At 44.1% G+C, this 60,948-nt stretch overlaps 1 non-coding gene across 1 annotated transcript; it reads right to left on the bottom strand.

The window, feature by feature from the left end:
• Positions 1-24,656: 24,656 nt before the first annotated feature.
• TRNAT-AGU (transfer RNA threonine (anticodon AGU)) lies at positions 24,657-24,728 on the bottom strand. Its single transcript has one exon. It is a non-coding gene; the product is annotated as a tRNA-Thr (tRNA).
• Between the last annotated feature and the right edge of the window lie 36,220 nt (positions 24,729-60,948).

Below are 60,948 nucleotides of genomic sequence, written 5' to 3'. Positions count from 1 at the left end.
CACTCATTTAGATGTACATTATTCATATGTTATGTGAGCGGGCGTTCTTCAACAGACAAGTGCTCCCACATTTGTGACGCGGCACGCCCCATGCCTGACTCCTTCAATGTGCGCCCTGAAAACCGCGGCGGGGGCGTTGCTTTGCCAACTACCATTCCTAGTTGCCCCGGCGTCTCCATAGTTACCTCAAATTAGCATCACGCTGCGGCACTAGAGTTACTCTTACTACGGTATGACGACAGCATAAAATGTGTCGATTGCGACGGGTGCGCCGCCGCATGCATGTCTGGGGAGCTGTGTGTATGCGTTATTTGACAATGCGTTCTTTTAGGCCGGTGGAAACCCATTTCTCAACCCAGTGCCACTGGGAGCCAGTGTCCCCAGTGCCAAGTGTGATTATGGGCACAGTGTGGCGCTGTACACTGGGACGCTGGGTGCTGGGCGGCACTCACTGTTGCGTGAGAGCTAAGCTGAACACAGAAAAAAAAGGCAAATTAAAAACTAGAAAATAAGAGGCAAACACTTCGTTTGAGGAAATAGAGCGATAAAAGCTTATGAAAAGAAACTCCTATTCAGATTCAAACCAACAACTTCTAAGACCACAGCTTTTCTATCTACACACTAAACGAAGCGGCTTTTTTTTTACACAAGAATGAGCAAATTCATTCACAATAGCACGTACCATCTTTGCCAAAAGTAAGCAGGCTGACGTGATTGCGGCGGAGCGATGGCACTGCAGTCGCGTACTCTCAGCGGCAACAAAAATAACCTACGTGATGTGAACTTGCACCATCGGTATAGCACTTTATAGTGACGCAGAATTGCGCAAAGGGGTAGCGTACGCTAAAAATTAGCGAGCTCCGTAGTACACATGGCCCAATCGCTATTTCAAATCAAGCCTTAATGCGTGCTCGTGTTACATAATCTATTTGCCGAGTTTATCGTGCGTGGCTCTCGCGTACGCTGAAATAGCTTTTTTCCAACAAAGCGCCGCACTTCGCAGCAGGACCCCTCGCTCCGGAGTGAATTCGTCGTTGTTACGGCGTTTTTCAGTAGTTCACTGGCCAGAAGTGGGCCACCAGGCATTCGCTTCGTCTCATCTCGCCTATAACAGAACGTATGAGTGAACAATTGCTAATTTTTAATTTCGAGCGACGACTCTACTGTTCATTGGCCTAAACAGAAGTTTCGGTTTGTTAACAAAAATGGCTGCTATTTTTTAAACCAGATGGTGCCATTAGGCTTAAGTTACCCTTGCGTCTCCTTTTGCATACGCTGGATTAGAAGTTCGTATGTAACCAAGATTCGGATGGCACGCAAGATGCTTGTGTTTAGCGTACGTAAGTGGGCATACGCTATTCTAAAACAGCCTATTATTTGCATCTTTGCCCATTTTAATATGCGGGCGGTATTTTTCGATGAGCCCTCTCCACTTCAACCTGTCATTAAACAATTCCCCTTTCAGTGTCTTCATCCTTAGATTGTACCATATTGACTTTGCACCACTTCTTGGGTCATCCTTTTAGCCATTCCCCACCAACTTAGGCCACTGCCGTTAAACGCCTTCCTGTCAGAAATTAACTCCAGCTGATTTTGTGTTTTGCTAGTTGTTGTCAGTGTATCGCTGCATTTACTTTATTTTTGGTACTGCATTGTTGTGATGATATTACGTTACTCTATGTTACTGTTTTAGTGCTCTCCCTTATTTCATGTCTGTTTTTGTTTTCATTATTTACTGCCTTGTATAAAGTTTGCTATAGGTTTGTTTAACCCACTCTTGCAATAGTCCCATAAAGGGGCTGCAGTATGTGTAAATAAACAAATAAAATAAATCAATAAATTTCAAACCTTGTCGCTTTTCCAATGTACGCATGGTTCCTCTTTATTAGAGGGCCAAAAAACGTACCCTTCATTTATGAATTTTTTTTCGATATTTGTGACGTTGACCGACCCCTCAGTGTGGTTTTTCCAGACACTGTCTTTTAATGTCACTCCAAACATCTATCTCAAAGTCCTCATTTCTTCAACTTTCACTTTTTGCGCAACGGCTTCTTTTAAAGGCGTTGCTTCACACCAATATAGCATTTCTTGCGTCACAACTGCTATAAAGTCTCGATCCAAATGAAGGGTTAACATTAAATTTACAGTACAAATCTCGCTCAATTTCTCCGCTGTTCTTCCCATAAAGCGCAGAATTCCAAGTGGCAGCTAGAAGCTTTCCGCTATACAGGTGCACTGAACCGTATTTTAGGCTCCCTTAGTGTGCCACTGATATTCTGAATCTTGCGCAGTGTATTAAGCCGCCAGAAATGTTAAAACTTCACAGTGCCAGCTATTGGTCTCTCCCTCTTAGCGGATGCATTTTTTGCTGCACACTGAGCTCTACCGCGAAAATTTCTGGCATAATGAGCGAGCCAGCATCAAATGTTGCCAATTAAGGGCGGCAAGGCATAATTCACATCCAACGAAGAATTTTTTTCCACTTAGGTGGTGCACAACAATAGACTTGCGATCAACCAAAAATCGAGCGTTGCATAGTTGGCTGCTCATCGTGAGCGTATATAGGCGTGTGCAGGTATTAGTTATTTTCTTTTAAATTCTTTTTTCGTGTCCTGTCACCACACGTTGCTGCCTTCATTCGGCGTAGGTTTAATATGGCTGACCGCTTCATTCGCTTGCTGCTAGGAATTGCTCACCAAAATTGCCAACCAGGTGGCCCCGAAATATGCACTGTACAATTTTTAGTCAATAACAACAAGAACCGTCTCGGCAGACAACGCTTTAAAAACATTGAATATATATAAGAGTGTACAGGCACGGAACCGCATAGCCCCCTTCACAGCCTGATACTTGCAAGCTACGTCACTCTTTAGTCGCTCCTAAATTTTTCCCCACTTACGTTACCAGACCACTAGGTCTTATATATATAGGCGGCAATGATCAAGACGCACATTCTATGTGCCGTGTTAGCTCCAAAATCGCGTGAAACTTTCGCTGACGCGGTACTCTCAGTTTCACGTTCTTTGTTTGGATTGTTGTTACCGACTCAAGCCCAGCATTCTCGGACAAAAATTTCGAATATTGTTTATTACTAGGTACTGTTATGGAACTATTGAAGCTAATGGTGTATTCTTTCAATGCGTAACAAAACCTTTCTAAGTTTTTCCATCGCTCGCATCGAGTAGGCAGCACTGCCATAGAAAACCAATGGCATAGAAAACTATTTCGACTATAGCAAAAACGTTAACAAAAGAATGCAAGCCTGCCGAGGGGCGATTTTCGGTTATATTGACTGTTACAGTGAAATCTTACAATATGTAAAAAAGTTGCGTTCATAAACTTTTTCTCGTTGAAAAATGATTCTGTCCAGAATTGCTGAGTATGTTTCGTCTATCTAACGTTTAATCAAGGGGCTCATTGATCGGTTCGTACTACGGCGCAACTTTTTGCAGATATTTACATAATGCGTCCGAAGAACGATGGCCGACGTCGGCTGGTTTTCGGATTACTCCAACTGCTTACAAAACACTCTTCTGCGAGTAGTTCTTTTCACACTCGTGGGCGAGACTGCAGCTATCTTTGAAGCCTGCTGCATAAACTGACCATCGTTGTGACAGCCATTGATGTTGTTTCCTCACGAGGAGAGTGACGCTAGGCAAAAAAAAAAAAACAGAAACATCTCCTATGCTCCTTCGTTTCGGTGGCTGTTGGCTTCCCTCATGTGCGAGGCATTAAGGGTGGATGCAAATTCGATCCAATCGCATGAAGCCGATAAAGGAAGTCAGAAATAAGCCGTAAAAAAAGATAGAAATTACAAGTTCCAGAAATAAGTTGAAACAAACGTTTTTGAAAGGCTGTAATTTCTTCTGCTGCTCCTCGGTGGCACACTGAAGGGAGTAAAAAAAAATAAAAATTGTGATGTTGGTGAGAAAACGCGCGACCCTTCTTGTGCAAGTCCTGCAATTTAATTTCGTAGGCGTGAGGGTACTTCGACGAGAGGCAAGTCAAAGGTCCAAGAACAAAAAAAAAAAACCTTTGATGTTGCAGCCATGGAACAAATGTTATTGTTGACGGTTCCCTTCAGCAAGGAACAGTATTTTTTTATTTATAATGCTCATATATAAAGAGTCTTTTTTTTAATGAGACAAATCTGGCTAAATGCAAACTGACAAAAGCGTAGCGCAAATCGTAGAGCCATCCAAGCTGCTATATGATATGCGTTACAGTTAGAGGAACTCTACAGAACGTTTAATGAAAAGTTAAGGAAATATTGTAGTGAATATCAAAGCGTAAACTTTGCATTTGAATGTTAACGATATGAAACTCTGGATCTCAACCAGTTTTGATCAGAAAACTATATTTCTACAGTTCTTCTAAAGCCTCTGTTTTAAAATTGATTATGCCCTAAATAAAACTAAAAAACGTTTATAACATTCATTGTGTGCAATCAGGGGCACTGCAGTGCTTCAACATAGGCACATAAAGGCGAATAGCAGGCTTCTTACACAAGCACCACTGCCGGGGCAGCGTTTTTTTTTATTGTTCGCTCTTTTCTGTTCTTCGCACTAGCTTCAATATATAGGATTAAGCATATATTCTACTTCACAGCAGTATTCTTGTTTTTTATGGTTTTTGGAATTTGTCGTCACAAACCGACTCATGCTAAGAAGGACATCGTAGTCGAGGGCTGCGAATAACTTCGACCCTCTGGGGTTCTTTACAGTGCTCTGACGTTGCACAGCCACACGGCCCTCGAGCATTTCGCCACCATTGAAATGCGACCGCCGTGGGCGAGCTCAAACCCCCGTCTTTCGGGCCAGCAGCCGAGCACCATAACCACTGAGCCACTGCGGCGGCCGCTTCCTAGTAACGAAATGGTAGACGCCTACAGGACGACAAACGGCAGGATTAGGACTAGTTTTGGCGTTTAATGTCTGCCTCTGTTATTTAGATTGCAATAATGTATTGAGAAAGCCGGTGCTAATTAGCCCAACTAAACTCTTTGACGATCACGTCAGGAGAGGCACATCCTCGCTTGATCGGCGGCGGGGCTAATGATTCCATCTTTATGCCGTCTTCTGGGTTGAGATATTTCGCCAATCTCTTCATGTCCTTCACCGTCTGTGAGAAAGTAGCGCTGGGAAAGAAATAAATGCAACCACGCTCGAAACAGTCTGACCTATCAGGACAAAGAACGCTCTGACGAGTGTATTTGTCTCATTTTGATCCGTATATCAGCAGTTTCTGGGTCATTTTTTTTATTTGACATGCGATTTGCGCGCGGGATGTTAGGCGTTACTAGGCATCTTCCAGTCTCAGAGCTTTGACAAAAGTGGTAGCTATGGAGGAGCTTTTCATTACAGCAAAATTTGACTTAGTTTCAGTTTCTGGATTTAGCACATTTGGAAAAAAGCTGATCATATTTGATTTGTTAACGTTAGCAAAACAGAGTAAGCTGGAGGGAGCTGAAGTAAAGAAAATTCGTAAAGCAGAAAGAATTACTGGGTACCAAGAACGGCCGAATTTTAATAGCCGCTGCTGCTTTGAGAAAGAGTTTGCCGTGCGACAAAATGTGTAAATAGCGAAATGAAAGCTGCAAGAGCGTGTGTTCTAAGCATCCCGCGCCGGCAGTAACCATACTATCGGCCGCTGACATGGCGAGCGCTCTGTTGGCGCATCGGAAGTTGCTGTCACCGAACGCAAGAGGCAGCAGTCGTGTTCTAAAAACTTCGCACAGTTCCTTCTGAGCGCGAAAAAACGGCTCGCAGTAACACTATATGTGCAGAATTGGCGCCATCTCGCCCACCAAGAGTTTAGGGCCTGTGCCCGTCGGTTTTAATTATCATAAAACTGAGCTTAACGAAATCAGACTACAATGAATTAAACATATATTCCAGTATTCTTGAGGAATCCATAATTCTGGAGTTTTGTTCCCGCGACGTGTATACCTGCCCTACGTTGCCGCTCTTCCAACCCAGCGCTCTGGGCTGAGATATTCTCGCGGCATCCCAAAATCCTGCTCAAAGTGCATCAGCCGTCCTTCCGTGTCTCTGACGGATAAGTAAGACGAATTTAGAGGACTCTTAGTGTTGTCTTCTCTTTTCTTCTTTGCTTAGTCATTGCTTGATGCTATCCATCAAGAGCGTGCACTTTTGTTTGCCTGAATAAACTGGTCTCTGTGTACCACCGGCCTCAAACGCTTACGGGGTGCGGGTGTGTGGGAAAAAAAAAATTACTTCGAAGCAGACACGCAAGCCTGAAATGCCTGAATGTGTGCGGCAACGAGCATGCTCCATCAGTTGGTAACGTTACCTGGCGTCTGGGTGGGGATCGCGGTAGCGCAATTTTTTTCTTCCCCCGAGAACACGCATCCCGTAAAGTTCGAGCTCGATAATATGTTTTTCTAGGCCTTGATTCTTCACTCTTTCTTTTTTTTTGCGCGGTTATTCAACCATGGACCTAACCTCATGTTACTCTAGACGTCCGTCACATGTATGAATGTGTAATCTAAGCTTAAAACTGTAAACAACTCCTACCGCTTACTATAAACATGGATTCTGAACATCCATTAGGCTGGAAATGCCGCCTGAAACACAATAAAAACCAGCAGCTGAACATCCACTATGCTGAAAAAGCTACGTGGAACACGATGAAAATCAGCAGCAGGACATGGTACATTAGTCTCTTATTATAACTGCAAGTTTTAAGGCAGCCAGGTGAGGTGAATTCACTCTGCAATGTCCACCAACAAGATCTCCTTTGAAAAGGAGGTCATACCAGTAGTAACAGTAAAATAAACGTAATCAGGCCTCGCTTTCTTCGTGTTAATGCTTCCCCTGGGTAGCTTCAGGGATGCTGCCTTTATGCCCCAAAATTCGGGTGCCATGAATGGTGTCAAAACTTAGTCAGCCTGCTAGTTAGTCGAGATATATGAACCCGGGTAGGAGTAAGTATGTTTTAGTCAAGGCAGCAATTGAGAGGAGCAGAGCAGCAGAAGGATAGTGGAGTTTTGTTAATTTTTTAACTAAAGTATTCACTTCCTGGAAATACTGACCACTAAGGATCGTTCAGTTTCTGCGCCGAAGCGTTTCCGGTTCTGCGAATTATGAGGAACTGTTTTATATACCATGCATGGATTTCAGGGAAATTTACACATTGGTTCATGTGACAGCACCGGCACGTATTATGATCGCTTCTGTGTACTGACGTGAGCCCCCATCCCCGAGTGAGCAAATCTATGATAGAAGTTTTTGCATGTTATGGCAGGAGCTTGACCCGGCTGTACTTTACTGAACGCACTTAAACAGTGCAAATAAAATATAAGGCAATTCGCCGTGCAGTCACTAGACGCAGCTCATGTAACTGGATAGCTTTCTTATACCACAGTGCTTTGGGGCCGGGTAAACATGCCTGGCAAGGAGCCATCTAAGTGCTTCGCGCAGAGCTGCAAACAACGCTTTTTGAAGAGCTAGGTTCCTGCTGAGGTGTCCTAAAATTGAATTTTCAGTAATGTGTCATGCCAGAAAATGCATGACATTCGACGCCAGCTCTTCGAGCATCGGAGAGCGAGGTTGATTGCTTATGCGATTTTTTTTCTGACTTAAATGAAAATGTGGGCAACATTTCACGCTGTCCTGGCAATGGCAATAATTTTTTAAAAGGAACATGAACATTGAAAGAAACTTGTTTTACGTCACATGAGAAAATAAGAACAGCATCAGCGCACATAAATATTTTGCATTTCCCGCAAGTCATCAACAGTGTGATGCGGAAGATGTGTAGGACAGGATTCAGAGTAATTATTTAAAACAAAAAGCAGGGACAAAACACTTTCGATTCTCCAAAGTAGCGATAAATGTGTCGATTCGTATGAACTAATGAGATCTACTGTGTGTGTTATCTTCGCACAGGACTGCAACTTTTCTTGTTATCTCATGAAACAAATTACACTTTAAAGGACATAATACAATAGCACTGACAAGATGACAAATATACATTAGAAGAAACAGATAGGAAGGAAGATGAACAGAAATATGTAAATAGCACGCAAATGTATCAATAGCTGAGGCTTAGCGCATGCAAACACTACAGTTCAGCGTTTGAAATGACAGTGAAGATGAAGACAAACTCATACAAAAGCCACATTTCAGGGCTTACTTTTACGGTTCAGAAGGTAAGGGGCAGCAGCAGTGGCCACGATGACGCCCTTCTAATTCGTTCTCTGCGGTGTTAGAGGTTGAATTTCCACCGCAAAGACGCCAGCAAGAAAAACGTGCCCAATAAAGAGCCAGCACACGTACCCTTGTGAGGCCTGGAATCGCTCGTCATCGGTTTGGCTTCAACGCATCTCGTCGCTTGGCGCCACTGTCGACATCTGTCCTTTATAAGAAGCGGCCCGGAAGCATTGCAGTCAACACTTTGGCAGCAGCAGTGGCCACGATGACACCTTTCTAATCCATTCTCTGTGCTGTTACAGGTTAGTGATTTTATTTCCGTGTGAATTAACTTTAGCTACTTCATAATTGCTCCTGCTGCTGCTGCCAAACGTGTTACGATGCCTAATGAGGTCGAGTGTCCGTAGTGTCAACTGCTGGTGGCAGATACGGGAGACGGTGTGTCCTGGAGTGCATGCCACATCGTGTACCACGTAATAGAGTTCAGTAAAGCAGAAAGTTGGGCTAGTTGGTATTGATCCAGCTAAAAACGGCGCACATAAAAACACGCAGAACACAGGGAGAACGGACAGAAGCGCTCTTGTCCTGTCCGTTCTCCCTGTGTTCTGCGTGTTTTTCTGTGCGCCGTTTTTAGATGGATCGTGCACCACGTAAGTAAATGCGCCGGTGTCTCAGAAGCCACGCTGAAATCAAAAAAGGAAGATTGCCGAAAATCGTGCAGATGCCCCAAATGCAGGGGATCAAAAACTCGCACACAAACTGAAAAATTAGAAACGGAACCAAATCTGCAAAACATGTGGCTAATGCTGCAGGCGATTAACAAAAAACTGGAAGTGCTGATTCCACTGAAATAGACCGTTGACAGTGTCAAAGAATCTGTACATTTCATGTCGAATCACATGACAGATTTACTTGAGCGTGCGCAGAAATACGAGCGTGCAATAAAGAAAATCAGGACGAAGGTTGAAAAGCTGGAACAAGATAAAAGTACCGAATCGCTCACACTTTAGTTCGATGAATTGGAATGGCGAAATAGGAGTCCTAACCTAGAATATTGTGGAGTCCCGAAAACCAAGGAAGAAGATCTTTTGGCTAAAGTCAATTCTGTTGGTACCAAGATTCACCTAACGCAGCTCTCACATGATGACGTGGCGACAATCCACCGGCTGCCATCGAAGCCCGCTAAGATTACCGTAGTTATATGCCGGTTCACAAAGCAAAAAAGACAGAAATCTGTAGCGGACAAACCCGAAGAAGATTGCGAATGAAGATGAGAAAGTTTATGTGCATGAGAATTCAACCAAAAGAAAGCGAAGACTGCCGAAAGAAGCGAAAAATTTGGCCAAGGAACCAAGGTACAAATATGTCTCGTGCAGTAATGGCAAATTTCTGGTAGGAAATCTGACGGCTTGCCAGCGACGGTCGTATCAAAGCTATTTGAGCTTGATCAGTTCTTTAGGGGTTCTCCCCTTGCTGCTGTTTTGTCCTTTCTTTAAACTCTTCACGCCCCTAATGAATCCACCTCTTTCGCTCCCGTGTGTGCTTCCAGATCAGTATAAAAGTCTGGCACAGATTTTGTAAAATCATTGAAGTGCCTTCATCTTCATGCCCGCTCAGCTAAAAATAAGGAGCTGCAAATAACAGCTTTGTTTCAAAAGCTTGAATGTAACATTTGATATCATAATGGTATCTGAAACTTGGCGTAGAAATGACTGCGATAATTTACGAATGACAAATTGTCAAACGTTCTTTTTAATTCGCCACCTTGGTCGTGGTGGGGGTGTCTGCTTGCTGTTTCGCGATGAATACCAGCCTGATCTGCTCTCGCAGTTTACAGAGTCCAATTGTGATCGTGAAGTTTTATCTGTTAGCTTAGGAAGTGTGCTTCATGCTGTGTGTTATCGCCCTCTACATGGCTGCAGTGCTAATTTTCTTGATTTTGTTGGTAGGTTGTTTTCTTACGTTAATACGAACTGATTGATACTTGTATTTAGTGGTGACATAGATATGCTCGGTACAGACCCTCCCATGAAAAGTTTGGATTTTCTCATGCAAGCAAATGTGTTTCTAAATGCGATTCAACTGCCTGCGCGCATTGCAACCTTTCCTTTATCCTTACTAGATTTATTTATAACAAACATGGGCAACGAAACTGTCATCTGGAGTGATTATTTCCGACATTAGCGATCATCTACCCATATATTCTTCTGTGTTAAGAGACTCTCCCATGTTTGCAAAAATTTATCTAATTTATTTCAAGCTATGACTGAACGTAATCTGCATCAATTTCGTAACGCTTGACAGAAAGTAGACTAGACCACTGTGCTTAGCGAAATGGATCCAGACAAAGCTTATAACCTCTTGAACGCTATTATGCACAATTTCAGTAAAAGTTTTCTTGTTTAAGTGGCAAAGCGAAGCCATGGAATACGCAAACCATAGATTACAGGCGATGTAATTCCCAAAATAGCTGAAAAAAAATGAATATGCCATAGCTTCGTCAAAAGTAAAGAGGTTCACGATTTACACATATTCAAAGCGTTTCGTTGTCGTCTGAATAAAGAATTGCAAAAAAAGAGTAAAGGCTATTACGCCAATCAATTTGTTTAAACCGGAGTCGCGTAGACGTTATGTGGAAGAGAATAAACAGCCTTTTAGCCCATAAAACTAATTATAACGAACTAACGTTATCGAGGTTAATGATGTCGAGATGTCGGGGCCGCAGTTAGCAGACGAACTGAACACGCATTTCGTTGATCTTTGTAGCTCCAATAGAATACAATATGGCATAAATAATATTAGTCCGATTGGCGAGACTATATTATTCGATCCGGGTGAGGAAAGCGGGGTAGTTGCGGTGTTCCGCGAGCTCAATAATTCTAGTGCACAAGAGATTTATGGATAGCAAATGAAATCTATGATCTTATTGCATAATTCCTTACATATTTAATTTATACATCAGCAAAGCGGTCTTCCCTTAAAACATGCAAACCATAACTCTATCTGGGATTTTTAAACGTGACAGAAATTTTTTACGAAATTATAGGGCCATTGTGTATTGCCAATATTTGTCTAACCACTTGGAAAATAATAGTTAGTGCTTTACAATGTTTGGCAGGAAACATATAATAACTACCTTCCAATACGGATTCAGCAAGCACCTTTCAACAGAAATTGCCTCATTAGAATAAAAAGAATATATGCTATAGCAACTTGATCGCACTAAAGCAGTAATCGGTATATTTATTGTCTTCACAAAAGCATTTTAACTTCTAAATCAAGAATTTCTATATTAGATCGTTATGGTTTTGGTGGTCAAGCAACCTCTTTAGTAGAATCATATCTCACCCATCGTAAACAAGCAGTCGGCATCAATGGCTTTCTGTCAGCGATGAAACCATTTCACAGTGCTGTTCCACAGGCTAGTATAATAGGGCCCGATATTTTCATCAACGACATAATTCTGACAATTTCGTTGACGAAATTCATGATATATGCCGACAATACCAGCATATTTTTTCTTCTCCTAACATAAATGACATTGCAGAAACAGTAAATCGCAGCTAGAACATCTGTGTGAATGGACACCAAAAATTGGTTTGAAAGTGAACGTCGCAAAGACAAAAGTCGTTATCTACAGAGCTAAAACTAAGCCAGCAAACCTAACCAAGGAAATATATTACAACTCGATCCGTTTAGAAATCGTACTAAAGTCTAAATCATTAGGTGTTTTATTCAATCAAAAGCATGCTGGGACGACCATGTTAATTAGATTGTACAGTGTAATTAACATGGTCGTTCCAGGACATAAAATGTCTCGGATACTTGGTCTCATTTGTAGATGTTGGCAAGTACTGCTTGTCAATGCGCTGCTTATAGTGTATCACTCACTTTTTCACTCCCACCTTAGTAAATTTAGTTTAGTCTGGGCTGCAACATCACAACAAAACCTGCAAGAGACATCTCCTACAGAAGAACTTTAAAGATTATTGAAAACCTACTTATGACATATCACATATTACACCAAGCAACTTTTTATTAAATACAGAATTCTGCCAGCAACCAAAATATATGACTTTCGCTTATATCGTGCGATTAAACGTGAATTTACAGACATGTTTTCTCCAGGAATTTTCTAGCGTACACGAACACAAGCAAGTGTACAACACAAGACGTACTGGCAAATGGGACATTAAAACATATAGAACTAATTATGATTATTAAACACAGAAAACAAATCACCACGACCGGTTAATAACCTGTATGAAAATAGTATTGTTCTTTAACTCATCACGTATCGTGAACTAAAGCAGTGTGCTCTTTCTCTCGACTAACTTTAGCTCTCGCTTTATTTTTTTGTTTTATCTTCACTGAGAACTGTAAAACAGTAAGTGATATTTTGTTTGCCATTTGTTTGGTTTTACCTGCTATTGTATGATTTTACCCAAACGCCATATAATTGTCAATGTACACGTCTTCTTGCATTATCTCACGTTGTAAGCACTCTATGCCGTCAGTTGTTAAGGTCGGCTGCCCGTGGTGTAGTCAGTCTGCCAGAAAACAGCTTTTACTATGTGCACCCTGCTATCATGTACTGCATGGTGGCAAATAAACATTATTATATTATTATTAAAACAGACAAAAATACCGCAGTGTTTTAATGCGATAGCATTTTGGGTTATCGTCATGCAGTTTCCGGTTTCTCCGTTATGAAATTATCTGATTTCTCAGTTGGCGTCACGTGACTTTGCGACGGCATTATAACCTGCCAACCGTGGCAGGTGCCAACCTGCCCACCGGATTCTAAGCAAATTGCCCTGCGCCGCAATGAACTAAAAACGACATCTCCCTCCTCCTCCTATGCTGGCGCTCTTTCGCTCCCCTCCTCGCGAGCGCCGGTGGTTGCGGCACATTGGCCGGGCACAACTAGCAGACCCTCCCAACGCTCGTCCTTTAGCGGGCAGTAGACAGCGCTCTCGAATGAATTGTGCGTTGCTTTGTCTGCCTTGGCGTCGGTCGAAATGAAATCATGGTATAGAAGATTAAAAATTAGCTACTTCAATGCTGCCCCGACCCACGTTGTACTGTTTTATCGAAACTTTTTGAAATGCCAACGCTTTGATTGCTGGGTACACGGTGGGATTGGCGTGCACGAGTGAGCTCGCGGCACTAAACTGGATATCATCGGAGGTTTGTTTTTTTCTATGGCGCGTTTCGCTCAATCTCATTTGAAACTTGACGCCGCCATGAGGAAGGGGAACGACGTACTCTCTGGGTGTGAATATTTAGTTTTTAATTTTATTAGAGGGAGACCTGCGGTCTAGGCTTTATATGAAGCGAAGATGGCGTAATGGTTTCATAATAAATTGTTCTCTCAAGTTGGTCACTTGTCTCAATATTTATTTTATTTGTGCAGGAAAGCTTGGCAATTGTTTCGAAGTGACTATGCAGGACTGAAGAAGATGATTCCTGGAATTTGGACTTACGGCTACAAGGGAGGAACACCTTTCCTTGCGGCTAACGGAAAACGCTAAAAGCGTCAGCCTGCTCAGGTTTCTGAAAGGGAACAGCCTCCACGGCCTACTTTAGTTCATCGACAGCCTCTTTTTGTGCCACATGGCAAATCTTCGAATTCAAAATAAAAAGAAAAGGCTATTTCTCAGGTAAGCCACAGGCTAACGTTGAAAGGATCCGACTGGCGGCAGTCACCTGTGTTTCGGTGTGGACTGGCGAATACGGCGCCCTGGTTCAGTGATGATCGGAAGAATTTTGATGTACGATGAATTCTTTTGATTGATTGACGGCCGCCATAAATTTCCTTATAACCAATGCTTCGCGCGAAGCTGTAGCACTGCTTGACTCATGTTGAGTTCGGCGAACACGGGCCGGGGCGGAATTCCGAGAAGACTTGAGTCATGCAACAAAGTTGCGTCGTGGACTGGGCACGGCCGGCCAAAACAGCAGCGACGGCGGCGGCGTCAGGTGGCCGAGTCTGCCCTCGGGTCGCCGGACGGAGTGACGCGGTGAAAGGTCACGCTGTGGATTTTACAAGAAAGGCGACTGCGACATTGACAGAGGTCCCGCGTTTCGGACATCAGGCGGGGGCGTACAAAGCTCCTCATTCACCTGCTGGGAAACGCAGCACAGTTCCTTTCCCACGGAGCGACCGATCTCAACGCAGTGCTCAAGTCGACACGACAGCCTTTGATGACGTGTCTTTCCCCAATGTCCACCGGCTGAGAAACGGGGTGGCATTCCTTTTCCACGAAGGCGCTGGACCGGCCAATTCGACACGACAGTGTTCGGAGACCGCTGGCTTTTCCCCTTCCCACCGACCGAGCTGCAAGAGAGCGAGAGAGTTCATCACCGCCCCCTGACTGAGGTGGTACCGCCAGTGCCCACAACTTTCCACCTGATTGGACATCGATCTCCGAACTTTATTCCCCAGACATGGATCTGAGGAATATGAAGGGTATTTAACGCGATGTTGTTTGGTGACCGAAGCACTCCCACCTCGACTGTAAATATGTAAAATAAACCTTCTGTATAGTTTCCGCCATATTGGAGTTCGACACCGTCCTTCGGAGCCGGGATCTGCGGGGCTGAACGAGTCAGTCATCTCTAGGCCCCCTCCGTCTTCAACACTAACTAGAATGTTGCTTGTTTGGGTAACTGTCATCTTACGTCAGCACAAGTGCTAATGGCTGATTGGAGGACATTGGCTTCCGTCGTGTAATTTTCACGCATAACGCGTAGCAGCCTGCACTACAACAATAAAGAAAGACTTGGTGTGGCACAACCTTATCAGAAAAGATGCAATGCACGACAGAAAGAACAGCGTGAATAATTTAAAATGTACGCACTGTTGACATGCCAGCACGCTGTATGTACAGCTACAACAACTTTAACAGTGTCGAACATAGAAAATGGTCTGGGTCGTGGTGGGTACCCCCCCCCCCCCCCGCCCCTTCAAACCCACGTTATAAAAGTTCCGACCACCCACATTTGCACGTGTATCCGGCGGCGAGCGCCGACTGCCTTGAGCTTGTCTGGGCCGCTGTTTAACGCGGGTCCTCGCTTGCGCATTCAAATATTGTGCACACAGATATGGCGTATTGAAGCGATAGCTGTCGTTACTGTGCCTAGGCACAGTAACTGCCGACCTTCGCAACAAACCCACCGGAACTAATAAGTTCAGGAATGCGCGTAGCATCAAAGCTAGACCTGTGTCGTGAGCAGCATGAACAGCGAGGGCTGACACAGCGAGAAGCGCCGCTTAGGTGTCAATTTCGTGACTGAAGCAGTTGTGTTGCAAAAAAAAAAAATGGCAGTGGCTTAGCTCTGCTATGCCAGGATATATGTAGCGTGAGGTATTGGTATATCCTGGTTAAGCTCGTTGTTATTAGCTTGGTTTCCCCCCGGTTAAACATTGAAATTCCGGTACGTGTAACTATGACTAAATTAAAGACGAGACAATGTGCAGTATCAATTGTGAAGCGTTTATTTATTTCTTATGGTTTCTCTTGTTCCCCTCGTTAGTGAAGCCATAGGCCCTCGGTGTTCGTTGTGATCATTGGCGTTGGCGTTGACAACGTTTTTTGCTGCGATCATTTTAAGGAAAGGAAGTGCGCATAATGGCTCCCTGGGTCAGTGGACGCCTGAATAGTGCTTATAGGTACGTGGGGGGATGAGAGAGAAAAATGGGGGCTGCAGGCATTGACAACGTTGTGCTATAAACGCGGCGCTGAAGCCATAGGCCGTCGGCATTCATTGTGCTCATTGCCATTGGCATTTTTCCTCTATGGAACACGACGCAGTAGCTGTGTATCCCTCCACATTTATACAAGCGGCACAATCTCCTCGAGCATGCGCATTAGCCTGCAGTGGCGAGCACGCGCGGCGAGGCACAGCAGCTGTGCGTAGTGACGACACTGGCTCCTCATGCATGCGCCGTATGGTCGAGCAACAGAGCACGCGAAACAGCGAGACTGTGGACAAGGTAGCTCACGCTGCAAAAAACGTCCAGCAAGGAGCGCAAAATCCACGCTATAAACCTGGAAAGAGAGCAGCGTTAACGGCGGGCTGCAAACAACATGAAGCGTAATTTTCAACTCGACCCACGAAGGAATCCAAATACAACCAAGCAAATGTGCCAGCCAATGCCCGCAGCGTCAGTGGCTGACCTGCAGAGCTAGCAGCGTGAACGGCGAGGCTCAGACAACACGATGCAGCTTTTGTAGCCCGCGAGCGAACGAGTCTGACTACAACCATGCCGAACGTCATTCATTGCGAAGAAAGACTGCAGTCGCTCGCGTTTCACACCAAATCTCTAAAAAAAAAACACGACAGTGTAGTGAAAAACTGTCACTTAGCTCACAAAGGCGTGAATCCAGCGCATCATCGAAGTTGGCCCGGCCGATACTGTGCAGCCAAACCTTTCGGCGAGGCGCGTTGTATTTTCCGGATTGAATAACCAAAAGTGTTTCCTTTGTCTTCCCGGCTGTTTCATACATAAGCATAACACAAGCTCGGCATTGCCGCAAGACGTAAAAGTCGTCAACGCTGGGGAAACACTTTCCGCCAAAACTTCGTCGCAGAAAAATAAAATGAAGCATACCAGAGAATGGCGTCTGCGTCTGCTGTGGGGAGAAAAAAAATCATGCGCTAACAAGTGAGCGCGGCACATCGAACAATCGAAAGATCACCTCTCCCGGAGAACAGCAGGGGAGCGGGAATGCGGCAGAGGTCAGAGGACGGCGTTAGTTTTGGTACTTCGGGCCCTTTAGCCTTACGTGTGCTCAGGAAGAGCAATCTGGGTCTAAGAAACCCCATCGGTGGTTGGGTTTGGAACTGCCACCTGCCAGGGAAGTAGTGTGTATCGCTTAAAGGCTGCATTACTGCGTCATTAGAGGCACGATGATTCCCCACTATATATGAATGCGATTTAGAGATCGTGACGTCATCAACATTACATGACTACCAGTGGACCAATCATAGGGCACCGCTAAATTTGAAAATGTGAGGACTCTCATAATTTGGAATTGGTCCAGCCCCCCAAAATTCTAAAGGACCCCAAAATTTTGGAAGCAGGCATACCTCAGGAAATAGATTAAGGTGGATTAGTGGGAATTAGTTGATTGATTAGTAGACCAGATTAGTTTAATCCCGTATTATAATACAGTGGAAGATGAGCATTATATATAAGCTTGGTTGGCTTGGATTATGGGGTCTAACGTCCCAAAGCGACTCAGGCTATGAGAGACGCCGTATGAAGGGCTTTGGAAATTTCGACCACCTGGGGTTTATTAACATGTACTGACATCGCACAGTAAATGGGCCTCTAGAATTTCGCCTCCATCGAAATTAGACCGCTGCGGCCGGGATCGCACCCGCGTCTTTCGGGTCAGCAGCCGAGCACCATAACCACTGAGCCATCGCGGCGGTCGATTATAGAAGGTGTTAACTCATGCATACCATGTAAAGGCAATAGAACCGGTTCCAACCAGAGTTTTGGCGGGAAAATCGCAAGAAGACCGTTAGACACGATTGTAGACACCATTGCAGGTAAGCTAAATACTGCCACGCTTTCTTCTTTAAGATTGTCGTTAAGAAAGCCCGTATGGCGGGAAATAACAAGCGCCGACTAATCGTTAGACACAAACAAAAAGAGACGTTTCAGCTCCGCTACAGGAGCCTTGTTCACAATAAAAGGAAGAATGAAGTAGGGTTCATTTTAAATGCTTCATGGTGTGACGTAAGCTAATGTGGCATTCATAATGTGGCATTGAATTCCCCTGGCAGTAACCAAATCACTGCCGTGATGTGAGGACTGCCAGGAAGAACTGTACAAACTGCCAGCCTTGGTGGGACTGCCAAAGATTAGCGTAAAAGCTTTCTCTGCACTGCAGTATTTTTTGCTAGCCTTTGAAAGGCACGCCGATTGATATTTTGCTTAATACTTGCGCTGCTATATTTCGGGTCTTATGTTGTGGAACGAACTGGAGTGAGCTTCACTGCGTTCTTTTTTCTGTCAACTACTTTGAGGTAGTCTTGATCTTCATTTTTATTGAGTTTGATCAAAATAGACGAATTTTATTTCTTAGCACTCTGCTGACAGCGTTCGGCGAAATTCGTGCCTTAGTCACATTATTTAGCACATCTAAGCTGAGCAAACATTCACGAACAGGGCGCGCGAAGTACCGTAATGACCGGTATAAAGTCCACACCTGGAATATAGTCCGCTTTCTATACATTGTTCGCACCCTGTACATCAAATCGCATCCTAAATTTCGTGCTATATCGGACGATATTTAAAAAACTGCTGCATAGTGCGTTCCTATAGATGGTCCTCAAAACCCCAAATTTTAACTTTCAAGCATATTTAACCAGTGGGCTGGACACCGGAATTTATGGTAGACAAGGAAAAAACGCAAACTTTCATGCATCTCTCTGTCACTTAGTGCCAAAGTTCATGGAGCACGCGAGAATGAACAAGTGGATTGGTGCGCCACCATGGCCTGAAATGAAGATTTGAAGCTATCTCTTTGCTTTGGGAACACCGCAGTGCGCCGGTCGTTTTTTCTAGCTGTACGCCCAAGATGCGAGCAAGTTCTTTTTTATTTTGTTTTGAGACCCGCGTGCTCAGTAAACGTTTCACAGCTGTAATAACTGGTTAAAACGCTTAGTGCAATCCAGACTGCCTGCACTTCCTCTGTTATTACACTTCTCCCATGCAACAGTGGTATCGAGGCAAATACAGTGCGAAGTGGTACTGCGGAACCTCTCCTAAGCCGAAGTTCGTTGAAAACTGCTCGCTATCAACAAAAAGCGCACGCTCGCACTTGAACGGTATGCCTGCTACCACGCCGACGACTTCTAATGCGAAGGAAGTGTTTAATCAAACGGAAGAGGCCATGGGCTGCCAGTCAGACGCCTTCCTCTAAACAAGCTGAGATAAAAACGGAAGGCGGTTTCCACTGTCGATGTAAGATGAGCACCAGCGTTGCCTAACGGGGTCGCTCCATAGGGGCCGGTCGTCCCGTGTGCGACTATATCCTCACGCTGACAGAGTCTTGCGTTGTTTTACCTCCACCACGCTCTCTCTGTCGGTGGCGGCGACGCAAAGAGCAAGCAGCAGCTGTGAACCCACGCCGCACCCCTTCCGACATCACCTATTTCCATCGGCTGAGGGGAACCCGTGCGAAATAGACCGGCGAACACACCGGAGAGAGGGATGCCGCTCTGGGTGCCTGTGCACGTCTTAAGTAGGCTCCAGCGCTCGGTACTCTCGATCGAGGAGCAGCCCGTTGTTGTGCCTGTGCGGTTAAAAAGGGTATAGAATTCTGTCTGGGAGGGGACACGCTGTTACCCCGTGCCACCTGTGTTATTTTGCTCTGGTGTCAAAAAGAAGTGATGAACTGGTACCTTAATAAAGCGATCACTTCACCGATCGCTCAATAAAGCGATGCATAGGCATCGGCCAGAATGTGGTAAAGTGAGCCGCTAACAGGTCTTGTTAGAGACATTTCCAACCTGCATTCGCCTTATTGCGTACATGGCTGCTGCGTGCGCTTCTCGTAAGTAGGGTACAAACGGCAGCGCCAGGGGACACACAGCAGTCCAGCAAGTAATTTGGCGAAGCCTAGGTTTGAAAGGTCTATGAAAATCGGAGGAATGCACGGTGCACCTTCTATAAATAAAATAAAAATGCGTCTCTGACGAGATGAACCTTTTACTTGTTAATTTTTTCCCAGATTTCGCGATTGCGATTTTATATATATATATATATATATATATATATATATATATATATATATATATATCAAAGGTGACTTCTTGGCAGCTGGTTGATCAATATCAGATAAAGTCACCAGAAACTGCAAAACACAACAGGATTTAATTCACGACGTTTCAGCTGGAGAACTAGCCTTTTTTGAGCGTGAAAAAAGCTGGTCTTTCAGATAAAACGTCATGAATTAAATCCTGTAATATTTTTCAATTTGTGGTGACTTTATCTGATATATATATATATATATATATATATATATATATATATATATATATATATATATATATATATATATATATATATATATAGGTTTCGAAATCATAAGGTTCTTGACTGCTTACACGAGAATGTAGCGAAGTATACGCTTCGTTAAAGGAATAAATATGTTTCCTTTAACGAAGCGTATACTTCGCTATATATATATATATATATATATATATATATATATATATAATCGTGAGAAGCTGCTCGGGAAGAGCAACCTGCATCTCAAGCCAACCCAGGAACCCGAAACAGGGGGGGGGGGGGGGGGCAAGGGGGCTGTCACTCCTCCAATATTTCTCCAGAAGGGGAAACGCCCCCTCCCCCCAGCCCCCTCCACCTACAACTGCTTTCGCCCGGATTACATTTTTGACAAACGCTTCAATTCTAGGATGTTACTAGTGTAACGGACAGTGGGAATGAGCTAGTTGGCTTTGTCGCCAGTTGTAAAGCATTTTCAAGTAACCCAGTCATATCCCGACAGAGTTGTTCATTGTCTGACCCTCGCTCATGATCAAGATTGGCAGAAGCGAAATAGATATGAACAAACTTTTTTACTGGTACTCACCTATGGGGCAGAAACGTGGAGGCTAACAAAGAGGGTTCAGCTTAAGTTAAGGACAACGCAGCGAGCAATGGAAAAAAAAAATTATAGGTGTAATGTTAAGAGATCGGAAGCGGGCGGCGCGGGTGGGAGAACAAACGCGGGTTAATGACATCCTAGTCGAATCTAGAGGAAGAAGTGGGCTTGGGCAGGGCATGTAATGCGAAGGCAAGTTAAGGGTAACGGAGTGAATTCTAATCGAAGGCAAGCGTAGCAGGCGGCGGCAGGAAGTTAGGTGGCCGGATGAGATTAAGAAGTTTGCGGGGATACAGTGGCCGCAACTGGCGAAGGACCGGGTTAATTGGAGAGACATGGGAGAGGCCTTTGCCCTGCAGTGGGCGTAGTCAGCCTGATGATGATTATGACGACGGTGATCACTCCTTGTGTGTAGAGTCAGGCCGGAATGAAACGCCAACATGCATATGCCGTACTTTTATTCTTCACAGCGAGATATTCGTTTACAACCACTTTATGAATATATACTTAGTTAGACCGGCATGTTCCCGGAAACATGAATCAGGCTAGTTGTGTACTTCAGCTGAAGGTACACAGATAAAATTTTTTGTTTGTTCAAAAGCGCTGCCCATTTCAATTGAAGTTTCGTATGCATTTGAACAGAACATAATTTAAGAATGTAAGGAAAAAATGTTAAATTTTATGTCTGTCATCATCATCATCAGCCCCACTAAGCCCACTGCAGGGCAAATGCTTCGCCCATGGCTCTCTAATTAATTCCCTCCTTTGCCAGCTGCGGCCACCGTATCCCAGCAAACTTCTTAGTCTCATCTGCCCACCTAATTTTCTGCCGTCCCCTGCTACGTTTTCCTTCACTTGGAATCCACTGCGTTACCCTTAAGGACCAGCGGTTAACTTGCCTTTGTATTACATGCGCTGCCCAAGTGTAAGTGTAACATGAAATAAAGAAGAAAACCATCTCTAAGATTGCCCCGTCACTCAGAAAAAAAAGTTTAGGACTTGTTGGCCGGCTGTACAATTTGGATGCCGCTCTGATTGCTTCAGTCTTCATATCGATTCTCTTTCAGTCCGTGAGGCAATGAGCGCATAAAAGCAAACACTTTCATATGTCTACACCTGGGATGGGTGCAACGAACGGGATACGTACTGTCTCACATTTGATTATACATGTTGCACAACAAAAAGGTAGCGATGACTTAAATATGAGACTCTCTGTACGTCATCTCAACCGCTCGTAGGAGGCACGGACAAAGGAAGGCTCGCTGTTTTCTACTTTATTTTTCTGCGTGTACGATGGATCGTTGATTTGGCGGTGGAGGGAGTTGCAGAGCAGCGGCTCGTCGACACGGGCTTCATATCTCTTTGAGACCCACGTGTGCTTGTGTTTCCATAGCAAGAAAAGCTGAAAGACGGATGTATCTTCTCTTACTTACAGTGGGTCTGCCTGCAGGAGTTGGCTCTGGCCAAAGCGCTACATCTCTGAATCTAAATCACATGCTGTCGCATACGTTCAAAGGTACAAATACAGGATATTGGTTATGAAACACGACAACAACACATATAATGAGGCTCACTATATATGTAGCGAGCGTCAAAGTGAGAAGTACCTGCCTCAGATAAATTTACCTTAATCCAATATGTATACACTCAGAAAAAATGTGCCCTATAATAAAAAAAAATACTAATGCAGACATAAACTAAAAAACTGCCACTTGTACAACATATCCGAAAATCATCATCATCATCATCAGCCTGACTACACCCACTGCAGGGCAAAGGCCTCTCCCATGTCTGTCCAATTAACCCTGTCCTTTGTCAGTTGCCGCCACTGTATCCCCGCAAACTTCTTAATCTCATCCGCCCACCTAACTTTCTGCCGTCCCCTGCTACGTTTGCTTTCTCCGAAAATAATTTTAGCTGAATTGCTATGTCATAAAAAGTAACAAGTTTCAGATATGGTCTTTACACCTGCTCACACTTTATTTCATACCCCTTTTCAATGCCTTCCTACGCTCCTTTTCGAGGCCCCATTACTATAATCAGAAGGCGTTCACGTTTTCATTTTTTGTTTTTATTGCAATAATAATTGCCGCCCTCTTCAGTAACACTCATCGGCTGTTAGTGCAGTTGAAAATATTGTATGAGTTTTTACCACATGTTTTGCAGACTGAGCAGCCTATGTTTCTGGATTAATCTATTTTGCACCAGTCAGCTTGGATCCATCTCCTAGTTGGTTCTGGCTGAGCTTCATAACAGAAATAGCGAAAACGGCAGCCACAACAAAGAACAAGAAGAAATGCAGGCTTCCGCGTTTTTCGTTCTTTGTGTTTTAAGCGTCTCTACGTTAAACACATTCTGAGATTTATACCCTCTCGTTAGTGAATGGCTAAACGGTGTACACTTGCAATACGCCATCATTTCCTTGATGAGAAATCATATGTAAACTGAAATGTAATATGTGTAATTAAACTGTCAGTGATCAGCCTCTGGAAATTACGCACACTACATTGTTTCCTCAATAATTCTTGTTTCTTTTTATTCAGTGATTTATAACACAACACTGGAGGATAAAATATCGCTCCAGCTAGAACAGTATTATCTTTCTGGCCAAGGAATCGAAATTTGTTCATGCAACTTATTCTTGCTTTATTTATTTGCGCATCGCATTCACAGGCTACGTGCTAAAATGCAGGAGTGGGAGTCGCACGTGGCCCCCACAAACACCGACCTCAAGCGAGAACACGTGGGCTGATTCTCAATGGTCCTCGAGTAGCGCTGACAAGTACTGCCTTGCAGGTCTCTCTGAAGATTTATCGGGCGCACCTACTCCGGATAGCCGAAGCCAACGTTACTCTTAATTTTTCCAGAATGTAAACCCAGGAAACTATTACGAAGGGATTCATGATGGCCACTCTACATCGCATTCTTTTTCCGGAAGCCAAATCTGTAGTTGCGACTTCGCAGTCCTTTTGGAGCCCTATAAACCTTTTTTTCAGTCGAGGACCCCTACATCAGCCGCCAGGCGAAGCACTTTGGCCGGGCCGGCTTCCCTCAACTCCCTGGCATCGTTATAGCGAAAGTGGACCATTTGCGGAAAAAACAAAGAGTCAAGGTTTCCCTTCTAAGTAAACTCAGGAATGACGCCAGTTGACTGCAAGATGTCTCCGAGAAAGCTGCCGAAAAAGTACAATGGTACAACATAGGTCTTATTCATTTGACGTCAATTGCGCGCGCGCCTATGCCGGCAACCATGACGCTCAACAAGAGGCGATCGCATTCAATGACTCCCGTCCAAGGATTGGCCGAGGAGGCTTTTGTCAGGGTGGGCTGCCCCCACCCATCTCTCTTTGTGCAGAGTCTTCTGGCCCGGAGAGAAGCCCCCAGCCTGGGCTTTTGCGGCCAACTCAGACAGTGAATAATGTTATAGAATAGTCGATTGGAGGTCGTAGGATCGGTTAACAACGGTGGCTTATGATTGTTTTTCTTCTGCTTTTCTAATCAATTATCTTTAAGCGATAAAATATTCAGTAATATTCTCCATTGATCAACACAACATAAATAAATATAAAAAAATTCCCCGTGTTCCTTGGTTCCTGTGGCTTCTCTCTCTCTTATATATATATATGAGAGAGAGACAGAAGCCAACAGCTACATATATATATAGCCACAAAAGCCATATATATATATATAGATACGAGAGAAGCCAACCGCCACAGAACACAGAAACCAAGGGGCACATGGGATTTTTTAATTTTATTTATTTATTTCGTGCTGTCGTTCGATTTAGATCATTGCTGAATATATTATCGCTTAAACGTAATTGATTAGAAAAGCAGAAGAAAAAGCAACCACATGTCGCCGGTGGGATCCGAACCCACGACCTCCGAATTACTCGTCCGGTGCTCTACCGCTGAGCTACGGCGACGGCTCTCATCTTCTGCTTTCGGGGGTATTTATATTTACAAATAACCTAACCTTGAGAGTGTTCATCAGCGCCACCGACGCTCTTAAGCGGCGGACGTAGCACGTCCTGAGTTACCGCTGATGTGACGTAGAACGTCATCGAACGGCGAGGGGGGAAGCTGTGTGAGAACCCTCTTATGCTTCCTATGGCGTCAAGGCTGCCAGAACCGAGACCCTCACTAAGCAATTAAGCAAACAAGGGAAGGGGAATGAGGGGCTCGTTATAAATACGAGAGAAGCCAACAGCCACAGAAACCAAGGGGCACAGGGGATTTTTTAATTTAATTTATTTATTTCGTGCTGTCGTTCGATTTAGATTATTGCTGAATATATTATCGCTTAAACCTAATTGATTAGAAAAGCAGAAGAAAAAACAACCACATGCCGCCGGTGGGATCCGAACCCACGACCTCCGAATTACGCGTCCGGAGGTCGTGGGTTCGGATTCCACCGGCGGCATGTGGTTGTTTTTCTTCTGCTTTTCTAATCAATTAGGTTTAAGCGATAATATATTCAGCAATAATCTAAATCGAACGACAGCACGAAATAAATAAATAAAATTAAAACATCCCCTGTGCCCCTTGGTTTCTGTGGCTGTTGGCTTCTCTCGTATTTATAACGAGCTCCTCATTCCCCTTCCCTTGTTTGCTATATATATATATATATATGGATATATATATATATATATATATATATATATATATATATATATATATATATATATATCACCACTGTCAGCCCTCAATGACCTACTGAAAGCGCAAGATGTATGCAAGAGAGAGAGACCAGGCGTGAAGGCAAAATTCAACCCATCAAGAAAGAACTATAACTCTGCACCTTGAACGCCTGCACGCCAGTCGATGTCATAGGTGGTATGCTAACAACCAACGCGGTGTTGTGTTCTGGCCGTTTAGGTTATAGGTTTCCCCATGGCTACGCTTGCTCCATGATTCACTGATATATTGCCTTAAAAATGTAATGAAAAAATCCCTCAGCACTACATAGGCGTACTCCAGAGAACTCGAGCGCTTTTTCTGAAAAGAATGACTATGAGCAGGTAGCTGCTCCTGCAAGACGTCATGTCTCTATATATGAGAAAAATCACCATAACAGGTCTCATGAAAGAATTATGCACTGGGTCAAAAAGCATTACATTAGAGGTAACAAATACAACTTCAGCCGCCTCAAAATATTTATGGTGAAACAATTTAAATTCTGCACATGTTTTTGGCACATCCAGTCGTGGTATGGTACAAAGTGCAGGGCACATGGGGCTGGATTAGACACGCGTGTTGAAAACATTTCAGAGTGCAAAACAACTCTCCACTGTTGATTAGTGTTTGCAGATCATCTAGCAAATATAAAAATGAAAATGCACCCAAGTAGAATAAAAATATATACTTAAAGGCTACCCAAACCTTACTGGAAATGACTCGCATTGAATGAAACGTATGAAGAGTGCCTCTGTTCAAAAGGCTATGCTTGCATGCAGTTAGCGGTTGTTTTTTTATTTATTTATAAAGCCAGCCATAGCAAAACGGCAACTTACTCGTATGATATGCCCTTTCTTTCACTTCTGCTTTCAATCATACAAGCTGCGTTTGCGGACAATGAACACATCAGCCCTTTATACTGTGCACAGTACCAATTATCATACTTACCTCAGCGCAATGGACAGGACAACAGAAAGATGAACAAGGGAACCCGTGTTTGTTTTCTTACCATTGTCCCATTCCTTGTGCCAACTGAGCTGAACATAACATCAGATTACCGACTAGCCCACCAGTTAAGTCTTTTGAAGTACATATTATCAGCACTTCTTTCCTCTGTAGTATGATCAGCATAAGCGTATGAATTAATGTATGGCGAATTAACATATGAACATATGGATTAATGCGTATTTTAGATTAGATTGGGTTATGTTGGGCTAGGTTAGGTGGTGTTAGGTCAAGTTGGGTCAAGTTATGATATATTAGGTTACGTTGGGTTATGTTAGGTTAGGTTTGGTTAGGTTAGGTTTGGTTAGGTTAAGTTGGGTTCGGTTGGGTTAGGTTAGGTTCGGTTAGGTTAAGTTAGGTAAGGCAGGGCTAGGTTGGTTTAGTTTAGGTTGGATAATGTTTGGTTAGGTTAGGTTAAGTTGGGTAGGTTAGGTTACTTTAGGTCAGGTTGGTATAGGCTAAGTTAGGTTGGGTTGGGTCAGATTAGGCTAGGTTGGGTTGGTTGGGTTTGGCTGGGTTAGGTTAGATTGGGTTAGGTTAGGTTGGTTTGGATTAGGTTAGGTTAGGGTAGGCATATCTGCCATGCGCCTAACACACGCAAACCGCATATATGCCATTTTTGGACAGAATATTTGGGCACGAAAGGTGACAGCCTCCCCCCCATACACATACAGGCGCACAATAGAGAAATGAATGCAGGATGAGTCTCATTCTAAATGACCTCATTTCTTGAACACTGTTTGTGCTCGTGTGAGCTGCAAGATGAATAAGGGCATGTTTAGCACAAAATGTGGTTCTTCGAAGGAAGGTTGGCTTGAAGTGAGCAGAATAAAAATAAAAAGAAATGACAAAAATAAAGTAGAGCTGCACATTCATACGCACACACACACACAAATCTGCCAGTCACTCAAAGCCAAGAAGATGTTTTCCATGGTATGCACGCACCATTTTGATGGTTCAAACTCTTCCCCTCCTTACTCTTCCGCCGGGACAATGAAGGGCTAGGGTAAAAAAAAAAAACTGAGGCCCACAGCGAGGGTACATCATCGACGAACACAAGACGACGCTTCAGCAATGCTTTACTCAGACGTTTGTATGTGGAATTACTGGCTCTATCATCTCAATGTATCTTTAAAAGTCGTCTTTATGCTTTATTTTGGGTTTAACATGTCATCAATTCAACAAGAGCGTAGGTAAACTATCCAGCAGCGCCTGCCATCCGCCAAGTGACCTTTCGCCCTACGGAGAATCCAAAGGCAGGTAACCAAGTTTTTAAGCTGTTTGAACGGTCAGTATGTTGGCCTGTGCTACCGCGAGCCACCAGTGTGCATGCCAAATAGTTCCGATAGGGCAGGTGCGCCTGCAGCGAGCCTGTCGTGACGGTCTGCGCGCATACGTATTATCGGACCGCGCTACGTGGTTTATTGGTTCTGATGGCGATATACCCTTTACTAAAAGGTATGTTAATATCCAAATACAACGCAGCAAAATCTGAATGCGGCCTCATTTCGCCCAGAAAGCGGCACTTGAACAGCGTTTTTTTTATTTGTTGCTTATTTTTGACCTAAAAAATCCTACGCATTTTCTCTCGATCTGACAGGCATGATGTTGAGGGCCCCGCAGTCACCTACGCATTTTAACGCGTGTCCGTTAGGGCTTCCGTTGTGCAGAAAATCCGGCGTCGTCAGCGTTGTGAGAGGGTGGCGTGGGCAGGCGGCCGCTCCCGGAGAACAAACTATACTAGGGCTACCTAGGTCACGTGACCTTGTGGTGTCATCCCAACCCGCCCACCTGTTGGTGGGCAAACTAACCACCCGGCAGATGGCATGTAAATTATTTATTGATGCGAGAGATTGCTTGGAAAGAGCAACTTGGGTCGCAAAAGATCCACCGTTGGCAGCTCGGCCATCGCAGGGCAGTGGCAGTATGAGTGCTTCCAGGGACACATGAATATTAAGTTCAGAATGCCCAATTCTGCATACACAGGCGTTAACTCATTAACACTATCGTGTCATACCCTTAAGGTGGAGCTTAAGTGACCCCTCCAATTTTTATTTGTTTTTCTTAGGCAAGAAAATCGTGTTTTGCCAATGTGTTAAAGTAAATCCTGCTCACTGGCCCGGTGGGGCTTACTTAGTCGGGCTGGAGCAAGGCACTTGCATTTTACCCGTAAGCCAATATCCTTCAATTTGCCATTTTTTTTCGCTTTGTTAAGGCTGGTTCACATGATAGCGACTGAGCGAATTCAGCGATTGAGCATCGCGGCGTGACGAAAAATTTCCAACTTGTTAGAACCTCGCCGCTCTGGCTGCTCAAGCCACCGCGACGGCTTGAATCAGATTTTTACTGTGCGTCGGAAGAAAATCGCAAGGGTTTTCGCTTGCATGTGAAAGAGACGCTTCAGATTTTTGAGGTCTACGACGCACGTTGCAGAGAGTATGGAATCGCTATCATCATGACATGTGGACAAGGCACTGTTTCCGAGCAATTTTCAAGCTCAATCCTCTTGCAGCTTCCCATTTACAGGAGCTTTCCTACATGTTGCGCAGTTATTCATACCTACATAAAGTCAGATTATTGATTATTACGCAGCACAATGCAGCAGCAAGTTTCCGCTGTATTGCGCACCACTTTGCCCTGCGATCCTGCTTGAGCGTATTCATGAAACATGTTCTGCGCAGGAGTTCGCTCCATGAACATTACTCGCTTTCATCGCCGACGTCAGATTCGCTCAGTGCAAAGCAGCAGTAGTTCCAGAACAGACAATCGCGTCACTGCCGTTGAGTGCTCACAAGCGCCCACACATCTCTGTGCGAGCTTACCAGACACTTATGAAAGAAGCAAAATGGGCGCTGAACTTTCCTTCGCTTTTCTTTCGTCTGCCATAAAACATCTCGCGAATTCCTGGTTGGCCGTTATCGGTGAACAGCAAGCGATCCATTATTTTTCTTCCCTAAAGCACCATCGAGGGCCCTGCCCTTTACCGTCTCGCGTTGTGAATGGTCCGGTTTTATTCAAGACAATTTCTTTTGAATAGATTCAATCATACGCACAATCTTTAGTGCGGTTTCGGGAAAGGAAACGTGCGGTGCTGTCGGCTGAACTGCATTGACCCACTTGATCGATACGCCATTGCAACGCAGCCGAGCGGTTTCCATTCAGTGTATAGCCTGCAGTCGGAACGCGCCCTGGTAATGAGAACGGCGGAGATTTTCCGCTGACGGTTTCCAGCCGAATGTACAAAGCTTTGAACCTCTGCAAGACCACCGCTTCATGACTTGCCGTTTTCTGCAGCTACTTTCTACGTGAAGGCGGCCGACCTGTACGGTAGAGAACAAAGTAAGACAAAGACAATGTAGGGCATAAGACAGTCTTAGCCCGAGGGCTCCTGTCTTAACAGATAGGACTGGACAAACGGCTTTGTTCGAATGCCGCTCAACTTACTTTGATCGGACTTGTTGCATTTATTGAAGAGCAAATTAAAAATCTATTCAAGGGACATTCTTAGTTTATTTGCTTTAGGTTCTGAGGTTATGACGAGCTACTGTTGAATGAAAGAGGATTCTGAGGCACTGCAGTTTTATTGTAACACATTTTGAGCTGCGCAAAAAAAGATATGGTACAGAATTGTGTTTTTTTTTGTCTCGATGACAATTCAAAGTGGACGGGATGGAAATTTTGTTTATTTTAGATTGCGTCATTGTTTTATAAAGAAGACTCTTGGAGAACTTACGTGTTCCACTTTATCATTTCACCTACGGGCGTCATTTATCTTTTGATTTTGTCAGCTCTAAACACACCAGGAGTGGTAGTTTGCAGGATTTTGTTATCGGCCTTTCTTGTGCCGTTTGGCAGTTTGGGAGCATGAGGTCAAATTTTTTCAACTATGTGTAAGTTACTGCCATTTATCCAATGAAATGATAACCAAAAGCAATACGTAGTTGTTAACCATCAGTAGGTAACTTTTTGTTTTGAGAAGCAACCACTAATTTTTATTCGTTGCGTTGGCTTCAAAAATAAAAGAGGTTATTTTCCTCTGTAGCCCGTGAATATTGACGAGGTGCCCTAGCTAAAGCTTAAATAACGCAACCGCTTTGACAGCGCTTACTTCCGTGGAGAACTTACTGATCATTTAGAACGGCTTAAGCAAGAACTATTCAGTGAGGCCTGTTGTCTAAAAAGCCTCTCGACAGACGAACAACCGTGAAAACAGAGCGCAGGTCTATAGCGCTCTGTAAAACTGAATAACTGAGAGAAATTCTTAAGTTAAAGAGATGGACGCTGACTTTTTCGCCAAAGGTGAAGAATCAGACACGCAGTCTCTCGCTATGACAACTCGCCTCGGTTTTTGCAACACTCTACGACCTACCTAATGTTTTGTATGGCATGCTTTTATTCGAGGGAGGCTGTTTTTTAGTTATGAGTCAGGCCACATTTCCGTGCGTAGTTTCCGGCAAAAGCGACCGCAGCCTACGTTAAGGCGCTGTCAGTTGAAGCATCAGCACAGTCCCTGTACATTAGAGGCCGTCTGAACATTCCTTGGTATCGACAGCAAGGCAGAGAGTTTCCGCATCTCCCACTCGAAAACGCCGCGACACAGCAAACCGATTTCTATAGCTGCTAGTTTCCAGCACACGGCGAAGGGCACAAAATACATTTTTTAATCTCTATATAATTATCATCGTTCTCGAAAGCAAGTGAAATTGACTCTATGCTCGAGGAGTCTTACAAAGAAGACGGGACGATACTACAAAAAAAAAGAAAACTCGCCACTGACACCTCTGGAATTCCCGAGTCATATCTGCACCACAGGAATCAATACGTTTCATCTTCCTCGGTGGGTGCTGTAACCATTTCCTTCAAAGTTGCACTGCAAAGAAGTTCTTCAATTTGAATCCTAGTGTTTTCGCAGTCAGTTACTATTTACACCCTGTGCTTTCCAAGACGCAATGCTAAACGTCGACAAATTTTTAGAAAATGAAACTGATTTTGGCATCATGTATTTACGTGAGAATATTGTATTAAGTTTCTGTAAACGATGCCTGGGGGATCGCTCGGGGCGTTGAAGGTTTCACATTTTACATGTTTCTACACTGCGCCATTTCTTCATAAATCGCACATGTAAATCTCAAGTAAGTGTCCTTACGTCTTCACGTGCAGGGCGATTTTATACATGAATGCTGTCCATTTTTAACGCTTCTAACAGGTGCATTGAAAGATATTGAGATATTGTTTGAATTACGAAGCGTGACAAAATGCAAAATTCGGAAATTCTTCAGATATGCGTGTTTCTTTTAAATCTCCGGCATGAATTTATTAAAATGGAGCGAAGACCAGTAACTACATTTCTACCTGTTTTTGTCGAATGCTGTACATGTCGTCAAACTTATCGATGCAAATGTCTAATTAGAACACTTCTACGTACTTCATGCATTTCAAAGGGGACGCCTAAGTTGAAATTTGTTAGATTCGAAGTGCGTCCTAGGGTACGTGTCGAAGTTACGTGTCACAGAACAATACACAAAAGCTCGCAGCTGCATAACACCCCCCCCCCCCCCCCCCAAATCCTTATAAATGTGCGAGGCTTTAGCGCCGCACGTGTTAACAATCTTGACATACTTTTGTCCGAGCGGCATGCATGTCGAGCCGCCTCGCTCGGTCCCGCTCTGAAAAAGCACGCAAGCAAGCGGGGGTGGGCCAAGTGGGCGTACCAGCAAGGTGCTCAGGGCAGCCTCGGCGGAGCGGCGACATCTGGAGCCGATATGCCAGGTTTAGTAAGTGTATGCGCAAGCAAGCAGCGGCGTTCATGTAGGGCCCGCGCGACCCGTAAGCAAATGTTTTTTTCTTTGCGCGACTCTTTCCCCAAGGTGGCTGCGTCGCTGTACGTCACGAGCGTTTGAACGCAGCGCAGCTGCAGTCTCCTCTTTGTACTGCTCCTTACGTATCCGATAAAGGAAAGGTAAACACACAGTGCACATTATTTCCACCAAGAGAGCACACGCAGCTTTATACTTGTGTAATGAACTGGAAACGTTTGCTCGCAGTTTCTTTATGAAGGCAAACGCGCGAAATGAGAGCTGGCAGCCTGTCTTTCTAAAAGCTGGAAGTTCTGCGGCGGAAATTTTTCTTACCAGCGCCGTTATCCTTTCAATTGAAGCGAAAGCATTTATAGTCCCATTAAGAGAAATGCCGGCGGCATGTGCGTGCATGCGCGCGTACTCGCAGATGATACACAGAATCCCAGCGATGGCAAGCAAAAAGGCTTACGTCGGGTACCGCCAATTCAGTTTGGGCAATCCTATATCGTTCATCTATATACAGGGTCTGTTCTGAAAGTAGTAGGACTGGTTTTTTACTGAGCGAGCGGGCGGACAAGAGGCGGTCTGTGCGTACAGGATCGTTGAAGAGGGATATTGGGAATGCTGGGGAAAATCGGCAGTCGGCTGTCGGCCGTTGAAGAGAGCAGGTCGCTTGTACTGTGAACCCCTGTCGAAACGTCTCGTCACGCAGAATCATGGAGCGTTTACAGGATCAGCGATACGCGATCAAATTTTGTGTAAATCTTAGTAAAACGGGCAAAGAGACTCGCGACATTATTAAGGAGGCCTACGGTGACGCTCCCATGGGTAGATCAGGTGTTTTTGGAGAGAAACAAGCGGTTCCGAGAAGGTCAGGAAAGAGTGGAAGACATCGACCGCTCCGGACGCCCTTCGACCAGCAATAGCACCGAACATGTGTAGCGAGTGATACATTTGCTGAACAGTGATTGTAGGATGAGTATCAGAACGATTGCTGATGATTTGAGCTTTCCTCAAAATCAAGTTTTTGAGATTGTGACAGAAAACTTAGCCATGAGGAAAGTGTGCGCGAAGTTGGTGCCGGGAGTGTTGTCAGAGGAGCAAAAGGCCAACCGGAAAGTGATCTGCCAGGACCTTCTTCATCATGTGAATGAGGACCCTGATTTTTTGCCCAGCACAAGGCAGCAACACTGCCTCAGGCCCCCCACAGCCCCGACTTGGCCCCGCCAGACTTTTTTCTATTCCCGAGAATAAAATCGACGCTTAAGGGGAAACATCACGGATCGGTAGAGGCGGTTCAACAGGCCGTGACGAGGGAGCTAAACAGCATTCCGGTCCAGGCGTCCCTGGAGGCATACGAAAACTGGAAAACTCATTGGCAGCAGCGTGTAGGTGCGGAAGGGTGCTACTTCGAAAAATTCAAATCGTTTGTACTATTCTCTTGAATAAATTTTATAAAAAAAAATCAGTCCTACTACTTTCAGAACAACCATGTATATCCGCCGCTGGCCGATCTCCATGTGGCGCCATTCATGTGGTGACGTTCGTACCAAAATTGCGACGCACCCGTTTATGGCACAGAGTTCCAGGTGGTGTCATTGGATTTCTCGTTGCATACAGCTCACAAATGCTAGTCAAGTTGGAGGCTGGCTTGCGACAGGGATTCCAACCGACGACATATGCACCTTCAGTTGTATGCCTTCCCAGACCTTCGTATCGAAATTGTGATGCCACGGAGCGGTTGAGGTGTCCACCAAAAAGTAAGAATTACTGCACCATTTTCCTTTCCTCAAAAAACCGCTAGTTCGTTCGTCGTACAGCATTCCGGGTGGTGTCATATGCGCGCGTGCGGGTGAGGGTGGTGTTATACTTCGAAACAGAACAAAAGACCCATCGCCTGAAATAAACTCACTTCTCAAACCGCGACGAAACGTCTACGTCTTGCGTCCATGATATGTTTCGCATTCTCTCACGTAAGCCGTCTTAAGTGTGTCTGCCGAACTTTTTCCACTTTGTTCGATCAAGAATACTATTATATATATATATATATATATATATATATATATATATATATATATATATATATATATATATATATATATATATATATATTAAGCAGACAAGTTAAGGGGAATGAGGGGCTCGTTATAAATATGAGAGAAGCCAACAGCCACAGAAACCAAGGGGCACAGGGGATTTTTAATTAATTTATTTATTTTGTGGTGTTGATCGATTTATAATATTACTGAATATGTGATCGCTTAAAGCTATATATATATATAATTATTAAGCCCTCTTAATTTATCAAGCACATTAATATTGAAAGTAAGTGCGTTTCTGCTCATCGCCTCCTTGTTACAAGCTGGCGCGTTCGTGCGCGGTTGAGTACACCCCTAGAATATGCGCTGCGTCGCATACACGAAATCACCTCCTCGTAGATGCTCTGCCACTTCTCTTGAGTATCTATAAGAGCCACTTTTAATTGGTTGGTTCATAGAAGGTTGTAGCCAAGTACTACACCAGGGTGGTCAAATCCTCCTCTGGTGACGGCATGCTTTGTCGGTTCTGGTCATCAAGATCAGGCCGCGCCCAAGGCCTGATTGTGCAATTCCATCGACACGCGGAGTTTTTTTCTTTTTAAACCGGTGGAGAATTTCCCGACACCGGGATTTGAACCTTGGTCCTATTGCACGCGAGGCAAATGCTCCACCTTTACGCCATGGGAGATTATGCTAGAAAAACTTGCCACCCTGTATAAGCAACGCCTTATGACCTCGAGCGTACCACAAGCTTGGAAGAACGCTAACATTATCTTAATTCATAAGAAAGGAGACGTCAAGGACTTGAAAAATTACCGACCGATCAGCCTACTGTCCGTTGCCTACAAGGTATTTACTAAGGTCATCGCAAATAGAATCAGGACAACCTTCGACTTCAATCAACCGAATGTGCAGGCAGGCTTTTGTAAAGGATCCTCAGCAATAGGCCATATTCACACTATCAGTCAGGTGATCGAGAAATGCGCAGAATGTAACCAACCCCTGTAGATAATCTTCATTGATTATGAGAAAGCATTTGACTCACTGGAAACCTGAGCAGTCATGCATGCGTTGCGGAATCAGGGTGTAGAAGTATCTTATGGGAAAATACTGGAAGGTATCTGCAACAACTGCACTGCTACCATAGTACTTTATAAAGTCAGCAATAAAATTCCAATAAGGAAGGGTGTCAGGCAGGGAGACACGATCTCGCCAATACTGTTCACCGCCAGTTTACAGGAGGTGTTCCGAGGCCTGAATTGGGAACAGTTGGGGATAAGAGTTAATGGAGAATGCCTAAATAATCTGCGATTCGCTGATGACATTGTCTTGCTGAGTCCCTCAGGAGATGAATTACAAAGCATGATCAATTAGTTAGACAGGCAAAGCAGAATGGTGGGCCCAAAAATTAACAGGCAGAAAACCAAAGTAATGTTCACCAGTCTAGCAAGGAAAGAGCAGTTTACAATTGGTAGCGAGGTGCTGGAAGTGGTAAGGAAACACGTCTACTTAGGGCAGGTAGTGATCGCTGATCCGGATCATGAGAGGGAAATAACAAGAACAATAAGAATTGGGTGGAGCGCATATGGCAGGTTCTCTCAGATCATGCATGGCAATTTGCCAGTATCTCTCAAGAGAAAATGTACAACACTTGTATGTTACCGGCGCTCACCTATGGGGCAGAAACGTGGAGGCTAACGAAAAGGGTTCAGCTTAAGTTCAGGGCAACGCAGCGATCTATGGAAAGAAAAATGATAGGTGTAACGTTAGAAGATCGGAAGCGGGTACAGTGGGTGAGGGCGCAAACGCAGGTTAATGACATACTACCCGAAATCAAGAGGAAGAAATGGGCTTCTACAGGGCATGTAATGCGAAGGCAATTAAGGGTAACAGAATGGATTCCGAGAGAAGGCAGCGTAGCAGGGGGCAGCAGAAGGTTATGTAGGCGGATGAGAATAAGTTTGCGGTGACATGGTGGGCGCAGCTGGCAAAGGACAGGGTTAATTGGAGAGACACGGGAGCGGCATTTGCCCTGCAGTGGGAGTAGTCACGCTGATGATGATGATGAGGCACTGAAGATGTAACTAATAATAGTGCATTGCGTACTGGAACTGGTAAACCAGTTGCGCTTTAGGAAACGACTACCTGTTGCCAAGTCCAGGGGTCAGTAGAATTTCAGTTTTCGGCGGAACGACCCTCTTTCGGAATCACTTTTATAACAGTAGCTGATGGCCTGCTCTCTCGGCATTTCGCTTTGGGTGCAGTGTCACAGAACCGTAGTGCCCCTCAGAACCGTAGGTCGCTCAGAAAACCACACAGCGGGGACAGGCGGAAGGATTCGCGCAGCAGTTACAGCTCATTCACAACCTGCACTACCTTAATCCGTTTACCTCGACCCTTTCCCCTTCTTTGGCCGAAGTACCATTTTTAATTATTAAAGATTCTCCTTCTTCTTCCTTTTCTCACAACCTCCTCCTCCCCGCAACGCTGAACGGGATCGAGCTTGGGCGTCCGGGTGCGCAATTCCTCTTCTCCTGATTGCTATTTCTCTCGCAGGGATGCATGACTGAGCTCGAAAGCCAGAGTGTCAACATTCCGCTCTCGGGCACTCAAGTTACCGCGTTTCTCCTTTTCTTATAGACTCGTTCCGGAAACACTGAGCGCTCCCCAACCCGACTTCTTCCACGGCGGTTGAAGAACAGCTGCCCTGTACGTGGGGCTCCCATGGCAATACCGAAGTGGTTCCTATGGAGATTCCACAGCCTTTACCGAAGTGGCTCCAACGGAGCACCTACTGGAATGTCAAAGCAGTTCAGAAGGACGTATCACAGCAGTAACCGGTTTAGACTCCAAGAGTGCTCACGGCAATTTGTCAGAGTCGACTGGAAATATTTACAACAGCTAGCATTGCAGGGCATTTAACGGATCACGGAGGGAGTCCTTAATTTTTTACCGATCCAAACTTTCTGACAACAGAATCTTTTATACTCGCCCGTGAATTAAAAGCGATGAAGGTGCTCGCACAGAAGTGAGGTCTAGCAACATCTGCTATCTGAATCTTTCGCCACCCTTGCGTAGTTAGAACCAGGTGGCCATCCTTGTAGAGTTTGGCAGAAGTTCGTAAGCACTTTTGCCGCGGAAAAACACACTTTTCTTGCAGCCGCTCCATTTATGCAGAAACTAAGAGATCTATTTACGTCTGGGCGACTACACCTAAGAGAACCTCTCAAATACACGCACCTATGAGCCATCATTCTTGTAGAACAGTGGCCTGTCAGTAGTGCCCATCTTGACTCTAGGAACGAATTCTGTTGCGTAACACTTGCGCAAAGCAGAACACCACAGTAGAGCTGGTCGCAAATTCGCGGAACGAAGACGAAAGCTTCTCTTAAGGCGTATCGTGTTTCCGCTTGCGGATACCGGACACCATAGAAGATAATGTAAGCTATTGCGCAGCCGTACCACGAAAGTTTAGAGACTGTAATAAAGGCTATTTATCTACTCGTATTTTGTGCCACGACCGCAGAAAAACGTTAGTGAAGAATTTTTGTGGCTCTATTAATTCTTGATGATAGCATTCGGAGAAATTGCGGTCGCAATAATCATTGCGCAGCCTGAAACCTGTAATTTATGGCACGAGTTCCACCGCCTTTGCAATAAGTGTAACATTTCCCTTTACGGACTAGCGGTAGTCACCGAAAAATTGCCGCCTGTTAGAACTAAAACCCCTTCTTCGTCAGAAACAGTTGCCCACAACAGCAGCTGAGCACGAGAGAGAGAGATAGAGAAGATAAAAGAAATTTTATTTTTTCAACCCAACACTGAGCTCTGCCATACGCCCATTTGACAGACACCGTGTAGCAACGGGAGTGGCGTAGGGCACCTGTGAATAAACTCGAACTGGCGCCCATTTACACGTGACTCGGAGCAGAAACGAAACGTAACCGCCGTCGGTGACTGAACCTGCGTGCATGTCACTACTAAACGCAGATGGCTGGAATGTTCTATTTAACGACTTGATAGCCTCTAAGAAGTGACTCTCTAGCCTACTGCTTCTCTATTTAGACAATTTTTTTTTATGATACGACGGTGAGCGGTAAAATCAAGTGCCGATATGCATTTTGGTTTCAGCAAGCGCTGCAAGTTTAGTATACTGAGAGGGGCTTAAATATCAGGTCGTGGCACTGCATCCGATTCTGGTCCAAACACTGCCTATAACTTCGAGTTTTGTCAGCACTGGCGGTTGCGGAATGTTCGAACGAATAAAGTTGAGGAGGGGGCTTCAAAACCCTCTCGCACTTGACATAAATGACGTAGGCGAGAACGGTTCGCCCACCACCGCTGCTCTGCTGACTTCGTTAACCCCCGTTGTACTCAGCCGATGGGTTCTGGTGACATTTCCCCGCTCTGATCACACTGCATTGTTGCCGCCTCATCGCGAACGCGCCTCTTCCGCCTCACTCGCTTACGTTGTGAAGGTGTAGGTTGCGCAACCACGGGACGAACCACGAAGAAAGACACAGAGACACACACAAGCGCACTAACAACTGTTTACTTCTTCCTGGGAACGCTTACTTATACACCTGGCCACGCATGCTCAAATGCCATCTCGTCGCGCCTTCGACAACCGCTGCTCAAGACGCGTGGGTTGGCGCTCGTGTTTGTGGTGCTCTCGGCTACGTGGCAATGCACACGTAAAGACGAATATGGCTGTTTTCTTTGCGCTTGCGGTGCGGGGCAGGTTTGCGGCGGTCGCAAATGGTGGGCGACAGGGCTCGACATTTCGGCGCTGTTGACTTCCTGCATGAACGGAGAGCGTTGTCAATTGACGTGCGCAGAAGACCGCTCTCTGTTTTCTTGCGGCAGTTTATACGAACGTTTATTTACATAGCGTCTGCAAACAAGCACCTCGTCAATGAGCGAAGATCCCCGAAAACAGGAAGGATGCCGAGCTTTATTTTTAGCCATTCTGTGCTCTGTTCTTGCATTCTTCACTGAAGTTTTGGAGTTTCTGTTCAACGTTTCGATCAACGTAGGAATGTTCTGAACATTTGGGTTGTCATTTAAGACAACTCTAAAACGGCTTTTGGCATGTTCTAGCCCTCACGTAGCAACCACCACCACAACGAAACTTGCGCTATTTTTCTACGTCAATAGAACATAAAAAGAAGTTTTTGTCTGAGCTTTGGATTCTCTATCTCGCTCCTCCCATGTCCTCAATTTCCCCTCATCTAAGAAAGAAACGAAAATTAGTTTTAGTCCAGTAGCACTACTAACCGCACTTTATGAATTTAGGGCATACGTAAATATGCCCCTAAAGCCTCTGAGACAATTCTGAAAAGCCACGTGGCAGGTGCAAGAGCCACCTGCCACCGTTGGCAAGCGCCGTCGTAATTGATACTTCGACACTGATTTTTTTCGCACCCGGCCCTTACGTGCTTTGCATGCATGTTTTCTATGTGTGGCTCGCTTGGTGCGGCTAGAAAGAAACAGCAAATCTAAAAAAACGCATGGGGGCAGCACCGCGCTAGAAGAAAGGCAAGGCTGAGCATTCGACCAAGAGAGACTACCACATCGATTTCAGCTATACATTTTCTCTAGATGAAGAATGATTGCCCGCCCATCACTCAATTTTTCCAAACAGTGCAAATCAACGCTAAACCAGGTAAGTCAAGTGTTACTGCACGATATTCCGCTCTTCGCCATGCTAAACCATCTGCTAATTTTTTGTTGTATTTTCATCTTAATAGTGCGTGCGGCTATTTTTCTTTTTTTTTTTTCAAATATACTATTAGGAACAAAAGCGCTGTAAAATCACTGTAATAGTTTATTAGTGGAGGATTATGAAATCAGCGTTAAGTAAACATCGACTAAGTGCTGCTCGTCAAGCCATCGTGAGGTATCTTGTCAAGAGAAAAACTACAGTATCGCACTGAGACGGGCTTAAGAAAGAAACATCATAATCATAAGCTCTAGTTCTGTGCATAAAAGTATTAGAGCGGAAAAAATACAAATTCGCTTCTAATTCGCTTCATTTTTCTCGTACTTGAAATATTTTTTTTTTTCATTCATGACACCTGCGTATGCGCCTTTGCCCTTCGTGGATTCATAATGAAGCATCATTATGGAGTTTTCTGGGCCATGTAAACTTTTTCACTTGCTTGCACTGGGCAAAAAGCACCAGCTTCTAGTTCATGTTTTACTTCGTGCAGAACTCCGCAAGAAAGTTGAACCACCAAACGGTTATCTGATTCTGCTTCGTTGAAATAACGCTGCCACATTTGTGCTCAGATTGCCAAGAGCTCCGTTCACAGGTACTATGACTTGGGACCAGAGCTCAAGTACTTTCGTCGTTCCGATGAAAAGAACTCTTTCAAAGCTCTCTTTAGCTTTTCTGGACATTTTACTAACAGAATTCAAGTGGAAGCCCCTCAGCAGCTTGAGTTTGGCGGTTTTCATACCGTCATAGAAACTGTCCCGCTTCAACTTTACTTTTATATTGCCGCGAATCTTTATAGTTTTTGTTTGTTCATTCTTCAAAGCTGCCGGCACGCCGCTTTATCGTTTTCTTTGCGATGCAAGACGCGACCAGATTTATCTCGATTAAACGCATCCAGGTGGAGCCGATTCTATTTTGTTCCAGAATGTTGTAGCAACTTTGCACGGTTTATTTCAAAGGTTAGATATCTGCTTTAAATTGAGTATGGCCGAAACGGCGGGCATTCAATTCGACGACCGCCGAGCACACCTGTTGCTACGCCGCCGCCGAGTCATTCAGTTCTTTGCGGCCACAAATCAGCCCAAATAAAGAGTTTTGTTTGGAAGCCATTCTCGCTATTTTCCTGCTCGCCGGACTGCCATATTACACAAGCGCTTTCCTTAGAAGAAATTTTCTGGCTTCACTTGCCTTTCGCGTTGCCCATTCTGGGCAAGCTCTGCCAGACTGTAGAGAGAAACTGCCTCTTCATTCCAAAGACAATATAACGTTAGGTACAGCGCACTTTTTCAATGAACACTTCAGCCGGTCGCGTACCATTCACGCACGTGACGCAACGACAGGAACCATGATGAAGAAACAGAAGAAATTAAAATGAGGAGGCTAAGGGGCTCTTTATATATATATATATATATATATATATATAGTGAGAACGTAGACCAACGTTTGAAACGCTTGAAACAATTTATTGACGTTTCGACCGTGGAACGGCCTTCGTCAGAATGTCTGGATCGAGAGGGATGGCACAATATATGTAGGGAAGAACAACGTACAGGATAACAGAGCCAAAAAATTCGATAAAAAGCATCAGGCGCATGTCTACAGAACGATAAATTAATCACAGTGTTAATCACAAGACGATAAATGAACCACAATACACAACAGTTACTTTGCAAAATTTAGTCTATCTGCTGTGTTAGCTACATATAATAAACATGGCAATGTACTTTGCTTATAATGAGTCCTAAGATGATAAGTGACCATCTTGAACAGCGAGAATGAAGAAGGAGGAAGTTACACATGATCAATGAAACACATGGAGGCAATGAACAGCATAATCAGTATAAATAATATCTATTACTAAATCTAGAAAAGAAACTGATGACGAACCAGAATACACTGACCTAAAAGCGGAGTATTTGGGCATTAAGAGGGTATGGAACTCAATTTTCCTGTGCTTTCATTTAAACCGGAAGACACTGTATTGAACTTATAGATAAGGTAAGACTCCCTAATTTCCCGGTCATGATTAGTTTTAAAGCCTGATTCCAGAATGGTAGCAGAAATTTGATCAAATGAGTGGCCGGTGAGTTGGACATGCCTTGATAGCGGTAAGTTCGGTAGGGCTTGAACGTGGGCTTTGTGGTTGTTGAAGCGTAATCTAAACGGGGTTTCAGTCTGACCTATATATTGTAAATTACATACGGTACACTGCAGCAGGTAGATGACATATGCAATATCGCAGTTGAAATCACCGCGAATGCTTAAACGAAAGAGTGAACCGGTGCTATTGACGCTACAAGATGTGGTCATGTGCAGACATGCTTTACAGCGACTCTTGTTACATGGATGGCAGCCTACGCGTTCGGGGGAATTGGTCTTTGACGATGTTAGTATATCGCGTAGGTTTTTTGACCTTCTGTAAACTACTTTGGGTGGCTCTAAAAATATATTCTTCAGGCGATCACTTTGCATAAGAATGTTAGAGTGCTTATTTAGGATTGTTGAAATTTTTTTGAGCAGATTCAGAATGGGTCATTACAAGGTTGGTATGAAAGTGCTGAACTGTTGGTTTATCTTTGGCAAGTAGACTCGATCGGTGTAGTGTATCAGCCCGCTTAATGGCGTCATCTATCAGTTGTGGTGGGTAATTCTGCTTAGTCACCGAGTTACGAAGTGCAGCGCAGTTACGTTCAAAATCAGATTGTTCCGAGCAGATGCGTTTGAAGCGGACCACTTGACTGTAGGGGATGCTGGTTTTAACATGCTTGACATGGCTACTGTCAAAGTGCAGGTACTGTTTGCGGTCAGTAGGTTTACGGTGCACTGTTGTAGTTAAACGGTCTTCGTGAAGTGAGACTGTGACGTCAAGAAAATTTATTGTAGATCTAGAATACGTATGGGAAAATGATATCGAAGGATGCACGCTGTTGAAATCGGCTATAAATGATTGGAGTTCGGCTTCACCATGGGGCCAAATGAAAAAAATATCATCGATGTAACGCCTATAGCAAAATGGTACTAAAGACCGGCTTTCCAAAAATTTGTTTTCAAGCATACCCATAAATATGTTTGCATATGTTGATTATGTTGATTTTTTTATTACGCTTCAACAACCACAAAGCCCACGTTCAAGCCCTACCGAACTTACCGCTATCAAGGCATGTCCAACTCACCGGCCACTCATTTCATCAGATTTCTGCTACCATTCTGGAATCAGGCTTTAAAACTAATCATGACCGGGAAATTAGGGAGTCTTACCTTATCTATAAGCTCAATGCAGTGTCTTCCGGTTTAAATGAAAGCACAGGAAAATTGAGTTCCATACCCTCTTAATGCCCAAATATTTCGCTTTTAGGTCAGTGTATTCTGGTTCGTCATCAGTTTCTTTTCTAGATTTAGTAATAGATATTATTTATACTGATTATGCTGTTCATTGCCTCCATGTGTTTTATTGATCATGTGTAACTTCCTCCTTCTTCATTCTCGCTGTTCAAGATGGTCACTTGTCATCTTAGGACTGATTATAAGCAAAGTACATTGCCATGTTTATTATATGTAGCTAACACAGCAGATAGACTAAATTTCACAAAGTAACTGTTGTGTATTGTGGTTCATTTATCGTCTTGTGATTGACACTGAGATTCATTTATCGTTCTGTAGATGTGCACCTGATGCTTTTTATCGAGTTTTTTGGCTCTGTTATCCTGTGCGTTGTTCTTTCCTACATACATTTTGCCATCCCTCTCGATCCAGACATTCTGACAAAGGCCGTTCCACGGTCGAAACGTCAATAAATTGTTTCAAGCGTTTCAAACGTTGGTCTACGTTCTTACTACTACATACCGTGCCAATATTTTCCCCTTTTTTGCTGCATTATTGAATATATATATATATAGCAGACAAGGGAGGGGGAATGAGGGGCTCGTTATACATGTGAAAAATGTGATCAGCCGCAGAAACCAAGGAACATGGGCCACTTTTTATTTATTTATTTGTGCTGTTTATCATTGGAGAATAGTACGAAATATGCTATCGCTTAAAGATAATTGATTAGAAGAGCAGAACAAAAAACAACCACATGCCGCCGGTGGGAACCGAACCCACGACCTCCGAATTACGCATTCGGTGCTCTACCAACTTAGCTACGGCGACAGCTGTCAGATCTTCTGCTTTCAGGGTATTTATGTTTGCAACTGGCCTAACCTTGAGAGTGTTCAGCAGCGCCACCCGCGTTCACAAGCGGCGGACGTAGTACGTCCTTAGTTACCGCCGGTGGGACGTGGAACGTCATCGAACGGCGAGGGTGGAAGCTGTGTGAGAACTCTTTCATGTTTCCTATGGCATCAAGGCTGCCAGAACCGACGCCCTCGTTAAGAAATTAAGCAGACAAGTGAGTTGAATGAGGGGCTCGTTATACATATGAGAAAAGTGAACAGTCACAGGAACCAAGAAACACGGGGGATTTTTTTATTTAATTTGTGCTGTTTATCAATGGAGAAAAGTACTAAATATGTTATCGCTTAAAGATAATTGATTAGAAAAGCATAAGAAAAAACAACCACATGCCGCTAGTGGGAACCGATCCCACGACCTCCAAATTTTGCGTCCGGTGCTCTACCAACTGAGCTCAGGCGACGGCTGTCAGATCTTCTGCTTTCGTAGTGTTTATATGTATATATATATATATATATATATATATATATATATTGCAACTTCTAACTCCTCTTAACTCATATTGCAACTCCTAAAAACAGTAAAAATGTGTCGCTTCCAAATATGTCTGTACTAATGAAGTGCATCGGGGTGGACAACTACAACACAAAGCCAAGTGCAGTGAACTTTTTTCTAGAGACTTAAATGTCAATGACAAAATCCTGATAAAGAGTCCTATTCCTAAATTTTAAGTGGCAGCAGGTAACGCTCTATTTCCATTATTTCATATAATTGAAATAAGAAAACTAGTTGGAGTCCGAACTAAGCAATCTCTCAAATCTAGTACTACTGTCTTGAAGCAAAAAATAATCTTTCCCTAGTTTTCTTTACTGCGAGGTCGAATTTTAGGGCCTCTTGTTCTGCTATAGTTATAAACCTTCAGCGGAACTTGAACACAAGCTGTTTCCTGGCACCCTCTTGAGGGACTCGACGAAACAACACGTTTGTACGGAACAGGAAGTAAAATAATGCAATCCGCCGCCCTAAGATAAACCCGGAGGCAAAGCTCGGCTCGTAATCAAATCAACTGCTCAGTAATCTTAGCGTGGTGTTAGATTAAATAAATATATTGCTGTAATCAGTGCTCCAGGCGTGATTGTTATGTGCGGGTTTCTATGGCCCCTGTACGGTGAATGGGTTGCAGTACGTAAATCGCTGTAACTTCGGTCCAGGAGAAGGAAATTGGGATATCTGGCAGGTTACTTTATCCGCGGCTCTTTTGAACTCACGTGTAGGTTCGTAAGCAGTTATTGGTTCTTGGGGTTTTTCAAACCCACACGAGGCCAGTGCAGGAAGCGTTCCACGTGCTACATTATGAGTTCCGCCAACATTTCGGCATGAACACGGTGCGAAGGCGGTGCCTCTGCAAATAAAGTTTCATGAAGCTTGTTTACCAAATTTTTCACATTCTAATAAATGGTGGTATGCTGTGGAGTGGCACACCCCAATAAGAACATACGACTGAAATTCGACAAGTCTGGTAAAAATTCAGGCTAAGAACCTTTTCAAGGGGGAAAAAAATATGACTTTTTTTGTTGCACCCGCTAAGAGCTCCATACCCGGATCTCCAAGTTTTCGACTTCCTTCATCCTTTCACAAAAGTATTGGCATCGCCTAAAAACACAGAACTCATTGCCAGTTGCGATGCCATCTTTATTGGAAGAGAATTTCATTCCACACACCCACATTTTTAAGTTTGGGAATAACAAAAAATCAAACGGGGCCAAAATGCGAAGTGTAAGGCGGCCGAAGAACCACTTCTGAAAGCTTAATTCGCTCGATTTTGCTGTCACAGTACTCAATTCGTAGGAAGGTGCATTATATAGGTGAAAGTGCACTTCTTAGAGCGCCAGTCCCGACCATTGCTTTTTCCGCAATCAGAACACCGTTTTTTTTTTTTTGCAATACTCCTGAAATAGCCCAATGGCATTACTAGAAGCACGAACGCTACTCTTTCGCCCTTCTGCAACTAGTCGAAAAGTACTTTTCCTAGAGAAAAGTGGTCTTCACTTTCTCAGCCGAAGAAAAGGTCTTTGCCTGCTTTGTTGCAGTTTTACGAGGCGTTGTCTATTGTCCTGGGCGCCGGTCCGACTTAAGGCTGAGAGGGGAATCTATGTTTCGTCCGCGGTTACGAATCGGACACAGAAACTCACGCAAGTTCTGAACAAGCATAGTCAAGCACTGAGCAGAAGAGCCGCGCGCCTGTCAACTCTCCAGTGAGAGCACTACTGAAAGGACCAAACACGAATACAAATTTTTTTAATGCGCGCGCCTTCTTTGAGGATTTTGTGCACTCTTCAAGTTCCGATGCATACAGTATCTGTAGTCCAGTGCACTTTTATTCGGCAGTTCTCCGCAAAGATGTCTTTAATTTTTTCCTCGACGTCGGGAGCGATTAAGTTAAAAAAAAAATTCGGGCCGGCTTCCAACAAGCGACATCAAGCCTTGTCACCTTTGTCGCTTCAATGGCAAAATTCGCACGTTTCGCAAATAACTACTCACATACAATGAAATATATTTGTCCAAATGATTTAAATTCTTGGGGGTCGCTCCAAAACTTCAAAGGCAGCATAGTCTCTATGCCTTGCCGAACACATGTTCCAAAAGTGTTCAGCGTTTAAATGATAGAAGTTATGAAAGCGGCCAAAACTATAAGAACCATTTTTGGTGGTGAAATCACAGTTCCTGAAGGATTCGCAGCTCGAATTGTAGCTCCATAGGCCGTGCTTGTCAAAACAAAGCGAAAAATTTTCAAAAATACGTCTTGAAAGCGCGATCGCTATATTTCACGCTTTGCAGGGTTATAAGCCAATGCGTACACACCATAATTGTACGTAGCGCGTTACAGTTGTCATTACTTGTAGTAAGTTGCATTTTGTTTGGATTTTGTAATGCTCTAGTTAATTTTGTAAGCGGTAACTTTTTCGGTCATCCGTTATTCCTGCAGCAAGTGGTTACCAGTAATCTATTAGTTTTTTTTTCACAAACGAGTCGTAGCCGCGCATATAAATTCGAAACCTTCACTTGTGGCAAAGACTGGGCATGGTGCAGGAGTTTGCTTTGCGATAGATCAACAACGGTCGGGTTGCGGAGAAGCCGAGTGCATAATTGTGTGAGAACATGCATCCACGAGTGACCTGAATTTCACAAGCCCCGAGTTCCGCGGTTCGCATTTCGGCATGACGCCCACAGCGGAATGTCAAGGTTAGTGAGCTTAAACTTTGTCTTCTGGGAGCGTGCGCAACAACGAAGCGCAGCGCTCTAATTGGAAGGTCGTTAGGAAAGTCTTCTTGTATACGTTACAACCCCCCCATTCCCTTCAGTGCGTGCATTGACTGAGTCTTCAGTGTTGCTACTGGTGTGTTCACAAGAAAACACTGGAAAAATATTGGCGAAAACTTTGAAAATCAACTGTTGGTGAAACTTAACGATGTTTTAATTGCAGCAGACAACAGATGGAACCAGCCGTGCCAGCCGATTCTTGCCCGTCTATATTTGTTTTATGCTAGAAAATGCCGGAAAGAAAATAACGCAATAGTAATTGATTACTTTTTGCCAATTGTTCAGTTACTTTTGGGGGCTGTAATTGACAAGTGAAATCAGCTACATTTCCGGTGACGCAGGCGTAATTGTAATCAGTTACTATTTTTTCTGTGACGTGCTCCGGACTGGTACACACACACACACACACACAGCATTCTTTGCACGGTATCGGTAGTGCGAATCAACAGGTCTCAGAGCAAACCTTTGCCACTACCACCCGTGCGTGTGTGCATGAGAGAGAGTGAGTGAGTGAGTGAGTGAGTGAGTGAGTGAGTGAGCGAGTGAGTGAGTGAGTGAGTGAGTGAGTGAATGAGCGAGCGAGAGAGTGAGTGATTATGCATACGTGTGTGTGTGTGCGTGTGCGTGTGTGTGTGTGTGTGTGCGTGCGTGCGTGTGCGTGTGCGTGTGCGTGCGCGTGTGCGTGTGTGTGTGTGTGTGTGTGTGTGTGTGTGTGTGTGTGTGTGTGTGTGCGTGCGTGCGTGCGTGCGTGCGCGCCACCATGCTCGGCTTTTTTCTCTTTTTTTCTTTTTGTTTAACTGTGTTGTAATTCCTGATACCAGGTTCAGGTTCTTTCATTCTTGATATTTAGAGCATGAAAACAGGACAAAACACGAAGATAGACAACAATACGAAACGCCTCATCGGGAAACAGGCCGTTCCTGATGCCGAAGACGACGGTCCTAGCACGACAGGAGTTGTCGACGACACATGTGATACAATCATTTCGAAACACGGAGAAGAAACCAGATTTAAGGATCCACTGTGGTAGCAAAATAGCTGAAGAGAACTTGCTGTTGGTCTAGTTGAGTTAGTCGTGTTTTGTCCTCTTTTCACGGCTTGAAAATCAAGAATGAACCGAAACCAACTAGCCGAACAGCAAGTTCCCCTTCAGGTTCTTTCGTCCAACCATTCAGAGTGCGCACGCACAATCGTAATGAAATTCCTCCAGCTCAACTTTGACCTACAAGGCGGTCCCCTCCTTCAAGGTGAAGCGCTTAATCTCTGCACTGTACCGGTCTGCTTTCATTTTTGAGGCAAAGGCTGACATGCTTGTTTCATGGTTATGCCGGACGTGAACAACGAAGCGCTGCTTGCTGATATCTGGCCTCAGCTACATAGAAAGGCAATAGTTGCCAGACGTCCACACCACATTTATTGTGGCTCCATTTTACAAAACATTTTCAAATCTGCCAACCACGCCTCGTACCCTTGCTTTCCAATTTCACGCGGAAAGGTTGTTAGGTGAAATTATGTTCTTTGGTAACGTAAGCCGCTTGCGGCAATGCTGATAATGGCGCTTCTGTAGTGTGCTACATGTAGTTACGTGCAAGCCATTGAATTAAAAGCGGCACATGTTTATCGTCTGTCTCTTGTACTGCACATTTGCTGTGGGTGATGGTGAAAAACATTTATCGTCTATTAACTTTTTTACAGAAAGGTGATTGGGGTAGGACCCTATTGGCCCTTTCCCCTCACAATATTAGGTGAAGCCCCTATTCCGGGACCCCATTGGCAAGCAACGCCGCCCGCGTCCGTTGAACATTTGCTGTACGCATCTGAGCCGGCATTTGACTCCGTAGTTGTCACGCCGATCTCGGATGGTGCCGGTTTCACTGCCGTAGACTGACGTAGAACAGTGAGCTTGAGCCTTCCTTCGCGAGCTTCATCCGCAGCATGCAATCTCTTGCTCTATCCTGCACTCCAGAGAAGCGTCCAGTGATCATGCATAATCCTGCAGGTCTTACAGGGGATTCCCACTAGCTTCCTTGCGAAAAGCTTTCACGCGGCCAGACAACACAGGCGGCGGACGCGGGCAGTGATAACACATTTATTCGTTGAGAATTGCACCCTATTTCTTTTTGCTTTCCTAATAGGCAAGGATCTTCATTCGGCGCAGATGCACTCTTGCGTGCTGCTTCTCGGGCCTCGCTATGAGTCCGCTATACTTGTCTTCGGAACACGCGTGCGCAGGCATCCGATAACTTGTCACATATATGACGCGTTTCATTTGCAGTTGTCGGAACGTCGTGAGCACTCCCGATCGCTCGTGTGGATGTCTTCCATGCCCAGGACGAAAGTGCGGACAGCGCAAGGTTTTATTCGGTATCCTTCGGTGCCTGTAGGTATGCAGTTCTCCATGGGCTGCACTGAAAAGCGCCGTGAGCGCTGCTTGTGCGGAGTCAGCATACCTGACACCATGAGGAGCACAGCCGTACCCTCAACGCAATGAGCAATGCAGACCCTGGGTCGTGCACGAAAACTCTTCCCTAGGGTCTCCGGTGCCCGCTAACAGTAATGTGCTTGCCTTGTCAATGTAAGCGGCAGGGCGAGTGGCCCGAAAATCTCTGCGGCAGTACGGTTCTATGGTTCAGGGAAGGGCTGGCTCCAAGCTGACTAACCTTACTGCGCAGAAATAACCTCTCTGACAATGCCAGCGCAAACGAATCAAAGACAGAAAAGACACAAGGTCTAATGAGCCAGAGTACCCGGGTTCGAACCCAACCATGGCGGCCTCCTTTCGATGTAGGCGAAATGCAAAAGGCGCCCGTGCGCTGTTCGATGTCAGTGCACGTTAAAGATCCCCAGGTGGTCCAAATTTCCGGAGCCCTCCACTACGGCACCTGTTTTCTTCTTTCACTCCCTCCTTTATCCCTTCCCTTACGGCGCAGTTCGGGTGTCCACCGAGGTATGCGAGACAGTTACTCCCTCACTTCCGTTCCTCAAAATGGAAATCAATTTTTTTTTTTAAACACACGGACATGTCAGCGCTCGTCTGTGTGTTCCTTGTTCCCTTGCTGTTTTTCGTTCGTTTGCGCTGTTTCTACTCGAAATGAAAATTTCCAAACTAGCCCAATTGCCAATCCTACTACAGCATGTGCGGATTTATGAAGAAAATAGATTACCAGAAATGTGCACTTATGCTCTCTCAGATCAACTTTGCTGACCTTGTTGAAATGGATGCCAATGAAGATTGCCGCAGCCTTGTCGGTAGAATCAAAGCCGTGATAAATGACTGCAGCCTTACACCGAAAAAAACATGCTATGCACATCAAGTATGCCCTTGGATGACAGATGTCCTGCTAAATATGATAAAAACACGCGATCACTGGCACACCGAAATGAAACAAAACAGAAGAAACGCATATTACAGTACTGAGTAGAGGATTCATAGAAACAAAGCAGTTGCGTCCATGCGTATACAGAAAAGGCTGTATTTTAGCAAGCAAATAAACGCATGTGCCGGCAATTCCAAGAAACTATGGTAATGAACTTGATAATTCGGCCTGCTGCACCAATCCGGATAATTCCTGATCTGGCCTTCTCCGCACATTAACATCTCTTATCCGACCAGTTTAACGATCACTTCTGCTCAGTGGGCTCTGATTTAATCTGAAGTATCGGCATCAAAAACGAACCTTCTCCGCCTGATCATCACGAAAACACTTCCGGTTTCATATAAATAAGCAGTGACAAAATAATAAGCACACTTAATACGATGGGTGCCAGTAAGGCCACGGGCTTCGACGGTATTCTGATATCCATAATTAAAAATAATAGTCGCGTCCTAGCTTGTTGCTTGGCTTCATTATTTAATAAAGCATTTCTGTCCGGCACCTATCCTGTTATTTTAAAGCTTGCCTAGGTGGTTCATATCTACTAAAGTGGGAATTCTAATGAACCTGGAAACTAAAGGCCGATCTCAGTTGTTAGCTGTATCAGCACTCTCTTCGGAGAAGTATTGGCTGATAGAATTACACAATTCCTGACTAAAAATATCATTCTATCAACGTACCAGCATGGTTTTCAGAAATTAAGATCAACCAACACAGCATGCTTTCTGTGACCGACATAATTAATGAAGATCTCAACAATAATATTTCTATTGGTGTATTCCTGGGTATTAAAAAAGCATTCAACACTGTGGATCTGAATATTTTATGAAAGAAACTAGAATGCTATGGGTTATTTGAATGGTCGACAGTTTTTTGACTGGTCAAAGTTATTTGACTGGGCGACAGCAGTTGTTATTATTGACGAACACGCGTCAAGTTGCCCTTCGATTTCTGCAGGTGTTCCGCAGGGCTCATTATTGGGACCGATACTTTTTACGCTTTATATAAACAATTTACCTGACTGCCTAAATAATGGCAGTGCCATTATGTACGCTGACGATACCTTACTGCTGGTTACCGCTGATTCCGTTGAAACAGCCATACATATTCTGAACTCAGAACTTCAGCGAGTCAGTAAATGGTTTTCTACAAATAGACTTACTTTGAATACAGCCAAGACTAAATATGTTATTTACATCCCGCTATAAAATGTACCAGAATACTTGCTCCGCTATATCGATAGGAGATAACGACATTGAAGAAGTTTAAGCTATTCAGTACCTAGGTGTACCATTAGACGCTGCATTAAACTGGAAACCGCACATCGAAAAATAGCGCAGAAAACTTTCTTATGCATGTTTCATACTGGCTAAAGCTTGACGACATTTCGAAAAACACACACTAAAAACAATAAACTTCAGCCTTTTTCTAGTCCCATTTTACTTACTGCATAGAATCTTGGGCGTCCACTGACACAACTTAAACTAAACCAGTTTTACGCCTACAGCGGCGGGCATTGAGAATAATGACTTGCATGGCATCGAACACGCCTTCTCGCCCTTTGTTGTTTTGTAACCAAATATTGCCAGCATTGCAGCTTCGAGATTTCCGCGTAGCACTACTCCTTCTAAGAGCCCTGTTCGGTGCCTCCCCTTTCCTTCGAACACATGTGGTACAGTCAGAAATAATTACCTGATCTACGATGTGAATTGCTCAGTTGCCTATTTCTGATTGCCATCTGTCTGTTGATGTTGGGTTTGCTATTCATATTATATCATCAAATAATCAATTCACAGGCAAGTGCTTTTATTTGTTTTAATGAATAATGATCTTGCTCTCATATGCCTGCTTATTATCATATGCCCTTGCACACTTTTCTAATTTATATTAATATTGCTATTACTTGTACGCTTTGCCTTCCTACAACATTTATGTATATGCATCACGTTGCTATGCGCTCATCAGCGTTTCTGTACTTGTGTAATTTGAGTTATCTGTGTGTTTTTGCATTTTTGCTTCAGATGCATTATCTTGATATGCAGTGGAAAACAGTTGTCCTCAAAGATTTCTTTGCTTTCGATGCATGGATCCATAGCCTTTAGCTATAGGCTTTCGCTAATGATGCAGACAGTGATGACATGTATTGCACTAAAGAAAAGAACACTATGAAATGAACAACACCAGGCGTTGCCAGAACATTGTTACCATCGCGAGGTATCTAAGTTCAAGACAGCAGAGTAACCGAAAGTTAGTAGTAGTAGAACCCACTCTTCCGCGTTAATCCACCAAATAATACCCACTAAATCCCCTTAATACACCCACTGTTATCCAATAATCTACTTTAGTCCATTTTCTGGGGTGGGCATACTTCCAAAATTTGGGGGGACCGTTGGAACGATTGGGGATGGGACATCCTTCTAATGCGATCGCATTTTCTTCTTTAAGAAAGTGGCTAAGACTCCAAGTTTTTTGGCCAGCTGTTCAGAAGCGAGCTGCTTCTTCGTGCGTAGTGTTTTCCCTGTCCCCTTTATTTACTCTGCCTTCCTCTCCAGAGTGCATCCATTCTAAGGATCCCCTTGCGTATACAGTGCGGGTTGTGTTGTGTCGCAGCAGTCAAGTTTCAGAGATGGTTCCCGCCGTATGGGCTTCTGATTTTGGTGGTTTCAAGTCTTCTTCTCGCATATTCGCGTAATTAACGCAGTACGAGTCGATGTTCCTGGAGTAGCATTCTTTAATGTAGGTGAGGGCTGCATGATGGGTTCGAGGTGCGCGTTTACTCCTGCTGCAAGGCGGCCGGCAAGTTCGTCTCGTAACATATTTCCCCTGATGCCCCCATGTTATGCTGTCCCTACAATGTGAAGGTCACCTAAGTTTTCTTCAAGATCTTCTGTTGTAGTTTATGTTCAGGTGTGGCGTGGTGCTGTCCTGCTCGATGGCTGTAAGGGCTTCTTGACAGTCCGATCGAATTTGGATTCTTGGATGAGTGCGCATGGTATAGAGGTGGTTGTCCATAGTTCCAAGGAAACAGTAGTAATTTACATGCTATTTAGTTTCGCCTTTGTCGAGGCCAAATGTTCCTGTGATTAAACAGGATTTTTGTGCACCTAGTAGCTAGATGTTTACAACTGCATGAAATGTTAAAAGAGATCACATGTGCAAAGAAACCGTTGAGAACAGTTGTGAGAAAGCGCTTTCCGCTCGTTTTTCTTGTGATGCAGAGCGTCTAAACTCGGGCTTTCTTTAGTTGTAAGTCGTGTGATCTCTGCTTGATCGAGGCAGTTGAAGTTGGTATCTGGGTGTTATATATAGGCTGCACAGAGGCCTTCAATGCGGCTTGCTCATGTTTGCTTGAGGCTTTCGTCCATTTGCGATAACATGCTTATGTGTGCAGGTCGCTTCTGTGCTGCCATTGTGCCACAGGCTATGGATCGGGAGGAGGATCAACGGCCTTTTACTGTTGTTGTCGAAGGATTTGCCCTTCCTCGTCTGGAGGCTTTTAGGTGTTCATATTGACCGTGGTAATGGTTTTCAAAGCGTTTGTGCACATGGTCAGGTAGCCTCATAACGACGTTTATGGGTTTGTGAGAAGGGGAGGGCTACCAGAGAACTCAAAATGCGATTCTGAGGCTGGCCAATAGAAGTTTCAACTTCTTTTTTTGCCTTTTTTTAATTAGTAGAGCAAATCACACTTGTTACCTTGTGATTTGTGAGCTCGCACTGTGATTTCGCGTACTCGCTTTGACCCCAGCCGGTAAGACAACGCGGATAGCTTTCTATTGGCTGACAAGCTTACTGTACTGTAAGATGACGGACAGAGGAAGAGCTGGCATTGTAAAGGGGGCTCTCCTCAGATGAGTACCAACAGTGAAGACATCTTAGCCGTATTGCGCCGCGCTGAGCTGATCCATGCATTTTGGAGCGCCAAACATGGATGAAATGCGGGAGTGGAACGAACTCGCCCCTTCCTGCATAGCACTCGAGTGTGTTACGCGAGATGCTCAGCATGCGCCCTCGAGAAGAGCCATTAAAACGCTAGCGTTTCTTTGGAGCGTACAAGGCTCCCTCAAAACATTCCATCCCAAGTATTGCGCAATACACAATTTCAAGGTTGCCACGCATATAGCATCCCACTTAGACATGTCCAACATTCTCGGACAAAAATTTTGAAACATGGAAAATCGTAAGATACTCTTATAGAAATATTGAAGTTACTGGTCTATTCTTCTGATATGTGACAAAAACTTTCTGTTAGAGCGTTTAGATCGATCGCATCGATTTGTTAAGACTGCCATAGAAAACCAAAGGGGAACGCTTGTGACAGCAGAAAGAACGTTAATAGAAAAAAAAAAGAATACAAGACTGCCGTCGGGTGATCTCCTGATATATTGATTTTCATAGTGAAATCTTGCATTATATGAAAGAATGGCGTTCACAAACGGTTTCCCGTTCAAAAATGATTTTGTCCAGAATTTTTGGATATTGCAAGAGTTACGAGTCAAATTCAAGAAAACTTTGCTCAGATTAACTCAAGACGCGGGGAGAAACACGCCCACACACATGAGCTCAAACTCTGTTTTCTGTTTTCTTGAATATGTCGCTACACCAACTGGCCCAACGTTCTGCTCTACTAAGTTACGAGTCAAGTGGCTCTCTCATTCCGTAACGCTTCGCGTCGTTTCGAAGGTCACCACGTGGCAGTCTGAGGAGTGAAGCAAATAAGAAGCACAGTGTCGTGGTGCTGTTGAAATGCAGGGGCAGGTCGAGTAGTTAAAATCATCACTGAGAAAATGCCGAATAGCCAATATTTATGTTGCTGATTTTACAGGTATTCCAAAAACTCTGCTTTAATGCTGCGTTCATAGAAGCGATATGCGAACATTTCTATATTTGCATGGTCTATTCAAGCTGGGTCCCCAAAATATTTATCACTGATATGCAAAATTTATCACACAGGTGTAATGAAATGTTTGCCTTGATAAACACTAATGACAGCTGCCGTCACAGGCTATTGTTGGGCTGTGGTGAGACGCGGGCTTACAATAATTACACCGAGAGCAAGAAAGAGAGTACTGGCCTGGAAACACAAGAATTCTTTACCCACAAAAATCGAAGACCGCCTCTGAGAGGAAGGTCACAGAAAGTCTTTTTTTGTGTGTGGTAAGGCTGCTACATAAAGTTCTGCTACGTAAGAGTTCAACAACTTGTATCTATTAAGTTCCAGCGCTGCTTCAGCTGAGTGAATCCATAAAAAGCGGACAAAAAAATGCGCACTGTAAATTTTCCTGCTTCGTTACAATGCATCAAACCTCCCTTGCCAAGGTGCAGAACACACTTGTCAAGAATACCGGTTTGAAGTCGCCGACCCCCAAGCCTCTTCAGTCGATCTTTGCCCCCAGGACTTTTCATCTGTTTTAGCAATCAAAGAAGCACGATCCACTGTATAAATTGCACTTCACTCCATTGCACACTACTGTTTCCAGAGTTTATTTTTATTTTACAGTACTTTCAATCAGAGGTTTACTTTTGTTATACTAGCGATCCGGTGACAGAAAAGTCAGCTGTATGTTCTCACCCATTGTTTCTGTTACAAAATAAAAAAATTCTGGCTGATTTAAATGAAAATGAAAATACAGAAATGAAAATGAGCTCAAAGAGGCGGTTTCCACGTGTGCGACAGGAATTCCTTCCCCTCGCATGATCAAATGGCTTGGAAACCAATGTGACACGTTTGTTGAAGTTCGAAAGAAAAGAAAAAATGGAAGGGGCTGTGGCTGAGTTGTGAAACATAGAAGTGATCTGGGCTCTGCAACCCTCATTTATTGCTATGTTAAGGAATTATTGAGCACTTCTTGCCGCGCTATAGCAGTGCTCGTGATCAGTGAAGCAAAGCAAACTAAAAAAAGCGAACGGTAAAGTCATTGCCTCGCTATTTTGCGCAGCGTTTTCCGAATCAAAGCGAACATATGACCATGGATGGATTAATATGGCCAATGTGTTGGTCCTCTGATGAAACATCCTCACAATTCTGAAGATCGATGAGGCCGAGCGCATCAACAGCGTACCGAGCCTGGCAAGCCCGAGGGCACCTGCGACAACCGTTCATCATTATAGGAAAGCCCGCCCCGACCGCACCGCAAAATTTGAGGCTCATTTACGCGACTTCGACAATGGCGATATACTCCCACATACCTATTTTATCGACTTCACGTCTCTCGCACAAATGGCTTATAAACACTGTTTTAACCTTACCTGTTGGCAGCTCGACTGCGCGTGTCAGATTTCCTGCTTTAATGCGTTACTTTCGGTCAACACTTCATTTCACTTTCTCCTCTTTCATTTTTGTACGGCTAGAATTCCTATCGATAAACGAAGCTTGGACGCGACAGCCTGAACGAGGGCCGAAAAAAAATTAGCTGCGGTTTAACTACTGCTGAAGCTGCTTACAGAGAGAAAGCTATGGCGTATCGGGCAACTATACGCTGCTTGGCGTCTGTAACGTTGAGTGCGTTCTGGACACTGGATAGGCAGCGCGCCCACCCTGCCACCCTGGCAGCTGGCAGTTAATGGTTCATGGGGAGAGTTTGCTCACCCAGTGAACGCTGCGGCCTATTGCTGCAGTGCCGCGTGTCTGCCACAACGTTCTCAGCGCTAATGCATGCAACCAAAATCTCTCTCTCACCGACCACGCACCTGGAAGCACGATTCAGGCGTCCACTGACCCAGGGAGCCAGTTATGCGCACTTCCTTTCCTTCAAATCATCTGACTCTAAAACGTTGTCAACGCCAACGCCAATGAACGCAATGAACGCCGTCGGCCTATGGCTTCAGTGCCGCGTTCCTGCCACAACGTTGTCAATGCCAACGCATGCAGCGCACCTTCTGTGACTACCGCCACGCAGCTTAAAGCACGACTGAGGTGTCCACTGTCCCAGGGGGCCAGTTATGCGCCTTTCCTTTCCTTTGCTTTACCTGAAGGTCAAATGAAGGTGAAATCCGCAAGCACGGTGACCTTGGCTTTGCCTGGCGTAGTGAGGCTTTCTTCAAAAAATGCAAGGTCTGGTAATTGAACATCTCGCTTTAATTACGAAGGCGCAAGAACCTCCCGATTATTACACTTGATGCGTGACATTTTCGTGTCTCTATCAGCCGAGATCCTGAAATTCATGAAATTCAGGTTTCGTTGTAATTAGGGCGGACAGACAGCATGAGAAAGGAGGCAGTCTCGCTCTCTTCATTAAGTCTAGTCTGAGATCTGTTGAAATTTCTGTCGCTGTCGAAATAGAGTCGACTTGGTGCAAACTCTACTTAAGTAACAAATAAATTGTAATCTGTGCAGTGCACCACCAGGCCCTTCTGTAGACAACGTGCATGCTTCAAGTAACTTCTTGCATTCTCATCACACCAGCAATCCAAATATAATTATCCTTCCTAGGAGACTTTAATCTTCCCGGAATTCAATGGCCTACATCATCTATTACTGGTCAGGACATTGCAGCAAGTAATGAACTTGTCATTCTTTTGTTGTCATTTGAATTAAATCAGATAGTTGATATCTCCTCGTGGTCTTCAGCAATACTGGATCTGGTGTTTTTCTAGCTCTTCCCTTTTCGCGACGAGTTTTACATGCGAAGTCGTCGAAGGGATATCCAATCACAACGCTATTCTTGTTTCAATCCCATGTTCTGTTCCTTCCTCAAAACTAACTTATTCAACCCTTCCGGATTTCAGTAGAGCCGACGGCGTGGATATCCTGGATTTATTAAGTTACTCATTTGAACCGTTTCAACACCTTAGCATATCAGGTGACGTGAATTCCTTGGCAACATTTTTCGAAAACATTGTGAAGGTTTGTATTCAGCGTTTTGTTCCATTAAAAACTAAAAAGCAAAACCACAGTATGCCCTGGATAACAAGAGACATGCTGCATCTTTCTCGTGATGTTGCCAGACTACGCGTTTCCAAGCGCAATGGCGACCCTGCACTTTTGAAACACTTCAGCGACGCTAAAGACGAACTCCGTGTCAAAGTTCACTCGGCAAAAGATTTTACTGTATTAATTCCTTTCAACAATTAATGAAGCGCAAACCCTGCAAGTTTTCGGCATCCATAGTGCCAAAGAGCCTTAGTTCCAGTACCTTCATTGTTGACGATGAGTCTGTCCGTGGCTCGTTAGCTATAGCTACTAGTTTTAATACATATTTTCAGTCCGTATTTAGAAGAAATAATCTTGAAATGAATACTTTTCCTAACAATTCCCAATGTTCTGTTGTTGATGTTTCAATAAGCGTCGAAGGCGTTCTGAACCTCATTCTAAACATCAATGTGAAAAAAAATTAGTGGTCCTGATAATATCCCTAACGTATTTATACATCGTTACTCTATTTGGACCAGACGTTATTTGACTACCATCTTCCACAAATCGCTATCATCCACAACCATCCCCGTATCCTGGAAGCTTGCAAAAATTACTCCCTTGTTTACATCTGGCAGCATCTAAATCTTGTCCAACTATCGCCCCATTTCGTTAACGTCACACTCATGCAAATTACTAGAACATATCATTCACAAGCACATTACAGAATTTCTTGAAGCTAACAATACTTTGTGTAAATTTCAGCATGGGTTTCGGCGCGTGCTCAGTACCATTTCACAACTTGTCGAATTTACGCACCACACTGCTAGTTCCCTTGACATCGGCTCGCAAGTTGACGCTTTATTTATCGACCTATCTAACGCTTTTGACGGCGTTCTTCACAGTAAACTTCTCTGTAAACTTAACGGAATACATTAAAACCCGTTATTGGTAGACTGGATATCAAGCTTTCTTTACAACCGCACACAACATGTTTCCTTTAATTCCTGTTCGTCTGAAACTGTTAGTGTATCATCCGATGTACCACAAGGATCGGCGGTCGGGCTACTGGTATTCTTATTATACATTAATGATTTGCCAGAAAATATTATTTCGAAAATTTTTTTGTATGCAGAGGATTATGTAAAATACAGTTCAATTAACTCCCCTGAGGATCACGATCAACTAAATCAGTCAATTGTGTCATTCTGCACATGGCAAAAGCAAGTAAATTTTCGTAAATCTGTATGCATGTCATTTTGTAATCGCGCAATGTCATCTTCTTACACCTACTCATTAAAAGATAACTCTCTGAAACAAGTGTCCGAATACAAATATTTAGCCCTTCTTTTTTTCTTTTAACTTGTCTTGGTCAAAGCACATTAACACAATATGTAATAATGCAATGAGGAGGCTCGGATACCTGAAGCGTACACTTTGTGTCGCCCCCAAAGAAACTAGATTGGTAACCTACAAAACTATAATTCTCCCACTTTTAAAGTATGGGTCGATAATCTGGAATCCTCATAAACAGGCCGATATAAGTAAGCTGGAGTCCGTTAAAAGGAAAGCAGTGCGGTTTATTTGTCGACGCTATGACAGAAATTTTTCACCGTCTTTCCCTCCTTTGTACTCGCGTGCGATAGTGAGTGTTTACAATATTTTCATGATATTGTTCATTCATACCGCTTTGCTTCAGTGCCTGAGTATTTGCAATTTTTAAAACCTTCATTTACAAGGAGCTACCACCCATTGAATGTATCACCTATTCACGCACACACAGACGTTGAAATTTAGTTGGTTTTTTTTTCCACGTGTTATCGAACGATGGAATTCCTTGCCCGGTGATGTATGCTCGTTGGAATCAAACTTATTTTTGAATATTGTTACAAATTTGTAATTAGTGTTTTGAATTATTGTTCTATATTTTAATACTCTAGACTGCTGAATATGTTGTCCGTCTCTTTTTTTTTCTTCTTCTCACTCTTGCAATAGCCCCATCGGGGCTGCAGTATGTGTAAACAAAATAAACAAAAATAAAAATGTATTTTTTGGATCACCACCGTGCAGCGTTTTCATTTCATTTGTTGGCTACTGCGTTTTTTGTAGCTTATACTGTCGCAATGTGTACGACTTATTTCAGAAGCCTGCGCTTCGCATTTTTGTTGTAGAGCCCCACCTTTTCATG

Source organism: Amblyomma mixtum, chromosome 3, assembly GCF_055824585.1.
Source record: "Amblyomma mixtum isolate Tamu chromosome 3, ASM5582458v1, whole genome shotgun sequence".
NCBI lineage: Eukaryota > Metazoa > Arthropoda > Arachnida > Ixodida > Ixodidae > Amblyomma > Amblyomma mixtum.
The sequence above is the reverse complement of the archived record's forward strand: the minus strand, read 5'-3'. Positions and strand labels throughout refer to the sequence as shown.